At 39.1% G+C, this 72,089-nt stretch overlaps 3 protein-coding genes across 3 annotated transcripts; all 3 read right to left on the reverse strand.

Moving 5' to 3' along the window:
- Nucleotides 1-11,238: 11,238 nt before the first annotated feature.
- On the reverse strand, nt 11,239-14,755 carry LOC143565400 (uncharacterized). Its single transcript, XM_077052383.1, has 2 exons — nt 11,944-14,755; nt 11,239-11,738 (listed from the first exon to the last, which is right to left on the reverse strand). The coding sequence occupies exons 1-2, from the start codon at nt 14,738-14,740 to the stop codon at nt 11,284-11,286; spliced, it is 3,252 nt and encodes a 1,083-aa protein (XP_076908498.1). The 5' UTR covers nt 14,741-14,755; the 3' UTR covers nt 11,239-11,283.
- A 14,077-nt stretch (nt 14,756-28,832) lies between these two features.
- On the reverse strand, nt 28,833-31,730 carry LOC143565393 (peptidyl-prolyl cis-trans isomerase FKBP16-1, chloroplastic-like). The gene is made up of 8 exons (XM_077052378.1): nt 31,654-31,730; nt 30,735-30,911; nt 30,599-30,633; nt 30,302-30,395; nt 30,150-30,210; nt 29,693-29,738; nt 29,253-29,323; nt 28,833-28,924 (listed from the first exon to the last, which is right to left on the reverse strand). Exons 1-8 carry the CDS (start codon nt 31,701-31,703, stop codon nt 28,847-28,849), a joined length of 612 nt encoding a protein of 203 aa, XP_076908493.1. The 5' UTR covers nt 31,704-31,730; the 3' UTR covers nt 28,833-28,846.
- Nucleotides 31,731-33,867: 2,137 nt separating this feature from the next.
- LOC143565401 (calcineurin B-like protein 2) lies at nt 33,868-37,979 on the reverse strand. Its single transcript, XM_077052385.1, has 9 exons — nt 37,888-37,979; nt 37,635-37,795; nt 36,744-36,826; nt 36,596-36,655; nt 36,312-36,420; nt 35,705-35,757; nt 35,365-35,445; nt 34,639-34,751; nt 33,868-34,026 (listed from the first exon to the last, which is right to left on the reverse strand). The coding sequence occupies exons 2-9, from the start codon at nt 37,756-37,758 to the stop codon at nt 33,969-33,971; spliced, it is 681 nt and encodes a 226-aa protein (XP_076908500.1). The 5' UTR covers nt 37,759-37,795; nt 37,888-37,979; the 3' UTR covers nt 33,868-33,968.
- Nucleotides 37,980-72,089: the final 34,110 nt, after the last annotated feature.

The following is a 72,089-nucleotide window of genomic DNA, read 5'->3' on the forward strand; positions in this document are numbered from 1 at the left end:
AGTAACCTCTGTTTGATTTCACAGTTGTATGTCTGATAACCCAGACACCACAATCTCCCCAAGCAAACGCCGTGTAAAATCATTAGTCATGTCCACTTTGAAGAAGACCGGCAAGGGAAAACGGGCTGCTGAGGCCTCGTCGGAGGAGGTGGGGAAGGGCAAGACAGTAAAGAGGTGGGATGAGATTCCCTGTAAATTGAGACAGTCTGATTTTGACAGTCTCATCGCCTCTCAGGGTTTTCTCCCTGAGTATGGCTGTATGCTTCCGGCGGCCGGGCAAACGGCGGCAGATCCGCCCACCGGCTATATCTCCTTATATTGCCATTTTTTCACTCACTGCAACCTTCGTCTCCCGATGACAAGGTTTATGGGTGCGCTGCTTCAATTTTATGGGATTCACATATCCCAAGTCCATCCTTTTGGACTTGTGCGCATGACTCATTTTGAGTTCATGTGCAAAGCTCAGCGCGAGGAGCCAACCCCTCGGCGCTTTCAATTTTTTTATAAGCCAAAAATCCAAGATTCTTGGTTCTCATTCGTTCCTCGCAGTCAGAAGGTCAAGTGCTGCACTGTTTCCTTCAAGAGCCTTCATGACTGGTCTGAGAAATTTTTCTATATTAAGGCTGGTGTGATTCCCATCCGCATGACCATGCGCGCGATCACTTCTGCGCCCACGGATGTGAATGTTTTTAAGAACCCAACTGGCGCATGGGTTAATAAGTTGACTGCTGAACCATCCCCCGCCAAGAATATTTGCGAGGAAGCGCTGGTGGGGGTTGGCATGAGCAGGAGGTGGGCCGACAGCGCGACTGAGCCTGTTATCCAAGTTGATGGATTATGTGAGTTATTAGCTCATTGCATTATTTCTGCGTGAATATAATTCGTTTTGCTGATATCATTTGTCTTGTTTTATGCAGTAAGCAAGGAGTACGTCCACGCCGCCTATGATGAGCATATGGAGGGTGGCTCTGTCGAGCTGGGCACTGGGGAAGTTGGCTTCCCCGATCGCTTCGCTGATATGTTCATCCCTGTTGATTTGGGATTTTGCTTTGACAGCGATGCGCCTGGTAGGCCTTTGTACTTATGCTTATACCTTTAGAATACCAAATTTGGTTAACATTTCTGTTGCACGTATTGTAGATGCGCTTGAGAACTATGAGCTGGAGCTCGCGGAAGAAGAGGTGGAGGAGGAAGCTGAGGTGCCACAACTCAAGCGTAAAGCTAAAGGGAAAACTGGCGCAGGGGCCAGTAAAAAACAGAAGAAAAATGATGCCCCTGTTGCTCAGGATCCTCCTACTCAGGCGAAGGGACTTAAGAAAACCAAGGGGTTTACCTCCAAGGTTTCCTTGTCTTCTTTGCCTCAAGGTGTGGGCAGTCCTCCTGTCCACACGAGGTATGGTGCCGCCACCTCCTCTCTTCGCGCGGCGGAAAAGGGAAGCGGCGCTGCGCCTGCTGTTTCCTCTTCAACAGGTATACTTTGTTTATACTTTATGGTTTTATGAGCGTGATTCCGATAGAGTTATTAATGAATCTTTGCTCACTCAAATGTTTGTAGAGCCGGCGACCCTGGTGGATCAACCTCAGGCGCAACAAGGTACCGAGGCTGCGCCGAAGGTTGCTTTGAAGTCCCCTGTTTTGCCCTCAAAAAGGGGGGAAATGGACTTCATGGCGATGTTTAACTCGCGAACGGCGGTGCGCCAAGGTATATATTGCGCTTTTATTTTCTGACTTTTTTCTTTTTAGATCAAGTCTTGAATCATTTCTCTTTGTTGGTTTTTTCATAGGCATTATAGCTGGCACACAAGCTGCTGGCGGCACTGCTGGCGCCGGCGCCAGCGCCGTTGGTTCTGCTCCTGCTCCTGCAAGCACTGAATCTCCCCTCATTGGGATTACTAAGGAGCAGGAGGCTGTTTTACGCGCTGATCTCGCGGCGTCGAGACCTCCCACACCTCCTCCTGCGCGCAGCCCTCCTCGCGAGACTGGTTTTGATTTTTCCAGGTCTCAGGAGAAAAGGCCTGTTACAGAGGAAGATGAGGAGGCCCATTTTGAAGACTCCGATGGCGGCCGCGCAAGCCCTGTAGCGCCACGAGATTTCGTGGCGCAGTCTTCTCATGGGGCTGGCGCTGACTTTTCTGCTTGCTCCCCGCAGGTATAAGTTCGTTTTGCTCCGCTGCGAGGACTTCCATATTAGTGTTTAGATGACTAGAACGTTGCTTTGTGTTTGCAGGAAGCCGATCACATATACCGCCCAAGATGGAATATTACTGAGGATAGCTCATTTCAGTCCATGGGGGTGTGTGAAGACTTCTGGGCTCACTCCGTGCCTCCAGCTGAAAGAAGGTTTCAGGAGGAGCGCGCCCGCGTGGACTTGCTCAACGACCATCTTTTCGCTGGGTCAGCGTTCTTTGCTGCCTCCCAAGAGCTTCGCTATGATTATGTAAAGGTGCGTGATGCTCTTGCGGAGGCCAAGCAAGAGGCTAAGGTATCTGCTTGGAATCTTTCTGACGCTCGAGAGAGAGCTGAGAAACTCCAAGCAGAACTCAGCGAGAACCGAGCAAGTGCCAACGCTGCCTTCGTGAAGCACGGGCATGAGCTGCAGGCTGCGCGGGAGAAGCTCCAGGCGGCAGAGGCGGACGCGGCCAAGTATGCGCGGCGAGTGCGCGACTTGGAGCTGGATGCAGAGGCGCGTGACCAAGCACTTGTGCAGTCTATCACTGACAAATCTTCATTAGAGAGTGAGGTCGCGCGCCTGAAGAAGGAGCTTGAGGCCGCGCGGGCAGAGAAGGATGAGGCCCTGGCGACGGCAGCGTCTAGTCAAGAAGCGCTCGATGCTGCGCGAGCGGAAAGGAAAGAGGCCTTGGCGGCAGCAGCGTCCGACAGAGAGGAGCTGAAACAGACCAAGGAAACTGTTGAGTTGTTAAACTCTCAGATTCCTGCTCTTGAGACGTCTGTTTCTTCCCTCGCGCAGGATCGCCAATGGCTAGTCTCACAGGGTATGACTCGTTGCGCTTATGCGATGAAATACTCAGACGAGTTTCAGACCCTTGTGATGGATTGCAACGCCGCCTCGCGCTTGGTGGGTCGAGCTGAAGGGTTTAAGGATGGCTGTGAATATAGCATGCTGAAGAAGAACCCATCCGACTACCCTTATCAGCTCGACGTTGTCTGCGAGGACATGGCCGAGGTGGGGGAGAAGTATTTGAATACTCCTATTCTCATCCTTGAGCAGGTATTTTAACCTTAATGAGTTTACCTTGACTTATTTTCTTAGTCTTTTTGTACTCACACTTTTCCTTATGCTTTGCAGATAGCCTTGATTGCTGATCAGCCCGATCTCGGCGCTCTAAAGAAATTACTTGACGAGTGTGAAGGGGCTGGTGGCGGCGATGATGGCGCGGGCAATGCTGCCTCTGCTAGCGGCTCTGGCGTGGCGAATGGACCCTCTCCTGACACTATTGTGATAGAAGACGACTCCATTCAAGATGAACAGCTTGACTATGGCAAGTTTGGAGATGACGAGGAGCGGGCTGCGCCAGATGCTGAGGGAGGTAATGATGAGGGCGATGAAGAGGCTGACGTCGACATAGAGACTTGAGAAGCCCTTCATGTTTTTTTTTTATTTGCAGTTTGTATCTCATCATTTTGTAAATTTGTAACCTTCTATGTTTTGGAATGAAATTTTGTTTTTCCCTTATTCGCATCTTGCGCATTCCCCATTCATCTCTTTATATTGCATGTTTGCTTGTTGAATATAAGATATGCTTGCACGTTGAAATAAGAACAAGGTTGTAAGGAAATTATTTTACTTAATCCTTGTCATATTTTAAGTGATTTTGCAATATCCTGACTATGTTGACACGTGCCCTGGCGTTTCATTATTCCTCTTTTGCGCGACGTTATCGCGCATTTATTATAGGGAATTATGAGTTTTTTAGCCTTTACGTGTCAGTATGTGTTACTCTGATATCCATTACAATTCCATGCGCGACCTCGACCTTAGACCTTAACAACTATGTTTTGGCATGTGCTTTGCCTTAGTTGTGCTTAGGTATTTTTATGGTCTAGCTGCGCAGCATGTAGGATGGATCTTGTGAGTGATTTGAGCTAAGGCTCGTATTATTGGGCTAAGGCCCTGAGCTAAGGCTCATATTATTGGGCTAAGGCCCTGACGTTTTAGAGTTAAAACTCGTTAACGCGTTTGAGCTTGAAGCTCGCGCATGTATGTTTTACTTCGTTTTATTTTTGTTTTGATGTCAATACAATGTTGTCATATTGCTCAAAATTAATAAAGGGAAGTGTGAAACATGTATGCAAAAGGTAATAGAACACACATTAAGAGAAGATAGCGCGTATCATTATTCATAATGGCTTAAAAAGCCTTGATTACAAACTTAACAATTTTTACATGAAACATTTTCTAAGCTGTGCTGCGTTCCATGCGCGCGGGATCTTCTTTCCATTCAAATCTTTTAAAGCGTATGCGCCTTTTCCCAATTCTTCCGAGACTTGATAAGGTCCCTCCCAATTGGGGGACATCTTTCCCGGGGGTATCGCGCGGCTAGCTTCATTGTTTCGAAGGACAAAATCATTCTTCTTGAAGTGGCATTCTTTCACGCGCTGATTGTAATACTTTTCTAGTTTTTTCTTGTATTTGGCTTCACTGATGATAGCCGCTTCTCTGCGCCCTTCAAGTAAGTTGAGATCCAACCTTCTTTCACGCTCGTTATCAATCTTACTCATCATGAGCACTCTATGGGATGGGCATCCAATTTCTGCTGGAATCATAGCCTCCGTTCCATAGGTTAGGCTGAACGGAGATTCGCCATTGCTGGTTTTGCTTAATGTCCTGTGCGCCCACAGGACATTAGGTAGCTCCTCGACCCATGAATGGGATTCTCCCTCCAACCTTTTCTTCAGCCCATTTAGCAAGCTTTGGTTCGCGCGCTCCACTTGGCCATTCCCCTGAGGGTGGTATACTGAAGTGAAGATTTGGTTGATGCGCAATTCCTTGAGCCAGCTGGATATCTTCCTGTCGGTGAATTGTTTGCCATTGTCGCTCACAATTTCCATGGGCAGGCCAAAACGGCATATGATGTGGCTCCAGATAAATTGCTTCATCGCCTCGGCTGTGATTTTTGCTAGTGGCTTGGCTTCAACCCATTTTGTAAAATAGTCTACTGCCACTACCAAAAATTTTACTCGCCCTTGCGCTTGCGGTAGGGGACCCACAATATCGATTGCCCATTTGTGGAAAGGCCATGTGGAGGTTACCGGAATCAAGTTGTTCTTTGGCCGCATGGTGTTTGGCGCATAGCTCTGACACGCTTTGCATTTTTGGATCTCTTTTAACGCGTCCAAGTACATGCCTGGCCAATAGTAACCTGCGCTCATTGCCTTGGCAACCACCATGCGCGGGCCAGCATGTATTTCACAGATTCCTTCGTGTATCTCTCTGATCACATAGCTTGCTTCCTCAGCATCTAGGCATTTCATGAGCGGTCCAAGATAAGAGCGTCGATATAATGTACCATCAAGCAGTTCATAGTTCTGCGACTTGTGTCTTATCTTCCTCGCCTGTGCGCGATCGTCCGGTACCTTTCTCTCCTTCAAGAATTCCATTATTGGAGTTATCCATGATGAAGGGATTGTATGAATTACAAGGACAGACTTCGCTCCCACCGACGGGTTGCTCATTACTTCTACCCTGACATCTTTGCCAAAGTGATCGAAGCTGGTTGATGCCATCTTACTCAGCGCGTCAGCAGACTTGTTTTCACTGCGTGGAATATGTATGATTCTGAAGAAGTCAAATTGCTCGATGAGCTTTTTCGCCTGCTCTAAATACAGAGGCATGGTGTTCTCCTTGGCATCATAAAGGCCATTGACCTGTGCTGCTACCAAGTATGAATCAACATGGGCCTCTAGCTTTTTAACCCCGAACTTGTGCGCGATGCGCAGACCAGCCAGCAGGGCTTCATACTCAGCTTCATTGTTGGTGCTCTTGAAATCCAACCTGATTGCGTAAGTATACTCATGACTTTCTGGATCCACCAGCTTGAGGCCTGCGCCGGACCCTTCATTGTTTGAAGCTCCATCAGTGAATAATCTCCAAACATTTTCTTCATTATTGGCTCGCGTAGGGTCTACCTCGCGCTGAGCCTCTTCAATTTTTCCTTCAGGGATTTCTGCGATGAAATCAGCTAAGACTTGTCCCTTTATTGCTGGACGGGGCTTATAGGCGATCGTGTGCTCTCCTAATTCCAGCGCCCATTTTGTCAGCCTTCCTGAGAGCGCGGGACGCCGCAAGACTTGCTGGATGTTGTAACCAGTCAGAACTTCAATAGGATGACCATTGAAATATCTATGAAGCTTGCGCGACGCGTGTGTTAGTGACAAAACTAACTTTTCCATGATGGAGTAGCGCGTCTCAGGATCTGTCAGCACCCGACTCACATAATAGATTGGTGTTTGGATTCCCTTGCGATCCACCAACAACACTGCGCCGATGGCGCGCTCTCCTGCTGACAGGTACAATGTTAGAGTTTCGCCAGGAAGTGGAGCTGTGAGCGCAGGCAGATTTATCAGACATTCTTTTATCTCACTGAAAGCTTGCTCGGCCTCAGGCGTCCACTTGAATTGGCTTTTCTTTAGGCAATTTCTCAATGTGTTAACGAATGGGGTAGATTTGCTTGCATGGTTCGCTAGGAACCTGTTGATTGATACCAATCTACCATTCAACTTTTGAACTTCTTTTATGGTGGATGGTGAGGGCATGTCAAGGATAGCCTCCACCTTCTCTGGGTTCACCTTGAAACCATCCTTGGTGACCATTACACCGAGAAGTTTCCCTTCTTCTACGCCAAATGTGCATTTGCTCGGGTTGAGCTTCATGTTTACTTCCTTTAGGCGCCAAAGGGTTTCTTCGATGTCTTTGAGCATTTGTTTTTCCTCCCTGCTTTTGATCACCAAATCATCCACGTAGACTTCTAGGTTTCTTCCAATTTGCTCGCTGAAAACCGCGTCCATGAGTCTTTGGTAGGTGGCTCCCGCATTCTTCAAACCAAAGGGCATTTTTGTGTAACAAAAAACACCCTTGTCGGTTCTGAAGGCAGTCTTGTCCTCGTCTTGTGGTGCCATTTGAATTTGGTGATAGCCCTTATAGGCATCCAGAAAACATTTGAGCTTAAATGGCGCCACGGAGTCCACCTTCGCGTCAATGTTTGGGAGGGGTAACAATCTTTTGGACATGCTTTGTTGAGGTCTTTGAAGTTAATGCACATCCTCCATGACCCGTTGCTCTTCTTTACCATCACAGGATTGGCTACCCATGTCTGGTATCGTATTGGGCAGATGATGTTTGCGCGCAGTAGATCCTCTACTTGCTCATTCATGGCCTTTGCCTTCTCATCCCCCATGATTCTCTTCTTTTGAGCAATTGGCTCTACGGACTTGAACGTGTTGAGAGAATGTTGCGCCAGGTCTCGCGGAACCCCAGTCATATCGGAATGTTGCCACGCGAAGACCGACATATACGTTGTGAGCAATCTTTTCATTCTCAACCTTGTGTCGTCTGATATCATAGCTCCAATTGTGATTGTTTGCTCTGGGAATTTTGGGTTGAGAATCCATTCCTCTGGCGCGTTGTTTTCCATTGGAAGTTTCATTCTCCCTTCCCGCGGAATACTTGTCACTGCGCACAAATGATCTCGGTATACAAATGTTACACCTGTTGGTGTTGGGAACCCCAACGCTCCGTGCGCTGGCGACGGTATGGCGTTGAATTGGGCAATCGTTCCTCTACCCAAGATCATATTGTGGCATGAAGTTGTGGGCAAGACCAAGAAGTTGACAATTTCAGCTCGCTTGTGTTTCTCATCCCCCATAGTTAGTTCAAATTGTATCTGACCTAAGGGGTGAATGATTTCATTTGAAACACCCGAGATTGGTGCATTTACAATTTCGAGCCTTGCTTGGTCTGCTGGATCCAACTTCCTGAAACATTGCTCATACATGATGTCTGATTCACTGCCAGTGTCCACCAGGACTTTTGACACTTCATAATGAGCAATGTGTGTAGTGATGACTAGAGGACTGCTGATAGAAGGGCCTCCCCTGATTCTTGGGAAGATTACTTGTTGCTCGCGCCAATCTCCTTGGACTTGCGCGCTTCTCTTTCTCGATCTTTGCCCTTGCCTTCCTCCCTCGGCTACACAGATTCTTTTGAACTTTTTGCTGGCTGAGGCTCCATCTGGTTGTTCATTCTCTGGTCTTGGGTTTTTCACCAGGTGAGCCAACTTGCCTGATTTCACATCTCTTTCAATCGCATCCTTCAAATGGTGGCATGCATCGGTGTTGTACCCTGTGGACTTGTGAAACTCACAATACTTGCCACTGTTTGGTGGTCCCTTATAGTGTAGTGGCTTGGGGCTTTTAAACTGGACATTCTCTGTGCTTAACACTTGTGAAGGCGTTTTAGTGAGGGGAGTCCATATTCTTGGTAGAGGTCTGTTAGGCTCTCTGCCCCCCTCCCTCTTGTCACCCTCACCGCGATTACGACTGTCTTTTTGGGGCTGGGGTGAGCTTGGTTGCGCCTGCTTTTCTGCGGGAGAAAAACTGGTTTGTTGCAACCTGGACCATACAGAGTTTTGTTTGCCCCTCCTTTCGTTGTTGCGCGGTGCTTCTGCTTGGTGCCCTCTTTCTCTTGCTCTATCTTGGGCAATTTGTTTTTCATTTCGCGCGAAGACTCGCGATGCTTCCATTAGCTTGGCCCAAGTGGTTGGCATGCCATCTCTGCTCACGAGAGCTCTGCGGAGTTGATCACTGCGCGCACCTTGTATAAAGGCCACGCGCAAGAGTTGCTCAGTGATACCTCCAATTGCAAGAGATTCCTGATTGAAACGAGTTATGTAGTCTTCAATCGTTTCATCATTCCTGCGCACGCAGTGCATGATGTCATCAGGGTCGCGCGTGTGTCTGCGCTGCTGTACGAAGTGAGCTTGGAACTTCTCCAATAGCTCTTCGAACCCATCGATTTGCCCAGTCGGCAAGCTTTCGAACCAGACACGCGCCGCGCCCGTGAGGCAGCGAGCAAACATGTGACACCATGTTGGCATCGTCCAGCTTTCTAGGTTTCCAGTGTTATAAAAACCTTGTAAGAAATCGTCTGGATCTGTTGTGCCATCGTACTTGCCCAACCCACTTGGCATCTTGGTTTTGTGTTGAATGGGAGCCTTCGCGATGCGCTCAGTGAATTTTGAATGCTTCACCAAGATGGCTGGCCTGTACGGTGTGGTTACGTCCACTTGCCCTCTCGCTGGTGGGCTGTACGGTGTGTACAGATCCAGATCGGCTTTGGCTCCAGGCGCCATGTTCATGTGCGCGCGGAGCTGTGAGCCTCCTGCATGAGTATCTCGCGTCTTCCTCATGCTGTGCACTTCTTCATCACTAAAATCAGCGTGTTCAGTGTGAACAGAGTGACCATCTTCCGGCGCGCGCGCCCTTTTTGTTGTTCCTTGAATGGTTTGCTTATCAAACGCGAGCCTTTGTGTTAGGTCGGCTAACTTTTTGTGTTTGACCAGCTCATTGTATTTGTCCATTAAACGCCTTTGTTCGTTTATGAGCCATTCTTTAGGGTCATTTGTTTCATCTTCTGGACCCATTGGTCCTTTTTGTTTCGCGCCGGTCAAATTTTGGAACGTGAGATCGTCTGGAGGAGTTTCAGTCTGGCTATGAGGAGTTGTGATGAAGGGATGGTTACTGGTGGTGCGCGCAGAATCACGCGGCACCCTCAGAAACTGCTGTCCCTCATTAACATCCTCACGCTCAATATCCTCCAGAACTTGATCGCTGTTTCGAACACCAGAAACCATGGTGAAGTTTTTCAGAGAGAACTGATGAGATTTTGTTGCCGTTGTAACAGGTGATGGCGCCAATAAAGAAACGTGGATCGGCTCACTGGTAGACGATCAACTTTCCTCGGGTATGAGTATGCTATTTCACCGATGGTTCTCCGGAGTATGAGTTCTTCCACCTACAAAACGAGCAGCACCGTGAACTTACCCTTCAGAAAGGGACAGAGGGGTCCTCTTTGGGGTAACCCTCCGGTGTGAGAATAAGAGATTGTAGGAGAAGATAATAATAATCTGAGAGTGAGTAAGGAATTGGAATATATTTTCTTGCTTACCTCCCCTTGTGGAGGTGGTGTGGTATTTATAGTGTTAGGGTTTCCAATCATTGGGCTCAGATCCCATTAAGGCCTTTTTGGCCTTCTCCTATTGCTTTGCGCCACGTGTCCTTAGGACACCTGATGCTTTTTCATTGATTATTCTCTGACCCAGGCATTTTACCTGACCCATGTGCAATCACGTGGTAGCACATGGGTTTTGCTGAGTTGTCCACCTTTCATTGGCAGCTGTCAACATCAGCATATTCTTATTCCATAAAGGATACCTTCTGGAAGGTTGTCTGACGAGCACAATCAAGGTTGTCCTTATCCTGATTTGGATAAGGACGAGGTTGATTATGTGCACGTGTGATATGCGCCTATCCTGAGGATGCGCGAAGTCTTGTCTTTATTCTCACGCGCAGATGTTTCATGCGCAGATGTGATATGCGCAAGCATATGCGATATGCGCCACGCGCAGATGTGATATGCGTGAGCATATATGATGCGTGAGCATGCGATATGCGCCACGCGCAGATGCGCCACGCGCAGATGTGATATGCGTGAGCATATATGGTGCGCGAGCATGTGATACGCGTGAGCATATGTGATATGCGCCGTGCACATAGGTTTTGGCTTTGTGCCTTCATGATATCTTGATTTCAAGCCTCTTGTCTATATCTTGTGGGTTGACCCGCCCCGCTCGATGTTAAGGCGGGTACATACCTCTTCACCTAAGATAAAGACATTTGGGACCATCTCAATTCGTTCACAGTCACACTTTTAAATCCTACTTTACAAATTGCAACCTCATTAGTCATTAACTACCAACATCATTTGTACATAATAATTTTCTATAGTAAAACGCTACTACATTGCACTACGTGAAATATTATTACAAAAAGCATAGTACAAACTCCTAATTGCATTAAAAGGTAACCAACTTCTGTTTACGGTAACCAACATTAAGTTTCAAACGGAATTTGATGAACGTTTGACGCTTTTTTTTTCCTGGCACGAAGAATGCTGGCTGTCTAGAACGGAAATCAAACTAATGTTGGATATTTTCTACGCAATAAACGCTAATCCAATATTTATAGAATTTCTTCATGAAACATTGGTTAGACGGATTCATCTGAGAACGCGTATGAGCAATTTGAAGAACTTTGTAGAACCATCTTTCTAGTCGGAGACGGGGATGGAGGATTAACCAACAGTTTCCCTTTTAAATCGGTGTCCACATTTATTGCATGTTCATGGCGGATCTCCTTGAGCATTGCAACCACATCGTTCATGATCGGGCGGTCATTGGGCCGTGGGCTCACACAAAGAAACGAGACGGCTAGTGTTTGGAGCATTTCATGCATTTGCGGGTCAGCCCGTCCTCTAAGCTTGGGATCAAGTATGTCGATCGGGTCCTTCTTGGCATGCAAGTGGTCCTGAACCCATTGGACCAAGTGTGCACCACCTGGCAAAGTTGGATCTGGTGGATGCCTTCCTGTTAGTACCTCCAATAGGACCACACCAAAACTATACACATCGCTCTTTTCACTAATACGCTGTGCCGAGCCATGTTCTGAAAAAGATCACGAAAACATATACCCAATCAGCAAAAAGTAGTTAGAACATTACATGTGGCAAATTTGGTTGGACCACACGTCAAAAAAAGTTGACGTCAATACATAATATAATATTTTATATACGAGTCTTGACCTGAGTTAACCCGACCCATATTTATTATATAGTCAACTATAATTAAAAAAATACAAAGAAGACATTACCGGGGGCCATATAACCGTAAGAACCGGCTAGCTGCGGTCTCTGGTTTTGCTTCAACGAGCCATTTTGATCGTTGGTAACGAGTCGAGCGAGCCCGAAATCACCAAGAAAAGGTTGTAGGTTTGGGCCCAGCAACACATTCATGGTTTTAACATCTCCATGTAAAATAGGTGGCACACAATCATGGTGTAGATAGGCAACTGCATGAGCCACACCTAGTACAACCTCGTACCTAGTCTCCCACTCAATTCCTCGTTTCCCAGAACCATGGAGCAACGAACTCAAACTCCCATTAGGATAATAATCATAAAACAAAAGTTTAACCGTCTGGTTCGAACCCCATCCTAATAATCGGACAATGTTCTTATGTCTAATCGAACCCAACGTCTCGATTTCCGATCTAAACGGACCCGAGTCTTCGGTTGACCACATTTTCTTAACCGCTAACGAATCCCCATTTGAAGTCGTTACCTTATACACGACACCCGAGCTTCCCGTCCCGATCACATTACTCGTTGTTAAACCGCTAACGATTTCGTCAATATAAACATCCGTTTTTTGATAAAATGTAACATCCCATTTTTCGTTTAATAGTTCTTGTTTCATTAAACGGGTTCTGACCAAAGTGTAGATTCCAAGTAGGACGAGTACCGCGCTAATGCTGACTAGGATTGACATCGCCAGTCTGGCTGATGACCTGGCACGGGCGGTGGAGTTCATTTTATCAGCCGGAGTAACGACTGCGCCGGAAACATAAAGCGCTTTGTTTCCGGCGAGGTCAGAACTCGGGAGGCTTTTAAAAAACGGAGTGTTCGGTAGCTCTCCAGTGAAGTCATTATACGACACGTTAAGGGACACAAGGTTTTGAAGGCTCGTTAACACGTTTAAGTTACCGGTAAACATATTCCGGGATAAGTCGAGACTCGCTAACTTGCCAAGCCCGATAAGCTCATGCGGGAGTTCACCCAAGAACCGGTTACCGCTAAGGTTCAACGCGATTTCAAGCGACGGGATTTCGCCTAATTGTCTCGGGATTTCACCCGAAAACCTGTTATTACCGAGATCTAACAACTGTAGCTTAGCGCAAGCACGAATCTCCCGCGGAATCTCACCGGAAAGTTGATTCTTCCCCAAATTAAGCTTCGTTAACTCGGTCAACGAACCGATACCCGAAGTCAACGGACCCGAAAGGCGATTATCCGACAAGTCGAGGAACTGTAAACTCGTCGGGAGCGAATCGGGTAACCCGCCATTGAACCAGTTCGAATGCAGATCAAGAAACTCGAGATTCAAACAACCCGAAATCGATATCGGAATCATTCCAACCAATTTGTTGTTACTCATATCAACAAAATTCAAATTCTTCAAATTCCCAATTTCCAATGGAACAGTACCTGAGAGTCTGTTGCTATTAACTCTGAATCTATACAAATTACTACAGTTTCCGATCTCCGGCGGGATAAAACCCGACAAATTATTCGAAATCAATAACAATTTCGTAAGATTCTTGATCGAAAACAGTTCAGTTGGAATCGACCCGAATAACTGATTAAACGAAAGATCAAGGGCTTGAAGATTTCCACACTCCGATAAACTCGCCGGAATTTCACCCGTGAGATTATTCCGCCATGCAAAAAACAGAGTCATGCTCTGTAGTCTTCCGATTGTCACCGGAATCTCACCGGTGAGTTGATTATTATCGACTTCTAAATGCGTCAAAGAAACACAATTTGTAATATCAATCGGAATATCACCGGATAACTGGTTGACAGATAACTGAAGCTCCTGAAGCTTCAAAAGTGATCCAAAACTCACCGGAATGCTACCCGTCAAGGAATTCTCCGATAAGTCAACCGACATAAGCTCGGTACACCACCCGAGCTCAACCGGGATCGTCCCGACCAACCCGTTCTGCCATAACAACAAGTTTTCAAGCTTCCGAAGCCATCCAAACGACCTCGGGATCGCACCGGTGATCGAATTTTGATATAAATAAACATTCCTTAGCTCCGTACAGTTCCCGATCTCATCCGGGATCCGACCCGACAACAATGCGGTATAAATCGCAATCGTTTCAATTTTCTTCAACCTCCCAATACTCGCCGGAATCCCACCGGAGATACTGGTTTCCGCCAACCCCAACATTATCAAATTACTACAGTTTCCAATTTCCTCCGGCAACTCACCTTTCAAATCCTTATTCCCGCCCGCTCGAATAACCTCGAGATTAATCAGGTTTCCGATACTTTTCGGTATCTCACCGGATAACTGGTTATCAAACAAAATCAATTTTTTCAACCTTTTCATATTCCCGATATCTTCCGGGATGGAGCCTTGTAAAAAGTTGGTATTAACCGCCAACGTTTCCAGGTTTTCCAACCTGCAAATCTCCACCGGAATCGAACCCGTAATCGAGTTATCCGAAACATCAATCATCGTAAGCTCGAGATAGTCTCCGAACTGTTTCGGAATCGAACCGGTAACATTTGTTGACTTGATGATCAAAGAGTTTAAGAAGCTGAGCGAATGTAAGTTCGAAGGCAACGGTCCTTGAATATCTACGGAATCCAATTCCAATGCGACGACTTTGGAATCGGAGTTGCAACGTATTCCAAGCCAGTTGCATGGGGTTGGGTCGGACGGGTTCCATGATTGCAATGCGTTTGTGGAGCTGTTTAATGATGTCTTCCATTGAAGTAGAGCTTGGCCTTGTGTGTCAATGGAGTGGCAAGTGTTAAGGAATGAGATTAAGGAGAATAATAATAATAGTTTAGGGTTTGTTAAAGTTGTAGCAGGCATTGCTGCGTAAGATGGAAGTGAAAGGAAGAGAAGAGAAGAGAAGAAGATGTTGTGTTTTATGGGGATTGTTGAGGGGGAAACCCCATGATTTTGTTTATACAAAAACAAGAATTGTTTGTCGATCAAGAGATCTGGATCCAATCGCACTTTTGTTTTCACGTATATATAATATTTTTTTTATCTTGTTTTGGTAGTATTTTACTAGTAAATTACTTGAGATTAGTTAAGTAAACGTTCCAATTATGACTAGCTTAAACTCGAGTTCAAACATAGTTTGTTTAATAAACAATTTAAAGGTGGCATCTTCATTTGGTTCATTATAAAAAGACAATTTTAAAGTGACGATGAATGAAAATTTTACTTACTTTTTTAATTAAATGTGTTTATAATCTTTAGTCTGTTGTTTGCACACCCTCAAAATGGGTTTGTCGGCCGCTATAAGATTGATCGGCCGATTAGATAGCCGGCCAAACTTTAAACAGTTCCATTGGATTGGACCGACTGTTTAAAAACTCATCGAAGTATATATTAACCCGTCGGATTTTTGAAAGTTTAGATGGTTCGAACAGATTTTGTGGACACGTGGTTGGATCTTGATGGTTGCATATGGCAGGTTTTAGTTGGATTGTTGACTATTCTTGGATGGTCATTTTAGGTATTTTTCGAAATGATTGTTAGTCATGGAATATTGTTCGTTTGTTATTTTCCCTAACTAAAACCAATGATTATCAAATGAGTAAAACTTGTTCACACATCATCACGTTTACCACAACACGTGTAATGTTTCACTAAACATTAACATCGTTTTCTCTTATAGGAAGTTGGATGTTACTACTCTATTTTGATTATCAGTTGCTATTCTAGATTTACATATGTGTTTGGTAATTTGATGTTTTATTAGTTTGACATGCATGCTTTGTTTTGTTATTTTATGCTTAAAAGAAATTCTAGTTTGAAAAGGCTAAAAAAAAATGGAAACTCATGAGTATTTCTTATGCTAAACTCTAAAGTGTAAACTTTAAAACTACATCAATATATTTCCACTAGTTGTTGGTATTTTAATAATATTATATGCGGTGGGTGGTGTGTTCTTTCTTTGTTTCTTTTATCTCGTTCCTCTTTGAATGTTTTTGAAAGTTACTAACTAGTAAAAGGTAGATATGGGTAGTGTTTCTTTTCTATTTTCTTGCTTTTCTGTTATGAACATTAAAGGTGTTTTGGCAGTTAGCTTTATGTATGTTAATCTGGGGGCTTGGTATCCTTTCTTGCATGTTTTGAGTTATAGTTTTCAATGGAAGTAACTGTCAGCTATAGACATGTTGTTCAATGACACCCCTATGTTTTTACTTTAATGCCCATCCCCCTATACTTTCAATTTTAATCTCTCTTTTAACCCTTTACTTGTTTGTGGAGCATGTGATCTCTTTTGAGGTAAAATGCTTGCATGTTAACCATCCTGGTTCGACCCATTTCACCATGTAACAAAAATGACTACTTTGAACCTAAACTCGTTACACAACACGCCCAATCCACTCATCCACTTTGACCCACATTCCTTTCATGCAAAGATTTTGCATGTTTTGAATTTAAGTCTATACCCTGGTCACAACTTAATCATACGTACACAGGTCAGTGTCACAACATCAAAAAGGTGAGAGGAAAAAGATAAATTTTATTGACGCTATATGGATAATGGCCTAGTTGATGCATGTTTTTATTTGTAATAGAACTTATGATAACTTAAATAAGCCAAATAGTGTGGTGGTCCAATGACCTTAAATTTATTTAGGGTGGTCACCACCTAAACAACTCAGGGAGGGAGGGGGGGGGGGGGGGGGTCATGCCCATGTTACTGTATTTTAGGCTTGTAGTATTCATTGTTTACTAATTGGATTTGGAGTTGAACCACAAGACAAAGACAACCTACATGTCTCTGGTCACAAGTTTATGTTACAAACACTCACTTTTAACTAAATCCAACTTATAAAGCAAAAGGCAAAGACAACACATAATCACATATGTATACATGCGTACATATATGCATATATGTGCACACACGTCCTTTGACAACTATAAGTTTCAAATTCAACTATTTAAATCAAAATTCTTACAAGTACTAGTTGGGGAACTTTGAGGTGTAAATGAATGGTGGTGGTAATTATCTATGTAGAATAACTATGCATATATTTAAATAAATAATAAGTTTATATACTTTTTTATTATATGATCAGTGCATGATAGTATGATACAAATTGAAAGACTCAAACCAAAACAAGTACTTTTTATCCAATGGTGATTGATACACGTAATTTTTCAGTTTAATAACGGCATATTTTTATTTTTAGGTTAAACTTTAAGTTCTGTGGTGGATAAATTGATAGAGAAAGGAAGATTTGGTCATAAAGATGCCCGGGAATTAACTCGAATCCCGGTGATTTAATGTATTTTAAAATCAGAATTATTATAATATAATAAAAGAAGAGAAAGAGGTATGGAAATGAAGTATTGTTTATTGCCAAGATTTAGATCTAAATTGGGTTTGTTTAAATTTTTATAATGTAGATGCCAAATCTCATTGGCTAATGTATGGCACATGCATAGCTAGATTATTCTTAATTTTCTATTTAAAAAAAAAACAAATCTATAAATATTACTACTTAATTTATTTTAATGGCATTTTAAACTAGTTTGATGTTGAGTTAATATGCAAATACTTTTCTAAAGATAATTTGTGTTAAATACAATTATTCTTTATCTAAAGATAAACTAGTTTGATGTTGAGGTAATGGCATTTACAAACTAGGTAAGTAGATAACGATGTGTTAAAATAAATTAAAACAATTTAAATGAGCTAATTACATGTGTTTAACCTAATCATTTTTTGCTTTAAGTATATGCTAAATTGTTACTCATGTGATCAAGTAAAATAAACTTTAAGCAATTGTGATAAATTTGTTCACAAATAATCTTAAATAATCGCCTTAAACTATTATCAAGTTTATATTATAATAAAACTATATGAGTTAGCATACAATCTTGAATTTGTATCTTGTTTTATAAATAAAAGAAGACAGTAATTTAGATTAGAGGTAATTAACATACGTTGTCTTACTATTATAGATTCGTATTGTATAACATGACATTACACACTGTATAATATAATACAATTAATCAATGCAGGTAGAGTAAATGTGTGACACAAAAATTAAGACACATTCAACTTCTTTGAGAATGTCAACAAGAATATATAGATTTATCCTTGAATAAAACTAAAATGGAAGTTTTGTTTATTTAATATGACGAAATATATATAATTCTTGTTAAGGGCATTTTTTTTGGTTATAAATGGCATCAAGTGCAAGGAACGTGTCTCATGAGATGCTTTTGTTAAAATTTATTTCAATTAAAATGAGAATTTTATTTATTTTATTATGTTTAGATCGGCCTCTGCCACACCTCGTGGTTCATTCTTTTATCACGGACGATATCAACCATAGTTTTCCTACTATTAATTAAATAAACATTTTCTTAATATTATAATAGTTTAAATATGGTTTTAACTTTTATAATACTTTTTTAAATACAGAAAGTTTAATTGGGAACCATGAATTGAAGACATAAAAACATTGACAAGCTAGCTAGACTTCAACCTGTTTTTATAAGGTGTTTTTTTAAAGCGGTTTTCAGGTTGTATAAATTTTGATTTTTTAAAAGTATATTTAAATTCGGTTTGAGTTCCTGCTAACTTGAATAAACCAAATTATGAGAAAAATAAACAAAATATACAATATATTTCATAGTATAAGTAAAAAATATATGTATTTATTTATATAAAAAATACATATATAATTTGGAGTTCGGGCATTCAGTGATTTGCTTCAAAATCACAATTCAACTACGAATGGAAGACCAAATTAGAAGTCGGCCCAAATGCTCGCCTGCTTCTAAATTGAATTAATGAATTTTGTTCGTTTGAGTTTTAATCTTGAGTCGATTTAAATAATAGTGCTTTGCACACGAAAGTTCCCTACACCGTAGGAGCATAAATCAATTAGATAATGAAAGAAAATCGTTTAATTTGCTCATGAATATATGAGATTAACATGAATTCTATGGTCATAATACGTTAAAATCAAACAAACTTAAAGATGATGCACACCCGTTGTAACTTTCATCAAAACGTTAAGCTTACATTATTTTTCCGTTGCTAAAACTCTTCCATAAAGTGACATCAGGATAATGCATGTTGTATTAGATAAAAACACAAGATTAGGTTTTATGATAGCTTGCTCAACCCCATTGTAGTGTAGAGGTAAGATCCATTAGATTTGTTAATGCGCCACTTTTTCATATTTATAGTTCATTAATAACACCAACACTTTATACATATATGGGTTTAATCAATACCGAGAAATGGGTTAAATCTTAAATACTAAGAAACTAATATTGGATTACACTTTATGAACAGATCTCCATGTTTGTTTAAAACCCACACAATCCGCAGTAACCTCCATGCTCAATTAAAATCAAATGATTTACTGGACTTATCAGTCGATGAGTATATATATATATATATAGGATGGTTCAGTGAAGAAATGAAATTAGAGCGAGAAATGCGAGAAATTAATTACAACCCTTGATCTTGTTTGATCAATGGCCTACATGCAAAATGACAATCTTGTAATATTGAGGTGTTTTGTTTTAATGGATTTAAAAGCAAAAGGTTATTTCTTTAAACTGAAATATGAAACGAGCATCTATTAACTGCGTTCCATAATTATTTCTTAGGTCATAATTCACTTCTAAAAAATTCTAAAAATAGAACGCACTCTAAACTTAAAATAGCATAGATGTTATTATGAAGAAATAAAAAAGCTACAGAAACATGGGTAGGCCTAATCCTACATACATTTTTAAATCACAAATAAATGTTTTTTTTTATTTTCTACACAAACCATATATTAGTTCAATGATAACTACACAAGGTCAAGTTGTAAATTGTAATACTACATTAATCATACTCAAATGGATTAAGCCTACACTCGGCTGTCAGTTGCTACACTAATATTGGAAGCCTTCACAAAACCAGTATTATTGTGTAAACCCTACATATACGTGTCAGCCCTACACAACTATTTTTGTTTAAACCCTACATATATATGCCAGCCCTACACAGACTATACGTGAAATATTGTGTAGGGTTATTTTTTGGTTTAGTGTTTATGGTGATCGAACCTCTTTATCCTCACGATAATAACTTTGAAATTGTGAAGCATAGAATAATTAATAACTTACAATTACAAGAGTACGTATAAAGAAATTAAAAAAAATTACAATTTAAAACTTTCTTAACAAGTTGAATTTGAATTGGATAATATTGAGTAGAATTTGAAAAAAAAAGAAGATAAATTATAAAAAATAAAAATATAAAACAAATTATGTGCAACTTTCTTCAAATTGGAGTTACAAAACACTTTCTTGAATAAAAATAAAGATGAGTGGTTTAATTAAAAGAATATAAAAAATAAAAATATGTAATTTGAAACTTGCTAAACCATTTATTAGTTACTAAAAAAACAATTAAAGTTTTGACATAAATACCCTTCTGATTAATTAAATGAAAAATAAAAAAGAAAAAGTTTTGATTGGTTAAAATGACTTCTTCAACTTCTCACACTAATATGATTTCTCCATTGAACTCAACCCTACATATATATAGGGAGGGGTTATAGTTTCCTATAAAGACTAAGAATAAATCATAGTTATTGGATCATGCTAATCAATGGTTGAGAATTAAAATTACCAAAAACCAACATAATATCCTAGAATTATTCTTTCACTTTAGGTTATAATGTCACATGTAAAAAATCTGTTAGTTCTTACCATTCCTAAGAGACTCCTTATTTTTATTTGAATCATTATATATATATATATATATATATTATCTTGTAAAAGAGATAGGCACCCTTTCACCTCCCAACCTTCTCTCTCAATAAGATGCTATTACATTAATTGGAATTTAATTGCACGGGCGTTTGGTCACTCCGGCCTCAATCAATTCTTTGATGAATCTTAAGTGCCAATTGAATGATGTAGTGGTGCAGTCAATCGATCCATTCTTTATACCAATTGAAACTGACCGATGGCAGTTTAATCGTTCCCCCTTTAAAAAAAGCCCTAGATGCTTTACAGTTTCATATCTCCCTTTCTTTGTCTTTGCCACGAACCACCACTGGTCCCATCGTTCAAAAGGCCTCCAGCCATCATCATCTAGGGTTCCGGTTTAGAGAGACAAAGCGAAGGACGTCAATCACCATGGGCGCGGCTGGGTTCGAAACTTACTGTGTCACATGGTCGGCCAACATTCCATGTTCAAACACAAAAGATACACAACAAATCTAAAATTTTGTTGCTGGTCTACACATATTCGAAGGTTCTTCTCTTCCTTCAACAAAAATGAGTATGCACTGCTAATTTGGTACTAATTTAGGGGAGGATTGATGTTTTGTTATTATTGCTGATTATATCAAGTGGTTTCTTAACAGGAATTTGAAGCCTCTGCTACTTGCTTAGATGATATTACAATTATATTGAAGGTGGATTATGCCAATGCTTATTTTGTTTTTGGTTCGTTGTTGCATTTATCTACAGTTTAAATGCTATGATTAGATCGAGGCATATTATGACTTTCTGTAATTACATAATGTTGATTTTAGGGAATTTTGCATTTGGAATTTATGTAGAAGATTATATATGTGAAGATTTAACCATTGTATATATATATATACAAGGTTCATGTGCATTTTAGTCTTAACATTAGAACGTAGGAAATAATACCAATTTATAAAAAAAGAGAACATAAGAAACAATATCAACTACAATATCAATTTACATAAACAATTATTTATAATAACAAAGAAAAAAACCTAAAAATTACAACAAAAGAATCAAAATCAAGAACAAAATAATAAAAACAAATACCAACAAATACTTATATCAGCAAAACAAGAAATCTAATAATAACAAAAGAATATAAATAAGCAAATACTCATAATGCCTTATAACAAAAATTAGCAACTACGAAAAAAATAACAGCAAACATTTATAAAAATAAACCTAATAATAACAGCAAATTGGTTCTCATTGTTTTCATGTTAAAAATAAAATGTATTTGATCCCGTTTCTATATATATAAGGAGAGAATCAAGAGATAACTCCTTCTTAAAGAGAGAACTAGAGAACTAATAAAGAAATGTTTTTAATTTAATTAAAAAAATATTTTTAAATTTCCGTTTTTGCCATTATTCTTATATTATGTTAACATTTACTCGAAAAATAAAAAAAAAATAAAAAAACTCGTAGTGCACATATGCAATACATCGACTTTTTTTTTATTGCATATGTGCACTAGCGTGCATTTTGATATGTGCAATAATATTGAATATCATATATTTTTTGTATTGTATTAGTGCAATAGTGTTATATTATATACAAAAATACCAAAAAAACAATATAGTGCATATGTGCATTAGTGTTGTATTACGTATATGTGATAGTTTGTTTCGAGTACAATTATTAGTGTTTGTATTTGCATATATTTAATAGTGTGTATTATATAATGCAATTGTGTTGTATAATGCAATTGTGTTGTATTATATGCAATAAAACACTATCGTATATATGCAATACACATTAGTGCACATATGCACTACATCGCCGGTTTTTTTTAGGAACAATATCATCTTATTAGAAGGAGAAAAAAAAATCGTAAAATATTTTTTTAAAAAAAGTTAAAAATAGTTTTTATTAGTTCTCTAGTTCTCTCTTTAAAAGGAGTTCTCTCTAGATTCCACCCCTATATATATATATATATTCTATCGTTATTTCATCCATATTTTGACATATACATTAGAAGATAAGTTTAAATTTACCTAGTTAATTTGTTTGAAACAGAATAAAGTTAAATTTACGTAGCTAAGTAGACGAAGATTACCAGATATAGCACCAACAAATTTAATCTAAAGATTTGGGATCCATAATAAATGATTAAAATTGTAAGTTGGTAAGTGTGGTTGATATAGGTGTACTTGACAAGACGAGGCCTACTTAGTTCCAAAGCTACATACAAAAATAGCATAAAAGAAGGAAAAAGATTAAAGGAGAGAAAGAAAGTGACGGGGGATGGGAAAGAGAAAAAGGTGGTAAGCCCTAAGAAAGAAAGTGTGCGTAATAAAAACACCAAGGACCATCAGCGGAAGAGACAGACGCACCCTTCTCCCACAAACTCAAATTTCTCCTTTTTCTTCTTTTTTTTTTCTCCAAACTGAAATGATAACAGGTTAATTAAAAAAAATTAGGGTGAGAACATCGTAAAATAAAAATTTTATTAGCAAAAATACAAATGCATTTAAATTTTAAAAGTTGATATCAATCTTAAAAAAATAAATGTGTCAACGTGTAACGTCAACTCAAGACCGATTTATTAAGCTAAACATGTTTGCGAGTGTGAACCCAAAACCGACCCAAACACTTTTAAACTGAATATAAACTTGTTAACTTCGTTTTAGGTTTGTGACGTGTAATAAATTCACACACCTAATCATCCAATCGTACGTATGACTATACTTTTGACATTTTTAATTTCAATTAATAAAAATATATTTTAGTTACTTTTTTAACGGCGTTTTTTTTATTTTATGTTAATCTTGTAGTTTGAACCCTCACACTTAAAAGCAGTGGCGAAGCTTGGCCGAAGTCATGGACCTAAAAGTTTTTGTGTTGACGATTCGGTTCGTGTCGGTGGTTCGGGTCGGATCAAAATATGACATCTATATATCTAATTATTTTTCATTCATTTAAAAACGATTGTTCTTATAATTAAAAAAACTAGACCTAAAATATTTATAATAATACGAGAGCGAGAGGAGGGGTGAGTACCTTAGAATAAGAATTACAAAGCAGCTCGGCGACCTTTAAAATTAACCGGTTCACTAGTTGAAGCTCTGTGACATTTACTCGTTTGTTGATCATCCTTTTTTTTTTGAAAAAAGAATATCTTGTATCTTGTTTTTTCACGATTTACCTAGTTAAGAAGATTCAATAGGGTACGTTAAAGTAAAATTTCACCATACAATACCAATTACAAGCTTAGTTGACTAATTTCCTCACATCCCCAATTCACAATTACAAACCCTAATTTTATAATCCTTGAACTATGTTTAACAACACAAAGGTAGAGAAAATAAACTATTACCTTGCGGTGGATCGGGGACCGTGGACGAGCGGCGGTGGCGGCTGGTGGATGAGTGGCGGATGATGGTGGGTCGGTGGCAAACTCAGAAGGCGGAAGGCAGGAAGAAGCAGAACTCAAAAGGGAAGCAGCCAAGCAGAGCGCATATTTTTTAAAAATGCCTGTTTGTTTTTTTTTTTAAGTTTTGTTATGTAACAATTTACAACAAGCCCCTCCAAATTTGATTTATATTAAAACTAAGTTGTTTACAATTTTATAACTTTTGTTTATAAAAATTATGAGGTTTTATAAAAAAAACCAAACGATAGGGTATTATATTTAAAAAAAAAAATTGGTGGTGACCGATAACTTTTTGGAAAAATAAATTGGCAGTGACCGCGCTTAATACCTATAAAAATTTTCGAAAAAAATCGCGAGATTTACCCTATTAACGGAAAAAACGGCAGTGACCGGGGTCACCCCCGGTCCCTTCTGAGCTGCGCCCCTGCTTAAAAGACAAATCATTAAGTAACTGCTTGATACCATTAGGTCGTGTATTATAGTTTAACTAGTAAAGACTAGTTAAAACGTCACATCAGCATCATATCCCTACCAGTAGGCGATGAATTTTAACTGGGTTTTTCTATTCAAACACCTTTTTTACTATTTATACACCTATTTTACACACATTTTACTTTTATATACACCCTCTCTAAAGAGTGAGAGGGTGTCTAAATAGCAGTACCCTTTTAACTAGCTTATCCTTTAACAATGGACCTATGACACCTCCTAAACAAGAGGCTTTAGGCAAAAGACATTTTAGGGAATTTATTTTAATTTTATAACATTTTACCATGATGAGAATATCTGAATATGTGTAATCACACTAAAGAGGCGGGCCCATATGTTCAACCCACCAGAGTAAAACCCACTTCTAGACTAATGTCATGATGGATCCGAAAGACGGCTGATGGCCCAATACTATGGTCCACTCCCGGATCGAAAACATGCTATTAAGATAAACATACAAGTGACCATAACATAATTGGTTTGAATTTAGTAATTGTAGCTCTGGAAAATACAACTACCTTTAGAAAAGTATTCTCCTGGTTTTCATGGAAAGAAAAAGCCACCTGTTTTTGCTACTTATTCCTTTATTGATATAGTTTTGTCTGATTCTATGTACAAAATTTTTTTTTATTGCCTCCTACTATTTACAATAAACCATCATTGCCAGGGATTGAACCCTGGACCTCTCACCCAAAGGCCTAAGCCTTTACCATCCCACCATATATTTTTTTATTTGTTTAATTAAAAAGCTAATATCGACACTCTTTCTCTGAAGTCAGACCTCGCACCAACTGATGTAAGATATATATTTTTTTTTTTGGGGTAAAGCAAAGGATAGATATAAAGGGCATGTAACCTCCCGCAAGAAGCTGGAGAACAGCCAAATAGTACAACTATAAATGAAAAATCATCAGTCAAGCAACAATCAAACAAAATTTAAAGCATTAAACTAGAAAGAGGAGATTCCATCCAAACTCTCCAAGCTACCTCTTTGTGCAGCGAGTGAGACTTAATCCAACCAAACAAGTTAGTTTTAATCTCCTCCAAAACTATGTCCGTAGAGATAGTTGTATTTTTGAAAATTTTCGCATTCCTTTGCTTCCAAATGAACCAAATCGTGGAATAAATAATTGCCAAAAGAATCCTCTTTTCGGGAAAAAGAAGACGGTTGTGAACCAACCTCGAGCAAGTGGTAGAACGAGTCAAGACCTGTCAGGTCCCAACCACACCATATAGAAACTGCCCTCCACACCTGTTTCACTCGAACGCAATCAAGAAAAACATGGAGTGGCGATTCATGCGATAACGAACAACCCGAGCAACCCGGAGTGATTGAAGCCAAACCTCTAGCGATTAGATTAACCGCCACCGGAATTTTGTTTAGTAAAACTCTCCAAATGAAACAGTTTATTTTAATCGGAATCCAACCTTCCCAAGTAATCAGAGTAAGCGGATCCATCCCATAAACCTTTGCAGCTACAACCCTTCTCAAGGATTGAACCGAGAATTTTCCGATGCATCGCCACCCCATCTCCAAGTGTCATCCTTCCCAAAATGAAACATGTATAGTGACACCATTTCTGTTAAGTCTTCAATATCCATACGAGCATCAGACGGAAGAGAAGATGTAGACCAAACCCACTCTAATTGAGTCATCCCCGACCCGAACAACTTAACCCTTTCACACACAAAACAACTTTTCTTCACTTCACGCTTATACAAAATAGGGAACAAATCTTTAAGGCAAATCTACCCAGCCAAACGTCTAACCAAAATCTAGTTTTGTTACAAACACCCACTTGTCTTATAAACGAACCAGCCAAGTCAATGCCTAAAGAGGTGAAACTTTTACCAATTTTATAGATCTTCTGCCAGGCACCACAAATCGAATTCCTAGTCATCCTAAGATATGTAGGAGTGTTATTATGTATCAACCTAGTTTATTTTTATGTTTCGGATTTGGAAAAAAAAATCTTAAAATAATAAGAGGGATTTGTTAACATAATTATTGCATTTGGATACTTTTTTTACCGATAAACACTAACACACGCTCTACTCTATTCCTAAAACTACCATACTTGATACTTGCACTCTCCATAGGATTTGAACCCACAACTACTTAGTTGGGACGACATACCACTTTACCACAATGATCTCTTTTAGAGACGTATTTCAAATATCTTCACTTTGATTCTACACTTCATTAGGATTTCGAATTGGTCTTGTTCGATCTCTCAAAACTCAAGAAATCGTCTAATTTTGTAATATTATCCTTCAATGGTGTAATGGCTATCTTGATGGAAGTCTGTAAATGTCAAAAGATTGATGTTCAGAAAAGTTTAACTCGTCTTATTAAAGTTGTACTTTTATTGAAAAATAATAATAACTATGCGTTAAATAATAAAAAAGAAAAGAAAAGGAAAGCCCAACTCCATAAATCATCATTAAAAATTTTATGTATATCAAATTCGTAAATAGATATTAACATGGTACCAACTACCAAACAACGCGACACATTCTGTCTTTTACAACAAAGAAATATCAAAGATGTGTACTTCCACGTCATCACATCCACCTCGTTTTACACTTATCACACACATAATGTTATATTAATACAATATAAATATTACAAACTCTATTATGAAATAAAATATAATAATGAAAGTGGGATAAACATACGGCAGAAAATGAAACAACAAATTACCGAACAAGATGGACAAGTCAACATCAATGTTTCCTAATGAAAATTTATGTCTTAATCCATCCTTGATTGAGGGGTCTAACAAGTATTTTATACATCATAATCATAAACATTTAGGTTTAATATGAAAGCCGGTTTGAATGAACGTCAACTTCCTAAATTTATTTTAAATTAAGGTTTTGGGGTCTTTGAACATGTCAACGTAATTATTAAGATTGATTAATTGGTGTTTCGTAATTAACTGTTGTGTAACTTACTACTGATCATTAGCACTGATAATTATTCACGATTGATGTTTAGTTTTCATGTAATTTTCATCAATCATGCAAATTCAAAGCAATTTCCGGTAGCGATTTTCTATCGTGAGCATCAAAGGGAACCTCCAGGTTCATCGATGCCTGAAATAATAGCAGCCATGAACGAATGTGTAACTCACGCTTCCTAACTCATATCAATGTATATTTATGTTTTCCTTTTGGTCTTAAGTGAATCTCAATTAACCAAAAGAGTCGACAACACCAAAATCACCAACATAATCACCATAAGTTGTCAATTGTATCGGATTAGCGTGTGGAGTTAAATCAACTTCGAGTTAATCATTTCAATCATTAAACTTGAACACAACTCAAATATTTACTCGTATACAAAACATCAACCTTGGTTCAAACGCATTTGAATTTGTGTAACTTGAAGATGACACGTGTAACCCATTTATCCAAACGAGTCAAACGGGTTGATATGCATTCAAGTTATAAACGTGCCATATATGGGATTAAAAGTTTATAAAAATGAATTACATGAGTCAAATATGGGTTGATGTGTTTAACTAAACGAGTTAAACATGTTAACATGAACACTGCTCATCTAATTAAACGTGTTAAAATATCAATCCAGACATATTAAACGGATTAAATATGACAACACAAACATGATTATTCGTGTCATGTCTCAATAAAATTTTGTAATATCGAATAAATATTTTAAACACATGCAAAACAATAAATAAGAAGAAAAAAATTTTAAATCTATACACAATGTTATTTATCATATTCTTTGTTCCCAAATACAATTACATATTATAACTTTTTAAAGCAATACATCCTTTTCATAAAAAAAGATTTTTATTAACGTACAATATTGAGATATTATGTGACCTATTAAAATACATCTGCAATTCTGCATACAACTACAATTCTCTTCCTCCTTAGGACAAGGTCACAAGGCCTTTTATAACACGATTAATAACTCGATTCATTTTCAATTAGGCGTTAGGTCTATCCCTACAACGCGATAAAGAAAGACCGTACTAAAATCTGGCCCATTAACATGATATTGCACACCTAACAAAAGGGGGGCCGGAACAAAGGCTGTGGGCCCATTACATTAACTTGCATTGGAAGAAGGGGCCTGCATAAATCATGGCTAAAATGGCAACCGCTAATTCGCTATCAATATGTTACATTATGGTTCGGGCGGTGTTCGGGTTTGACCCGTATGTGATTATAAATCAAGTGATTACCATTTCATCATCAGTTGAAAACAATGTAACAGGTTGAATGTCAATATGCTTGACCACATTATAGCTGCATACAAAACATGCTTACACTCATAAAACCTTGAGGAGTTGCACCTCGAATATCAAGGGCTCCTTAACATGAGACAAAAGGCTGCGTCGAGGACCAAACTGCAACAAACAACATGAGTCACAATTTATATAAAAAGTTGTTCATAATGAATGCCATTACTTCCTTTTTTCGCCATGTTATTCTACTTTGTTATGTGTTTAAGTAGAGATAGCAAGATAGTGTAGGTCTCAAGTAACTATTCATTACTTAACCCGTTTGAGATCAAACACAAGCCCATATCAACAAACTCATATGCCGAGTCAAAATTGTCACCTTCGGTTTTAAAACATTTGCCTTACAAAATAACAATTTAATTAAAATGTGACTCATGTCAACTGGTGTACTTATAACTTATAAGTGACTAATAATGTAATAATATGGGCAAACCTCATCTGGAATTGGTCCCAAATTCTCATTGACATATCCTACAGAAGAAGGTATTAGTGCCCTTCTCTTACCTGAAATATAATGAATCATAGGTTAACCGGGAGACCATAAAAACAAAGTTTAAATTAGTCTAACAATCTATCTCTTTCGAAACTGTAAATACTAAGAACATCAAATGTAACTTCTGTTCAAGAGACAAGAATACAAAATTCATAACATTCTAAGATTTTGAGAGACCAAAAAACTAATTTATTATTATTAATTTTTTTTTTTGGTAGGGGCTGGGTTTGAGGGTGTTAATGAAGTAGGTAAGTTTTCATTAAACCTAGCTTTCATTGTTAATAAATTAGGCAAGTTTTCATGCATTGTGGGCCATTGTTATTCTATATAAATTACAGAACAGTGCTAAAATAACAAGTGCAAAATTAAAAGTAACATACCTCCAGCCTTCATTCCAACTATGACTTCTTTCAAACCCTTTATAATCTGCCAATTTAAACAACTACTATATCAGTCACACAAAAATAATCCTTTTGTTTCCAATAAAGAGATGTGTCAACTTTTTTACAATTTTCAAGCTAAATTCATCTGAACACCTTCTTGTCCACTTTTTAATTAACTATTAATGCGTTAATAAAAATTACAAAAACAATATCATTACAACAATGGGAAAATGTCATAAATAGCAGTATATTTCCAGCGGTGGTCGTTTTTGGTAATTAGTTATAATAACTTTTTCGATCTGTTTTGATAATTATAACTTATAAGTTCTTTGAACGGCTTATTTTAATACAAAATCCAAAATGACCCATTTGAGATAAATGGGTCATAAATTCAAAATTGACACCTCAACTGGTAACCATCAAAAAGCAAGAATTAGTGCTGGCATGACATTACCTCTTTCTCATTTAGAACAAGTATAACCGGGGAACTTTCTCCGCTAAATTGATCCACAGTACTGCAAATTTTTTACAAAAGAATTATTGAACTTGTAACACCAATGAATAACGATAAAACAAATCAACATGATAATATCCAGGAGCACCTACCTGTGTACAAAATATCCGTTTGACCGCCGACAGACATAGTTGACTTCAACCGTATCTCCTTCACGAGCCTCTTTACCTTCCCCATCAACTATGTCTACAGAGAAAAACACAATGAAGTATTATAGTTTTAGCTTCTGCATAAAATGCAAGGTTTAGGTGGTGTTTGGTTTGCAATCATACGGGTATGTGCATGATAGCTGCAGGCCCGTTTTGAAGATATATAAAATGACTTATTAACCAATTAAAAGTTCAAAATTACATAAACCACCCGAATGATGAATAAAAATAAGAAATTACCTTGTATTCGCACACCGCTATCAAGCTTCTGGGTCCTGAATGCTTCCAATTCATATAGAATTTGAAAATAAATAACAAAAAAATAGTTGGTGAAGCTTCTGATAAACTGAAGTAAACAACTTTATACAACACACACCGAATAACCTCAGGTTCATTCGTCTCGAGGGCTTCAGCAACGAGAGAACCACTCAATAAAACTGGTATGAATCCAGATGAGTGCAAAAGCAGCCTTCTTGGAATCACTTTGCTTGTCGGTAACTGAAAGGTTGACTTTTGGACTGCATGATTCTTGGTTTCACCAGGTCTAGGAAAACTGTGTCCTTGACACAATGTAGGCTAAATTTTAAAATCGACTAATTTCATGCTAATGAAACACAACTAAAATTTTATAAATTATAAGAGCCAGTGACCTATAACCGTCATTAACTGTAATGGCCTTTTGGTCAAAATAAATCATGGTTAGGTGTATGAAATCAAACACTGGCAAATTCAGCAGTAAATGTTGCTTGAGATAGTCCCATTTGCACTCAATTAGCTCATAGTTATAGTTGTCACTGAAGCATATCTAATAAAAAAGCAGGGCTTGACAGGAACTAATTATTTTGCATCAATTCAATTTAGCTAGAAGATCAATTAGTAAATTTTACAACTAGACATATGCATTACTCATCAGCAAATTCAAGGCACAGGATAAATCAGCACGTTATTATTGCAAGAGAAAACTGACTCAAAAACTCGTTACAATAATTCTCTATTGATCACACATCTAAAGCCTCTAACCAAGCCCTATATTAATAATCTCACACTCACTTGGCGACGAAGACATTACCATACTAATTATGTTACAATTAGGAAACTAAACTAAGTTGACCAACTTGTCAACTGTCCTCCCATATTCAACAACTTGTGAACACAGTCCGGAATTACCAACACAAATACCAAACAATTAACACCTCTTAGCCAGGGCATCAACCTGATCTAGTAAACAATGTTGCTTCAAATTCTATCATTTCATTGATCCTAGTGTTTAATAAATTAGAGAAAAAAAATGATACCATTGAGTATTGGACACGCTGATTAGGGTTTGGAATCTAAAAGATTCCATAGCTCACTCCAGATTAACCAACTAACTAACTAACTAACTAACGGCCTCTGTCTGGGATGCAACCAGGCAATTGGATAAGTGGATGCAAAGGATAATTGTTTTGTGGGCGTTCAAATTTTATATATGTGACACAAACTACCCCTTCACTAACATTCATCTTTCATTTTTGTTTCCTTTCTTGTCTAAAGTGGTTTGTGTTGCTGCGAAACGCAATTTCCGACGTGATACAAAAATAATCAGCCTTTGGGTTATCATATCTTAACTTATTTAATAAGTAGATCGTGTTTGCGTTGACTTGTTTAGCCTATTTAATTTACACAGTTTGTCTTGTCAACATGTTTAATCAAACAATTCAGCCCCGTTTACGAGTAATAAATACGATTAGACCATCACCAATAAGGCAACCCAAAAACACCCATTAGCATGCCCAGGCAGCTGTCACATCAGAAAAGTACTCATTCTTCAAAATATCTAAAAAACCTCCCCAATAAGGAAACCCAAAAACATTTCCGTATCACCGCCATCTTTTACATTTATTTTACCTACCAATATTTTACATTTATTTTACCTACCAATATTTTATTTTTATAAAGTATATAGAATGATATTTATATCTTATACATATTAAAGAATAAATTTTAAAAATAAAAATTTAAAAGTTACATAATTTTGTTTTCCATTAGTGGAAAAAATTTTAAAATTTTAATATTTTGTGTTGGGGATAAAAATTAAAATATATATACTTTTCGTTCATAATATTTACTTTCTTAGAATTGATAAAGTATTTTTATATTTTGTAATATTATTACTGAAGTATATTTATACATAAATCTCTAAAATATACATGTGTTAAAACAAAGATTAATACATTTTTTTTAATTTAAAATAAAATTCAACTATGGCCCCACCCATGTTCCTAACCCACCTGTCATTTCTCATTATTTTATGCAAAGAACACGCTTGTATCAAATTCTTCCATAAGAATTTGTATCACAAGAATACAACACTCCAATGGTTGCATGAATCTAAGAATGCCAACTAAGCATCAAAAATGGCCACAAATCTCCTATTGGAGATGGTCTTACAACTTGATTACACCCGCTATACTTGTTAGTTAGACGAGTCGTGTTCGGGTTACTTGATTTTGAGTGGGTGTTTTAGATAATTAGCTACAACCGTTTAACGACTGTAACTTGGTTTCTAAAACCTTTTGTAAAGTGCAAGTTGGTTTCTATTACGTCTGGTTTGTCCTTTTGATCTTAAACCTAGGATTTTGATGTAGGGATATCACGACAAGGTTTATGTTTACTTGATTTTGAGTGTGTTTTAGGTTTATGTTTTGACATGAATTAAAAAAATGAGTCATGTTTAGATGAAACAATTTCAACATCTCCCGATTATCCCGTCAACCTAATACGATCGACACCCATGGTATAAATTGGTTACCATATATACACACGTCTATACATATAAACATTCATATATACGTACATGTAATACATGTATGCGTGCAATTATTGTTGTTTTCAACCTACTTGCTGGTTATATATTAATGTTGTTAAAAAAATGAAGATTATTAATTTTTAAGGCTATGCTACCCTAAAACATAAGTTTTGACTTATGTTATGAGACATCTTATATAGCCTTTAAGAGATGAAGAATACAATTCACTATTCGATTTCCTCTTCTTCATCGAATCCGGCACGCTTTGAACCCACACACATACACACCCAAACCTACTAGGGGTCTCTTTTCCAAATAGTTTAGAATTCATAAGCACACTAAAAAGAGTATTTAGTTTCGGGTTATACTTGTTAAAAGATACTTTCAAAGTGCTTTTTTCAAAAATGATTGCACACTTCAAATATAATGTAGTTTGTTTTAGTATTAATAAATAAGTATTCACTTATAGCATATGAAATAAGCAGCAATAGATCTCAACTGGAACTTTCCACATGTCTAATGGGTCTAAATTGTTTGATTGAACAACACAGTACCACTGCCACATACTGTACAGTACAAGCCTTCAATGCAGGCGAGATATAAAAATAGATATGATATGTGGGTATATCAACAGCTGTACTGGGGTGTATGCAGCCAACAATTATTCTTATTCAATAACCATAGTCTAATAAAGAGGTCATATAAACACAACAATTTAATGGAATGGAGTCATAAACAAATCCCTTAAATACCAAAAGTTTATCCACAAACTCACCTCTGCTTGTGACAACAAAACCACAATAGAAACACACAAATCTCCGACTACGTATCCTTTACCCTTGAGTGAAAAACAAAGCTTGGAAACGTTGTCGTGATATCCCTACATCAAAATCCAAGTAAGGTTTAAGATCAAAAGGACAAACCAGACGTAATAAAATAGAAACCAACTTGCACTTTACAAAGGTTTTAGAAACCAAGTTACAGTCGTTAAAACGGTTGTAGCAAATTATCGAACACTTATAAGACTTTTGCATTTCATTCATGGGTCGTACCAAGGTGAACATTGTTATATTTTTAATACGACGATCAAAACATGTGATCTATTGAACAGTTACAGGTATTTTGCACAAAGTACCAGCATAAAGTTTCACTCATCTTCTTTTAGTCATCTTATGTTTCTTACAGGAGTCAGAAAAGATGATTTTGTGTCCATTAGGTCACTTTATAGGTCTAAAACCGGTTTTAAAATGGTAATTTTGATAAGAACTGTTAACTTTATGTATTAAATGTTTTATACATAATGTCAAACTTGAGATAAAGTGTTGAATTTATACGAGACACTGCCATCTTCTATATTTTAATGACTTGTGTGTACACAAAAGAGTGAATGACTCAAATGTCAAATGAAAAGGTCTGTTGGTATTTTATGCCAAAAATAATAATAATAATAATAATAATAATAATAATAATAATAATAATAAGTAGAGCTTACTTGAGATACTGAAGCGTCATATTTTTTAAAAGCGATGGATGTCGCAGCACAAGACTCCTCCATTCTTCTTTGTCAATCTTCCCATCATGTTTTGTATCAGCTTCCTCAAATGTCTATAACAGGAATTTCATGCTTGTTATTATTATGTGCAAGATACCTTGCAAAAAATGGATATTTATATATGATAACCATTTCCATTTGCAAAACTCATTTCCACCTTCTTGATACCATGAGGGGACGAGGGAGTTAACTCGCCCCTTTTATTAGTTGGTCAATTTGAGTTCTATGTTACTGAAAACGGGTCAAAAAATATAAACCAGAAAAGAAATAAAGGAAAACGAGTCAAATGGTGCAAAAGTCGTGAAGGACTCAGGTGTTTACAACCTTCTAAATTGTGATATTACAATATTTTGATATGAATATTTAATAAATCTTAGATGTTTATGAAATTCAAAAATTGGATTAAAGAATGTGTTGGTGGGTGAACCTGCCTATTTAAACGGATTAAATAGATCAACACGAACAGTGAACACCACTCATTTATTAAACGGGTGGGCATCTCTCCTAAAACATTGGAAAAGACTAATAACAATATTAATCCATCATGTCTCCTACCTTTTGACTGATTGATCCCGTGCGTCTAGCGAATAAGCAATTTCAATATTGCTAAACCCTAAATATTAAAGCAAGTTTGGAGCCAAAAGAAGAAAGGATCAGATAAAGTACCTTGTCGATGATGCTCTCGATGACATCATCTGAAAGATTCATGCCTGATTCAGCAAGTGTAGCTACCACCATTTGCTTTACCTTTATAATGAGAAGTTGACCAAATGATTAGTATGTTGACTATAGTTTAAATATCTTAAATGTATCAAATAGGCAATTGAACTACAACATCAACGTCAATTGTTTTCCTACAAATAAATAGTCAACTATTAAATCTAGAGAAAATTCACGGAGTTTATAGATACATGATTAGATACAGTGAATCAAATGACATTTTTTATTTGTTAAAAAAGAAGAGTATTTTAGGATGTTAAAATTTTCATCTAGAAAAAGATTTCACCTCTTGCCTCTCTATGAAACCTTGCTGCTTGAGATCATAAAGCTGAAAGGAAACTGCAAATAGAAAAGGAAAGAATAATAAGATTCTTGATCATACAATATATCGCATATTCACACACACACACACACATCTAAAAGAAGAGAGACATTTTGTTTTGTTTCTTTTGCGTGTTTGTATAATCGCGATAAAGTAAGAAAAGAATCCGCAAGAACTTAACAAAATCTATAATTTAATTCATATGAGTGACAATTTAAAATTTCAGAATTTTATATATCCATTATCCACTGAAGTGTTGATAAAAGTTTGAAGCAATGAAGTCGACAAATTCATATTTGTGCGTCAAGGTCTCATCCAGATGCACGTGTATAAATATGAATTTGTCGACTTCCTTCAATGGAGAATACTTCAAAATTTTATAAAAAATTTCTATGGAGAAGGCTTCAAAATTTTATCAAATATATCAATAGAGAGATAATTGTGAATTTGTTGGCTTATATGATTCAAATACATAATGTTGATTAGTTCTTACAGTTCTAACCAATGTGTGTACATATATAGATGCATGTATATATATTATATGTATCTATAAAAAAACATTTAAACTTACATTCAATTTTATCATCAATAGGGGCATTAGGATGAAATACTGAGAGTGCACGAGCAAACTCCTCAAAGCCCAGGATTCCATTATGCTTCGTATCAAACAGGTCAAACACCTGGAGTTGGCCAATAATATAAGGTCAAACATACTTCTCAATAACCAATCCATGCCATAATATGTATCACATTTGCTTCTTGAAAGTATTATTATTGGAAAACCTACTACTGCTGATAATCATTTAATATAACATATATTATGAGAAAATTAAGTGGTTACTAAAGAAAAGATACCCGATCAGAAAACAAGCTTTCTTTTTTATTTGTCTTAAACAATGCCAGCTGGAACTCCTCCTGCAATGGGTATCAAAGTTAGATTCTTTCAACTTGCAAATATAAAACAATCATGGAGAATAAAATGAAGGAGCATCAATATCTTTACCTTATTAATTAGCCCGTCATCAATAACTGCACTGCTTATCTTCTTAAATAACTCATAAAGTGCCTCAATTTCACTTACACTAACTGCATTAAGAAAATAATAACTTTTTTTCAGTATGACGTCCATCATGGCATCATGAATTAAGCAAAGACAAATTTAGTATGATTAGCTTAACTGTTTCTAAAATACCGTCTACGATCATTAATACAGGTCTTAGTACAGAGAAAGCATTTATAATAAGCAGATTTTGTTTATTTGCTTTACGGGAAATCAGCCTATATATGTTAACATTTTCTTACCACAATTTGTGTTTTATGCATAATGTACCAATGCACTTGTTCATCTCATTTTAGTCATTGTACAGTTTTATGCACATCTTAGTCACTAAAAAGATGACTATGTCCCATTTGAGTCATTTGTATGCAACAAACAGGCTGTCAAAAATGAAAATTTATATATAAATACATTTTAAATTTAGAAATAATATTAAACTTTGTATAGAAATGTAAAAATTACCGATTACAAAATGACACCAAGTCGGAGATAAGAAATTATCTCTCATCAAAAGGAGTAAGGGTTCAACATTTGACTGATATAGAAGGACAAGTTCAAGCTTTGGCAAATGTTTTACATTATAGGAACCGAATTCAGGATCTTTGGTTACCTTTCTTGATTTCACTGTCAAATAATAAAAATTGAACTCACTCCTGAAATTTTGTCAAGATTTGAACTTTCACTCCTTTTGATGAGAGGGAAAAAAACATGTTCCCCACATTGTCAAATTAGAGATCTTTAGTTAACTTTATGGACAACTTTATTGGTTTAATATTCATTTTAATTCTAAACAGAAGTATTAAAATTGCAAAGTGATGATTTAGTATAGTTGCATACACACTGTCTCTCTAGCTAGAATTTCAGGATCTTCAAGGCCTCTTGATTGTTTATACAATTCAAGATCACAGCAGTGTAGCAGGGAAGCAAACAAGTGCCTGACCCCCTCTAAACACTGAGACATGTTACCAGTTGCACATTAAAATGATCCATACTTGCACCTGAATTTAAAAAAGAAAATGATTGTCAAGTCATTTTAACATTTTGAAAAACATGTAAACAGGAACGGAACAAATGAAAGGACAGAAATAACCTTTTGACCATTTCCTATTGCTGATGTGATTTAAAGTTCAAAAATCACTTGATAAGAAGGAGCAATCAACTTATAACTGTCAGAAATGAGAAAAATCTTATCAGTAAACCTTGCTACAATAGCATTCACTCTACCCAAAAATTATAATAATAATAATAATAATAATAGCCTTCATGAATTACATTAGTGCTGGCGTATAGAGAACATGTGTTTCGTTTGAATTTAGTTTGGAGATAGATTTCACATGATTTATCAAGTAAAGCATACTGATTTTCATTAATTACATGAGGGATGATCACATACGGGTGTTGCACAAATTAGGTTAATAGATATCATGTAAGATATACTGACCTTAATTAATTGCACGAGTTATGACCTATGGAGAATATGTGTGTCGTGTGAATTTAGTTTCAAGACAAATTTCCCATGATTCATCAAATAAAACATATCGATTTTCATAAATAACAATATAACATGAGGGATGATCGATATAGTACATATGAGTGTTACACAAATTCGGTTTGGAGAGAAAATTATCACATGATCTATTATATAAAGCATATTAATCTTCTTTAATCACATGAGTCGTAACCAATATAGAATACGCGAAAACCAACTGGCACAATTTCTTTAAACGACAATAACTAACACCTAAGAATAGACTCAAGTTCACATTGTTTTGTTCTTGAAGTGATATTAACTCGTTGAGCACTCAATCCACCTGCCCGCTTCGGTAGATGGTTAAGTAGAATCAAATTTGGCACAAACTTGTTGAAACTAGCTAATGATGTTATAAACAGGTAAATCATACATTCTAGATAAAATCATAAACAGGATACGAATCATAAATAAGAACAGTTAAAACAGTAACATGAAGTCTGGTCCAAGTGTTGACATCAATAGAAACAATTTCCTACAATATAAAGCAGGCTAATACATTTATACCATAATTAAACTAAGCAACTTCGACATACTAAGCATGCAAATCAACGAAGAATGAATCCAATAACCCTGTGGAACTTAATCTCAGGTCTCAAAATGCACTTAATTTTAAGACTCAAAACAAACTAACAGAATCATTCACGCACCGATTTCAACTCTAACCTTAGCCTACTGTCAGCTCAAGACCTGACTTTGGTTCACATGTTGACATCAATTGAAAACAAAAGATGCAATACAAAAGCGCAGGTTCATATCATAATTAGAGTAACTTGAACTTAGCTAACCAAACTGCAAACCATTAGTAGAAATAATCCAATATCTGCTAGAAGTTTCTCTGCGTATAAACTTCTTACAAAAGAATCGAAAGTAAATAAGCTCAAGTAGAAGAACCACTTGCAGACTAATTTCAGATGAAACATTGGTCTGTTTTGAGTTAAAAACATAAACCATGATCTAAATGTTGAAATTAATAATAATAATAATAATAATAAAAACATATTTGTTTTTGACAGAAAGCAGGTTCATACCACGGTTAAAGTAACTCAAAATCTTAACAAACCAAACATTCTCGTACTTTCGAAAGCTTAAAACAAAAGACTCGAATTTGCTCAAATTGGTGGATCATTTACACATCAATTTTAGTTAAAAACCTTGGGCCGTTTCAGGCAAATATTGAAATCCAAAAGTGACCTTTTCTTTTAATACAAAAAATCAAGTTTATGCCATGAACAGACCACATAAAGACGCTAACCAACTAAACACGCAAAAAAATCAAAGAACGAATAGCGGAACTCACTCTCATACCTTGCTATGCACTCTTCCAATAAAAGACTCTAATATAACCCAACTAACTTCAGTTCAACACCAATTTCAGTTAAAACCTAGGTCTGTTTCGGACTAAAACATGAATTCAGATCCAAATGTTGACATCGATAAAACGAAAGCAGACTCGTAGCAAAGTTAAAAGTAACTCGATCAGCTTGACATGCCAGATGACTGAAACTTACTTACTCTCAGATCTCCTACTTAAAACCAATTCAAGTAAACATGTATGAGCCTAGATCTTCAAACTATAACAATTCACAAACATATATCCTCAATTCCACTAAAACACGATTCAATTTCAAAACATTAAACCCTAATTCCACAATTCAGACAACAAAACGGATGGATAATAATTGAGTATAAAGACTTGTGGATATGCATAATTGAGACTAACCTTGCGAAACAGAGTCAGATGTAATGGAGAGGATTGGATTATGAATGAAATTGAAATCAATAAAAAAAAGAGAGTTAAATTATTTGGGTGGAAGCAGAAGAGAAGAAATGAGAAAACTGCTGCTGCTTCAATAATATAAATAATAATAATGATTTGATTTGATTTGAGGGGATGGAACAAGTGATAAATGGTGATAGGGTAGTGCATATAACCATGAGGAATCTTTATTATTATTACAGTTATTATATTTTTAGTTTTTAATATTTATATATTATTTTTTATTTTAATTTATTTATTTGTTTTAAAAAAGTAAATAATATATAGACATTGGGTTTAGTGAGATACATGACCGCTTATTTTTTTTTACTATAAATTGTTTATTAATTATAAATAATATATATATATTTTTTTAAAATCATATTACTTTTTAGTATATCTCTATTTTATTTATAAGATTTTCATATCAAATATTTAACAGCATTAATATTTAACTTAATGAGATGTTCTAACATGTTTAAAGCCTATCTGGGTTTTGTGAGTCCCATACCCGTACATTCGAGTCAAATGCATGAGAAGCCTCCATTTAGTCATTTACAAATAAAACAATATGGTGACTTGATAGGAAGTGAAAAGCAACCAGAGAGCTTTTAAAAGTTTTGTTTATATATATATTTAAGATATTACCATGTTAACGCCGGTTGATTAAAATATGAAATAAAACAAAGCAAACACGATTTTAATAATATAAATAATAAGCTATATAATGGATTCATAAAATTATTACAAGCATATTCAATTAAAATAATATCCATGGAGAAGTAGTTGTAAGGGTAAATGAGACCTTTTAGAGAAAAGAAAAGGTTTAAGATATTACTATGTTAGAAACCATGTGATACATCGGTTGATTAAAATATGAAATAAAACAAAACAAACACGAATTTAATAATATAGATAATAAGATATATAATGGATTCATAAGATAATTACACACATTTTCGATTAAAATAATATCCTCTGAGAAGTAGTTGTAAGGGTAAATGATACCTTTTACAGAAAAGAAAAATGTGTCACGATTGGTTCACCGTTATATTACTTTTTGTCTTTTGGTGGAGATGGGTGATGGTGGTGGCGTTATACCTGACTATGTATGCTCATGTTATGTCGGGTAGAAGCCCGGCCAAGCAATGACAAGATCATCGTTCGGCACATGGGATGCATACCCATGTAAGTGGCTTGCACAGTTGGGCCAATGTGAAGACAATAAGATTTCAAGTTTAAACCTCAATTGTATTGATTGTTAGGGTATGTTTGGTTGAAGGTAATGGAATGAAGGGGGAATAGAATGGGAGAAGGAATGGAATGGACAAGGAAATGAAATGGATTATTACCATTCCTTTGTCTTGTTTGGTTAACCTATAGGAATGAAATCAATTATTAATTTTTATTGTTTGGTATCCAAAAAAATTGTAGAAATAAAATAGAAATAATAAAAACACTCATATCTCAAAGTACTTTTTAACCTAAAAAAAACCCTACAATGGCAACGGTGGTAGCTCCGGCGATGAAAATGGTGGTGGCGGCGGTGGCGGTGTCGGCGGAATTGGTGGTGGTGCCAATGGTAGTGGTGGTGGTTGTTAGGTGGTAGTGTTGTTGAGAAAGTAGGGTAAATGATGAATGGAATGAAAAAAAGAAGGGGGTGGGAAGGAATGGTTTTGATGGAATGAGATTCCATGTGTAATGATTCCATTCCATTGAGCAATCAAACACCACTTTTTTCATTCTCACGTAATGAATCATTCCATTCCTACTGTTCTTCCTGTATACCAAGCGCTACCTTAGGAAGCGTTTGGTATGTAGGAATGACATGGGGAATGGAATGATTCATTGCAAGGGAATGAAAAAAATGGTGTTTGGTTGCTCGATGAAATGAAATCATCCATTACACATGGAATCCTATTCCATCAAAACCATTCCTTCCCACCGCCCTTCTTTTTTTTCATTCAATTCATCCTTCACCGTACTTTCTCAACAACACCGCCATCACCTAACAATAACCATCACCATTACCATCGGCACCAGCACCACCTCCGTCGTCACCACCACCCTACCACCAGCGTTACCACCACCACTGCCGTTGCCAACAACGTCGTCGTAACCACCGCAACCATTGTCGCTGTCATTGCCTGACCATCACTGTAACACCCCGACCAAAGGCGGATTATACATCGGGGCGCCACATATTGCTTCATTACTCGCGACACTATTGGTGTCAATATTTATTAATACACATTTTATCGCGCACGCGCAGCGGGGAAAATAAAGAACATAAATCAAACATAAATCAATATATTATAAATTATAACATTCAAACGACATTAACTTGTCTTGATACATTTTAATTCTAGGTCCAAAAGTAAAAACGTCCTATGTGTCCACAAGCTCCCAAAACAGCTACTGCAAACCTGAACATGTGTTAAAATAAACGTCAAACACTTGCGTGTTGGTGAGAAATCAAGTTTAATAGATAATCATAGATAATCACAGTAAATCTGCGCGCAACACGTGTATGTCTAGAGTTTAACAAGGGTGTAATCAGATTGTGATCAAGCCTAAGATAGTTCATAGATCATAGTTCAATCCATGCTCCCAATTGAGCATAAAAACGAGAAAACATCTGTGCAAGTGTAAACAAAGAAAACCGTAAACGATAGGTCTCCCGTGTTCAACTAATGGTACCAACGGAACTGCGGAATAGGCCGAACAAAGCGGTTAATGATACACACATACAAATAAACAGCCAAGTAAACGTCCTCAACACATGGGATACTGCGCGACTAAAGTTCATAAACAAGTTTAAGACTCAAGTTTTGTATGAACACATGAACATCCCAAAGCATTTAAAATAAAAAGGGATTAGATACGAGATAACTCACATGATAAACGATGCGGTGATAGATAAAGCAAGAACCAACTTTAAACAAGCACAAATTAACCTATAAATAAGATTGTTGTTTTAATGATTTGTCTCAAGTCTTGATTATAAGTTAGCATAATTAATAAGTAAATTATAATATATATTACCGGAAAAGCAGGAAGAACAAGGAGGAAGACGGAGGCAGAGAGGAAGACGGCAGAGAGAGCAAGGAGCAAGAGAACAGGAGGGATTAAGTGTTTTGTGTGTGTAGTGTTAGGAAAAATAATGTTATTATTTATAGAGAAACCCTAGGGAACACAATCCCTAGGAAAAGGGGAAAAGATCTCAAAAAGCAAAAGATTCCAAAAGCAAAAGATATCAAAAGATATGGCAGCTGCAGGGGGCAAGATAAAGCTGACAGGGAACAGTAACAGGCATGGGTGGTTCAGATAAAGGTACTGGTCAAGCATGGCAAAAGCAGATCTCAAAAGATAATGTCAGTCACTTTTTCTGCCAACCAATGGGGTTGGTGCGCATGCTGCGCCGAAAGTAACTTTTCAGACAAAGCAGATTAGGTCAACAGCTCAAAAGATAAGACAACACAAAAGCAAACGGCTAGATTTAAACAGAAGAAAACTAGGGTTTAGCGCGAGAAGGCTGAGTGCGCGAGCGCGAAGGCTGGCACAACAATCCTTAGCGCACTGCGGGAAGAATCACAAATCCTTAGCGTGCTGCGTGAAGAACAAGAATTCTAAGCGCATCGCGGGAAGAACATACATTCTTAGCGCATTGCGGGAAGAACATGCATTCTTAGCGCGCTGCGAGAAGAGTTCTCTTCACGCATCGCAGGAACAAGATGTCTTCACGCAGGCTTCCATGTAAGGAGTCTGGCGCGTGGAGCTGCAGACATCCTTAGGCGGAAAGAACCAAAGGACAAGCAAAGGAGGGAAACAAGGCGTAAGGGTGGGACGGCGACAAGAGGGAAAAGGAGGCGGAAAGAGAGAAGGAAGAGGGACGGGACGGCGGAAAGAAAGAGAGAGAAAGAGGCGGGAAGGAAAAATATATATTATTATTAAAAGTAAAATATAAGTATAAATATTAATTAATAAAAGAGAGATCGGGTCAGAGAAACGGGTACCTGGGTCGGGTCGGATCGGGTCAGATGTCACAGTCTCCCCTACTTTAAGAAATTTCGTCCCGAAATTTATCTCGAAGTAGGTTGCGCAGAGAACAGGTGCGGGTACTTGATCTTCATTTGATCTTCCCTTTCCCATGTAAACTCGGCTCCGCGCTTGGACTCCCAGCGAACTTTCACGATAGGGATACGACTGCGCTTGGTTTGCTTAACCTCGCGATCCATAATCTCAACAGGCTTCTCAACGAAATGCATGGATTCATCAACTTGAACTTCATCAAGTGGAATGTGAAGGTTCTCGTCAGCTAAACACTTCTTGAGATTGGAAACATGGAACGTTGGATGCACATTACTGAGCGCGAGCGGCAGGTCAAGTCTGTAGGCAACTTTTCCCACACGCGCGAGAATCTTGAATGGACCAACATAACGAGGAGCAAGCTTACCCTTCTTCCCAAAGCGGACAACACCTTTCCAAGGCGACACCTTGAGGAGAACAAGATCACCAACTTGAAATTCGAGAGGCTTTCGCCTACGATCTGCGTAACTCTTCTGTCGGCTTCTGGCAGTCAGCAAATGATCACGGATCTTGGCGATTTTATCGGTTGTCTCTTGAACAAGTTCGGGTCCTGTGATTTGAGTTTCACCCACTTCGCTCCAACAAATCGGGGAGCGGCATTTACGACCGTAAAGTGCTTCAAATTGGGCCATACCGATACTGGAATGATAGCTGTTGTTATAAGAAAACTCGATCAAAGGCAGGTGTGAATCCCAATTACCTCCAAAATCAAGAACACAAGATCGGAGCATATCCTCAAGAGTTTGAATAGTTCGCTCAGACTGACCGTCAGTCTGAGGATGATATGCCGTACTCATGTCCAAGCGAGTTCCTAGCGCAGATTGGAGAGATTTCCAAAAGCGAGATATAAAACGGCCATCGCGATCGGATATGATGCTCAAAGGAGTACCATGGCGGCAGACGATTTCCCTGACATAAAGCTGCGCGAGATGCTCAACACGGTAGTTTTCACGAATGGGCAGAAAGTGAGCAGATTTAGTCAATCGATCCACTATTACCCAAATGCTATCATGTTTGCTTGCTGTCAAAGGTAACTTGGTAATAAAGTCCATCGCTACACATTCCCATTTCCACGTAGGAATTTCTGGTTGTTCGAGCAAACCAGATGGGCGTTGGTGTTCAGCTTTAACTTTAGAACAAGTCAGGCACTTAGCTACGAACACAGCAATATCCTTTTTCATGCCAGGCCACCAATAAGTTATGCGCAAATCCTTGTACATCTTATCAGCGCCAGGATGAATAGAATACCGAGATTTGTGCGCTTCACAAAGGATATCAGCGCGAAGATTCTCATCACAAGGGATCCAGATGCGATTGAGATAGCAGAGAATTCCACTCAGATTAGGGACAAAGAGTGCTTCCGCGCCACACGCTAACTCGGCGCGAAGGTTACCATTACTGATGGATGCGCGCTGCGCGTCACGAATACGCGATTCAAGGTTGCTTTGAATCGGCGCGAAGTGAAGCTGGGTGCGCGGCAAGATACAGTTAAGCTGGCAGGGTTTTCGGCTGAGCGCATCGGCTACCACATTAGCCTTACCAGGATGATACCGGATCTCACAATCGTAATCGCTGATGAGTTCGTTCCATCGGCGTTGCCTCATGTTAAGTTCCTTTTGATCAAAGATATGCTGAAGGCTTTTATGGTCAGTGTAGAGGATACACTTAGTACCATAAAGGTAGTGTCTCCAGATCTTCAAGGCAAAAACAACTGCACCAAGCTCGAGGTCGTGAGTTGTATAATTCTTTTCATGAACCTTGAGTTGCCTTGATGCATAAGCGATAACCTTGCCTCGTTGCATAAGAACACAACCGAGACCTTGGTTGGATGCATCGCAATACACGACAAAATCATCATTACCCTCAGGTAGCGCAAGAACAGGAGCTTCACACAACAAACGCTTGAGCGTCAGAAAGGCTTCTTCTTGCTTCGAGCCCCAAATATACGGTTTACCTTTGTGCGTCAGAGCTGTTAAAGGCAAAGCGATCTTTGAGAAGTTCGAAATGAAACGCCGGTAATAACCAGCTAAGCCCAGAAAGGAACGGATCTCAGAAGGAGAGGATGGCGTAATCCAGTTCTTGATTGCTTCAATCTTGGATGGGTCGACATGAATACCCATCTTGTTTACAACATGACCAAGAAACTGTACTTCATCAGACCAAAATTCACACTTGGAAAGCTTAGCATAGAGTTGCTCGGCTCTAAGCTTTTGCAATACCAATCGGAGATGTTGCTCATGCTCGGCCTTGGTCTTAGAATACACCAGAACATCATCGATAAACACGATCACGAATTTATCCAAGAAAGGCCTACACACCCGGTTCATTAGATCCATGAAAACGGCGGGTGCGTTGGTTAGACCGAAGGACATGACCAAGAATTCAAAATGGCCATAACGAGTTCGAAAAGCAGTCTTCGGAACATCTTCATCGCGGATACGCAACTGATGATAGCCAGAGCGGAGATCAATCTTCGAGAAACAAGAGGCACCTTGGAGTTGATCAAAGAGGTCGTCAATACGCGGTAAGGGATACCGGTTTTTAATGGTGAGTTTGTTTAACTCGCGGTAATCAATACACATGCGAAACGATCCATCTTTCTTTTTAACGAACAACACCGGAGCACCCCAGGGCGAAGAGCTAGGGCGAATGAATCCTTTAGCAGTCAACTCTTGAAGTTGGCTTGCCAATTCTTGCATCTCAGCGGGCGCAAGACGGTAAGGAGATTTAGCTACGGGGGAAGCACCAGGGACAAGATCAATACGGAACTCGACTTCACGAGCGGGAGGGATACCAGGAAGATCATCAGGAAAAACTTCAGGGAAATCACGCACAACAGGGATATCGCGAAGCTTCTCTTCAGCAGGTTTAACCACATGGGCTAAGAATGCAATACACTTCTTCCGCATGAGTCTTTGGGCTTCGGCGCAAGACATAAGTTTAAGACCACTGGAGGGTTTTTCGCCGTAAATATGAAGATCACCATTTTCTCGAGGTATGCGAATCAATTTCTTGGCGCAAATAACTTCGGCGCGATTCTTCGAGATCCAGTCCATACCAATGATAACATCAAAGCTTCCAAGAGGCATAGGGATGAGGTCGATCAGAAAATTGTTTTCGTTAAGGTTAAGCGTACAATCTTTAATCACTGAGTTTATTAAAACAGTTTCACCGTTAGCCAATTCAACTGAAAAACCTTCTTTTAAGTTATCGCGCGGTCGCGCAAGCTTCCGCTCAAAGGCGCGAGAGATAAAACTTCTATCGGCGCCAGTATCAAAAAGCATAGATGCATAAAATCCGTTAAGCAAAAATGTACCATTAACTACGTCGTTATTCGCTTGCGCTTGGTGCGCGGTTATGTTAAAAGCTCGGCCACGCGTCACTTGGTTCGAAATTTGGTTCACCGGATTCGCTTGAGTAATCTGAACTTGTAGCCTTGGGCACGCGTTCCGGAAATGACTTGGATCACCGCAGTTAAAGCACGATCTGGGTCGTGGGTTTTGGTAGGTTGGTTGTGGGTTCTGCGGGTAGGCTGGTGGTGTTGGCGCAATCGGATTGGAGGGAGGGGTTCTACAGTACTCAACGGAGTGACCTACGCGGCCACATCGGTTACATTGTCGACACGGGACTTGAGGTGGGTGATGAAGTCTACAGGTTGGGCAAAAGGGTTGGTTTCCTGTGTAAGGCTTCTTAGTTGGCGGGGCAGGAAGTGCTGGATTGGTTAAGGCATAGTTGTGGACTACAGGAGGTGCTGGGTAGGTTGACAGTGGGTTAGGCGCGTAAACTGGAGGTTGATAAATGGGTTGTTGGGTAATGGGCGGGTTGGTAAGCGCATAGGCTTGTCTGCGCCTACGTTTCTGGTTATGGTTTGAGGGTTCTGGTTTGGTTTCTGTTGGTTCAGGGACAGTCTTGGGTTTGGTCTTCTCAGTTCCCCGCAGGAACAGGGTTCCTGCTCTGACATGGTTGTCGCTGAGCACAGCGGCCAATTCGATGGCGTCAGAGAGGGTTACTGGGTTTCTGGCCCATACAGAATCTTGAATTTCCATGGGGAGACCCCCAAGGAATTTCTCTATGGCTCGGCGGGAAGGGGTAACAAGGTGAGGGACCAGTAAGCTTAGCTCGTGGAAGCGCGTCGCGTACTCGCGCGCTTCACCGCTGTATTGCTTCAAGTTCCAGAATTCTTCCTCCAGGCGCTTAACTTCGTTGGGAGGGCAGAATTCTCGCGTAAGAATTTCCTTGAATTCCTCCCATGTCATGCTAGAAGCAGCCTCTGCGCCACGCGCATGAGCTACTCCATTCCACCATGTAAGCGCTCTGGATTCCAGGACACTGGAAGCATATAGGGTTCGTCTTTCTGAGGGGCATTGGGTATGGAGGAAAGCGTTTTCAATCTTCTCAAGCCATTGGAGCATCACGGTGGCTCCTTCAAGACCTGTGAACTTCGGAGGGTTACCCGCATTAAAGGACTTAATGTTATAACTGGAGGTATTAGCATTGTTTTGGCTCAAAGCTTGGGCTATTGCGGCGGCCATTTCCTGGGAACGTTGCTGTCTACGCATGCGCGAGGCTTCTCTTCTCTGAAATCGGCGAGATAGCGGAGGCATTCTATAAAAGTTCTAATTTTAGTTAATATCTTGGTTTTTATCGCAAAGTTTAACTTTATAAAGCTTGGTTTCGCAGAGTTAGATACTATCAAAAGTTAAAGTAAAATAAATGATCCTAAATGCAGACTTAATAAAGGTAACAATTTCGAATCAAGAACCGACAATTCACGTATCACCGTGACTTTCCGAGTTCTCAATTTAAAATAGCTAGTAAACGAGTATTGGAGATTGACGATTCATGTATCACCATGACTTTTCAATCCTCAATATAAAACATACAAGAAAATGAGTATTGGAGGTTGACAATTCATGTATCACCATGACTTTTCAAGTCTCCAACCTTAGAACATAATCGTAAATGGAAATTGAAAATCAACTATTCATGTATCACCATGACTTTTCGGATCTTCAAATCCCAACAAACGAATATGTAAGTAAAATCAATAAAAATCGAAATTCAACAAAAATCGAAATATCGCGAAATAGAACATAAAATTTATATACTGCGCAAGTGCGAGCATATTCATAAATAACGAGTAATTAACAATAAGCGCGCAAACATGAGATTTCTCTCATGCGCGAGAAGGGACTCTTAGGTATTCTAGGCCGTTACGTCTAACCACCTATCCTAAAGTCAACGAGCTCTGATACCAATCTGTAACACCCCGACCAAAGGCGGATTATACATCGGGGCGCCACATATTGCTTCATTACTCGCGACACTATTGGTGTCAATATTTATTAATACACATTTTATCGCGCACGCGCAGCGGGGAAAATAAAGAACATAAATCAAACATAAATCAATATATTATAAATTATAACATTCAAACGACATTAACTTGTCTTGATACATTTTAATTCTAGGTCCAAAAGTAAAAACGTCCTATGTGTCCACAAGCTCCCAAAACAGCTACTGCAAACCTGAACATGTGTTAAAATAAACGTCAAACACTTGCGTGTTGGTGAGAAATCAAGTTTAATAGATAATCATAGATAATCACAGTAAATCTGCGCGCAACACGTGTATGTCTAGAGTTTAACAAGGGTGTAATCAGATTGTGATCAAGCCTAAGATAGTTCATAGATCATAGTTCAATCCATGCTCCCAATTGAGCATAAAAACGAGAAAACATCTGTGCAAGTGTAAACAAAGAAAACCGTAAACGATAGGTCTCCCGTGTTCAACTAATGGTACCAACGGAACTGCGGAATAGGCCGAACAAAGCGGTTAATGATACACACATACAAATAAACAGCCAAGTAAACGTCCTCAACACATGGGATACTGCGCGACTAAAGTTCATAAACAAGTTTAAGACTCAAGTTTTGTATGAACACATGAACATCCCAAAGCATTTAAAATAAAAAGGGATTAGATACGAGATAACTCACATGATAAACGATGCGGTGATAGATAAAGCAAGAACCAACTTTAAACAAGCACAAATTAACCTATAAATAAGATTGTTGTTTTAATGATTTGTCTCAAGTCTTGATTATAAGTTAGCATAATTAATAAGTAAATTATAATATATATTACCGGAAAAGCAGGAAGAACAAGGAGGAAGACGGAGGCAGAGAGGAAGACGGCAGAGAGAGCAAGGAGCAAGAGAACAGGAGGGATTAAGTGTTTTGTGTGTGTAGTGTTAGGAAAAATAATGTTATTATTTATAGAGAAACCCTAGGGAACACAATCCCTAGGAAAAGGGGAAAAGATCTCAAAAAGCAAAAGATTCCAAAAGCAAAAGATATCAAAAGATATGGCAGCTGCAGGGGGCAAGATAAAGCTGACAGGGAACAGTAACAGGCATGGGTGGTTCAGATAAAGGTACTGGTCAAGCATGGCAAAAGCAGATCTCAAAAGATAATGTCAGTCACTTTTTCTGCCAACCAATGGGGTTGGTGCGCATGCTGCGCCGAAAGTAACTTTTCAGACAAAGCAGATTAGGTCAACAGCTCAAAAGATAAGACAACACAAAAGCAAACGGCTAGATTTAAACAGAAGAAAACTAGGGTTTAGCGCGAGAAGGCTGAGTGCGCGAGCGCGAAGGCTGGCACAACAATCCTTAGCGCACTGCGGGAAGAATCACAAATCCTTAGCGTGCTGCGTGAAGAACAAGAATTCTAAGCGCATCGCGGGAAGAACATACATTCTTAGCGCATTGCGGGAAGAACATGCATTCTTAGCGCGCTGCGAGAAGAGTTCTCTTCACGCATCGCAGGAACAAGATGTCTTCACGCAGGCTTCCATGTAAGGAGTCTGGCGCGTGGAGCTGCAGACATCCTTAGGCGGAAAGAACCAAAGGACAAGCAAAGGAGGGAAACAAGGCGTAAGGGTGGGACGGCGACAAGAGGGAAAAGGAGGCGGAAAGAGAGAAGGAAGAGGGACGGGACGGCGGAAAGAAAGAGAGAGAAAGAGGCGGGAAGGAAAAATATATATATTATTAAAAGTAAAATATAAGTATAAATATTAATTAATAAAAGAGAGATCGGGTCAGAGAAACGGGTACCTGGGTCGGGTCGGATCGGGTCAGATGTCACAATCACCGCCACCACCACTACCACCACCATTGTCTTTGCGTGACCGCCACCACCGTACCATTGCCATCACTACCAATGCTATCACCGCTTGACCACCACCACCACCGCCACCGCCACCACCATTTTCGTGGCCAGAGCTACCACTGTTGCTGTGACATCTGACCCGATCCGACCCGACCCAGGTACCCGTTTCTCTTACCCGATCTTTTTCTTTTATGATTTAATATTTATTTATACTTATATTTTACTTTTAATAATAATAATATACGTTTCCTTCCCGCCTCTTTCTCTCTCTTTTTCTTTCCGCCGTCCCGTCCCTCTCCTTCTCTCTTTCCGCCTTCTTTTCCCTCTTGTCGCCGTCCCGCCCTTACGCCTTGTTTCCCTCTTTTTCTTCTAACTCGTTGCTTGTCCTTTGTTCCTTTCCGCCTAAGGTTGTCTGCGCAGCTCCACGCGCTAGACCCCTTACAAGGAATCCTGCGTGAAGACCACCTGTTTCAACGATACGCGAGACGAACTCTTCTCGCAGCGCGCTAAGAATTGTAATTCTTCTCGCAGCGCGCTAAGAACGGTAGTTCTTCCCGCGACGCGCTAAGGGTTTGTAGTTCTTCTCGCAGCGCGCTAAGAATCGTAGTTCATCCCTCGACGCGCGAAGAATTATAGTTCTTCCCGCGGCGCGCTAGGAATTTTAGTTCCTCCCGCGGCGCGCTAAGGAATGTGATTCTTCCCGCGGCGCGCTTAGAATTGTAGTTCTTTCCGCGACGCGTTAAGGTTAGTTCTGTCTGCCTTAGCGCTCGCGCTCTCTTGACCTTCTGTGTCTGCCTTCGCGCCTTAGCCTTCTCGCGCTCAACCCTTTGAGTTTTCTTCTGTTTAATCTAGCCTTTTGCTTTTGTGTTGTCTTATCTTTTGAGCTGTTGACCTAATCTGCTTTATGTCTGAAAAGTTACTTTCGGCGCAGCATGCGCACCAACCCCATTGGTTGACAGATAAAGTGACTGACATAATCTTTTGAGAATCTGCTTTTGCCATGCTTGACTAGTACCTTTTTCTGAACCGCCCATGCCTTTTTACTGTTCCCTGACAGCTTTATCTTGCCTCTGCAGCTGCCATATCTTTCCATATCTTTTGCTTTTGGAATCTTTTACTTTTTGAGATCTTTTCCCCTTTTTCTGGATTTATGTCTCCTAGGGTTTTCCTATAAATAATAATAATATTTTCATAACACATCACACACAAACACTTAATCTCTCCTGTCCTCCTCCTTGCTCTCTCTGCCGCCTCCCTCTCTGCCTCCGTCTTCCTCCCTGTTCTGCCCTGCTTTTCCGGTAATATATATTATATATAATAATTTACTTATTAATTATGCTAACTTATAATCAAGACTTAAAACCAATCATTAAAACAACAATCTTATTTATAGGTTAACTTGTGCTTGTTTAAAGTTGGTTCTTGCTTTATCTTACACCGCATCGTTTATCAAGTGAGTAATCTCGTACCTAATCCCTTTTTGCTTTTAATGTTTTGGGATGTTCATGTGTTCATACAAACTTAGAGTCTTAAACTTGTTTATGAACTTTAGTCGCGCAGTATCCCATGTGTTGAGGACGTAGACTTGGCTGTTTATTTGTATGTGTGGATCATTAACCGTCTTGTCGGTCTATTCCGCAGTTTTCATGGTACCATTAGATGAACACGGGAGAACTATCGTTTATGATTTTCTCTTTTGTTTACACATGCACAGTTTGTTTTGTTTGTGAGCTCAATTGTGAGCACTGGCAGTCTTATGAATCTTAGAGTTGGTCCCGATCAGATTACACCCTTGTTGAAAACCAGACATACACATGTTGCGCGCAGATTTATTGTTATCTATGTATTGTATTAAACTTGATTTCTCACCAACACGCAAGTGTTTGACGTTTTATTTTAACACATGTTCAGGTTTGCTGTAGCTACATTTGGAGCTTGTGGACACGTAGGACGTTTTTACTTTTTGACCTAGATTAAAATGTATCAAGACAAGTTATTGCTGTTCGAATATTATGATTTATAATATATTGATTTATGATGATTTATGTTATCTTATGTTTACTTTGCGCGTGCGCGAATGAATGTATTTATTAAATATTGACACCCAATAGTGTCACGAGTAATGAAACAATATGTGGCGCCCCGATGTATAATCCGCCTTTGGTCGGGGTGTTACAGATTGGTATCAGAGCTCGTTGACTTTAGGATAGGTGGTTAGACGTAACGGCCTAGAATACCTAAGAGTCCCTTCTCGCGCATGAGAGAAATCTCATGTTCGCGCGCTTATTGTTAATTACTCGTTATTTATAAATATGCTCGCGCTTGCGCAGTATATGATTTTATGTTTTATTTCGCGATATTTCGATTTTTGTTGAATTTCGATTTTTATTGATTTTACTTACATATTCGTTTGTTGGGATTGAAAATCCGAAAAGTCATGGTGATACATGAATAGTTGATTTTCAATTTCCATTTACGATTATGTTCTGAGGTTGGAGACTTGAAAAGTCATGGTGATACATGAATTGTCAACCTCCAATACTCATTTTCTTGTATATTTTATATTGAAGATTGAAAAGTCATGGTGATACATGAATCGTCAATCTCCAATACTCGTTTGCCCGTATATTTTAAATTGGGAATTCGGAAAGTCATGGTGATACATGAATTGTCGATTCTTGATTCGAATTTGTTACCTTTATTAAGTCTGCATTTAGGATCATTTATTTTACTTTAACTCTTGACAGTAACTGAGACCGCGAAACCAAGCTTTATAAGATTAAAACTTTGCGCTAAAACCAAGATATTAACTAAAATTAAAATTTTTATAGAATGCCTCCGCTATCTCGCCGATTTCAGAGAAGAGAAGCCTCGCGCATGCGTAGACAGCAACGTTCCCAGGAAATGGCCGCCGCGATAGCCCAAGCCTTGAGCCAAAACAATACCTCCAGTTATAACATTAAGTCCTTTAACGCGGGTAACCCTCCAAAGTTCACAGGTCTTGAAGGAGCCACCGTGATGCTCCAATGGCTCGAAAAGATTGAAAACACTTTCCTCCATACCCAATGCCCCTCAGACAGACGAACCCTGTATGCTTCCAGTGTCCTGGAATCTAGAGCGCTTACATGGTGGAATGGAGTAGCTCATGCGCGTGGCGCAGAGGCTGCTTCTAGCATGACATGGGAGGAATTCAAGGAAATTCTGACGCGAGAATTCTGCCCTCCCAACGAAATTAAGCGCCTGGAGGAGGAATTTTGGAATCTTAAGCAATACAGCGGTGAAGCGCGCGAGTACGCGACACGCTTCCATGAACTAAGCCTGCTTGTCCCTCACCTTGTTACCCCTTCCCGCCGAGCCATAGAGAAATTCCTTGGGGGTCTCCCCATGGAAATTCAAGATTCTGTATGGGCCAGAAACCCAGTAACCCTCTCTGACGCCATCGAGTTGGCCGCTGTGCTCAGCGACAACCATGTCAGAGCAGGAACCCTGTTCCTGCGGGGAACAGAAAAGACCAAACTCACCAAGACTGCCCCTGAACCAACAGAAACCAAACCTGGACCCTCGAACCGTAACAACCTCAAGCGCAGGCGCAAGGCCTATGCGCTTACCAACCCGCCCATTGTCCAGCAACCCATTTACCAACCTCCAGTTTATGCGCCTAACCCTCTGTCAACCTACCCAACACCTCCTGTAGTCCACAACTATGCCTTAACCAATCCAGCACTCCCTGCCCCGCCAACTAAGAAACCTTACACAGGAAACCATCCCTTTTGCCCAACCTGTAGATTTCACCACCCAACCCAAACCCCGTGTCGACTTTGTACCCGATGTGGCCGTACTGGTCACCTTGCAGAAAACTGTAGAGTCCTTCTCGCCAACCCAATTGCGCCAACACCACCAGTCTACCCGCAGAACCCACAACCAACCTACCAAAACCCACGACCCAGATCGTGCTTTAACTGCGGTGATCCCAGTCATTTCCGGAACGCGTGCCCGAGACTACAAGTGCAAATCACACAGGCGAATCCGGTGAACCAGATTTCGAACCAAGTGACGCGTGGACGAGCTTTTAACATAACCGCGCACCAAGCGCAAGCGAATAATGACGTAGTTAATGGTACATTTTTGCTTAACGGATTTTATGCTTCTGTACTTTTTGATACTGGCGCCGATCGAAGTTTTATCTCTCGCGCCTTCGAGCAGAAGCTTGCGCGACCGCGCAGCGATTTAAAAGAAAATTTTTCAGTTGAATTGGCTAATAGTGAAACTGTTTTAATTAACTCGGTGATTAAAGATTGTACGCTTAACCTTAACGAAAACGATTTTCTGATTGACCTCATCCCTATGCCTCTTGGAAGCTTTGATGTTATCATTGGTATGGACTGGCTTACGCATAATCGCGCCGAAGTTATTTGCGCCAAGAAGATGATTCGCATACCTCGAGAAAATGGTGATCTTCGCATTTACGGCGAAAAACCCTCCCGCGGTCTTAAGCCTATGTCTTGCGCCGAAGCCCGAAGACTCCTGCGGAAAAGGTGTATTGCATTTCTAGCCCATGTGGTTAAACCTGCTGAAGAGAAGAAGCTTCGCGATATCCCTGTTGTGCGTGATTTCCCTGAAGTTTTTCCTGACGATCTTCCTGGTATCCCTCCCGCTCGTGAAGTCGAGTTCCGTATTGATCTTGTCCCTGGTGCTTCCCCCGTGGCTAAATCTCCTTACCGTCTTGCACCCGCTGAGATGCAAGAATTGGCCAGCCAACTTCAAGAGTTGACTGCTAAAGGATTCATTCGCCCTAGCTCTTCGCCCTGGGGTGCTCCGGTGTTGTTCGTTAAAAAGAAAGATGGATCGTTTCGCATGTGTATTGATTACCGCGAGTTGAACAAACTCACCATTAAGAACCGGTATCCCTTACCGCGTATTGACGACCTCTTTGATCAACTCCGAGGTGCCTCTTGTTTCTCGAAGATTGATCTCCGCTCTGGCTATCACCAGTTGCGCATCCGCGATGAAGATGTTCCGAAGACTGCTTTTCGAACTCGTTATGGCCATTTTGAATTCTTGGTCATGTCCTTCGGTTTAACCAACGCACCCGCCGTTTTCATGGATCTAATGAATCGGGTGTGTAGGCCTTTCTTGGATAAATTCGTGATTGTGTTTATCGATGATGTTCTGGTGTATTCTAAGACCAAGGCCGAGCACGAGCAACATCTTCGGTTGGTGTTGCAAAAGCTTAGAGCTGAGCAACTCTATGCTAAGCTTTCCAAGTGTGAATTTTGGTCGGATGAAGTACAGTTTCTTGGTCATGTTGTAAACAAGATGGGTATTCATGTCGACCCATCCAAGATTGAAGCAATCAAGAACTGGATCACGCCATCCTCTCCTTCCGAGATCCGTTCCTTTCTGGGCTTAGCTGGTTATTACCGGCGCTTCATTTCGAACTTCTCAAAGATCGCTTTGCCTTTAACAGCTCTAACGCACAAAGGTAAACCGTATATTTGGGGCTCGAAGCAAGAAGAAGCCTTCCTATCGCTCAAGCGTTTGTTGTGTGAAGCTCCTGTTCTTGCGCTACCTGAGGGTAATGATGATTTTGTCGTGTACTGCGATGCCTCCAACCAAGGTCTCGGTTGTGTTCTTATGCAACGAGGCAAGGTTATCGCTTACGCATCAAGGCAACTCAAGGTTCATGAAAAGAATTATACAACTCACGATCTCGAACTTGGTGCAGTTGTTTTTGCCTTGAAGATCTGGAGACACTACCTTTATGGTACTAAGTGTATCCTTTACACTGACCATAAAAGCCTTCAGCATATCTTTGATCAAAAGGAACTTAACATGAGGCAACGCCGATGGAACGAACTCATCAGCGATTACGATTGTGAGATCCGGTATCATCCTGGTAAGGCTAATGTGGTAGCCGATGCGCTCAGCCGAAAACCCTGCCAGCTTAACTGTATCTTGCCGCGCACGCATCTTCACTTTGCGCCGATTCAAAACAACCTTGAATCGCGTATTCGTGACGCGCAGCGCGCATCCATCAGTAATGGTAACCTTCGCGCCGAGTTAGCGTGTGGCGCGGAAGCGCACTTTGTCCCTAATCTGAGTGGAATTCTCTGCTATCTCAATCGCATCTGGATTCCCTTTGATGAGAATCTTCGCGCTGATATCCTGAGTGAAGCGCACAAATCTCGGTATTCTATTCATCCCGGCGCTGATAAGATGTACAAGGATTTGCGCATTACTTATTGGTGGCCCGGTATGAAAAAGGATATTGCTGTGTTCGTAGCTAGATGCCTGACTTGTTCTAAAGTAAAAGCTGAACACCAACGCCCATCTGGTTTGCTCGAACAACCAGAAATTCCTACGTGGAAATGGGAAGGTATAGCGATGGACTTTATTACCAAGTTACCTTTGACAGCAAGCAAACATGATAGCATTTGGGTAATAGTGGATCGTTTGACTAAGTCTGCTCACTTTCTGCCCATTCGTGAAAACTACCGTGTTGAGCAACTCGCGCAGCTTTATGTCAAGGAAATTGTCTGCCGCCATGGTACTCCTTTGAGCATCATATCCGATCGCGATGGCCGTTTTATATCTCGCTTTTGGAAATCTCTCCAATCTGCTCTAGGAACTCGCTTGGACATGAGTACGGCATATCATCCCCAGACTGACGGTCAGTCTGAGCGAACTATTCAAACTCTTGAGGATATGCTCCGATCTTGTGTTCTTGATTTTGGAGGTAATTGGGATTCGCACCTGCCTTTGATCGAGTTCTCTTATAATAACAGCTATCATTCCAGTATCGGTATGGCCCCATTTGAAGCACTTTACGGTCGTAAGTGCCGCTCCCCGATCTGCTGGAGCGAAGTGGGTGAAACTCAAATCACAGGACCCGAACTTGTTCAAGAGACAACCGATAAAATCGCCAAGATCCGTGATCATCTGCTGACTGCCAGAAGCCGACAGAAGAGTTACGCAGATCGTAGACGGAAGCCTCTCGAATTTCAAGTTGGTGATCTTGTTCTCCTCAAAGTGTCGCCCTGGAAGGGTGTTGTCCGCTTTGGGAAGAAGGGTAAGCTTGCTCCTCGTTATGTTGGACCATTCAAGATTCTCGCGCGTGTGGGAAAAGTTGCCTACAGACTTGACCTGCCGCCCGCGCTCAGTAATGTGCATCCAACGTTCCATGTATCCAATCTCAAGAAGTGTTTAGCCGACGAGAACCTTCACATACCACTTGATGAAGTTCAAGTTGATGAATCTATGCATTTCGTTGAGAAGCCTGTTGAGATTATGGATCGCGAGGTTAAGCAAACCAAGCGCAGTCGTATCCCTATCGTGAAAGTTCGCTGGGAGTCCAAGCGCGGAGCCGAGTTTACATGGGAAAGGGAAGATCAAATGAAGATCAAGTACCCGCACCTGTTCTCTGCGCAACCTACTTCGAGATAAATTTCGGGACGAAATTTCTTAAAGTAGGGGAGACTGTGACATCTGACCCGATCCGACCCGACCCAGGTACCCGTTTCTCTTACCCGATCTTTTTCTTTTATGATTTAATATTTATTTATACTTATATTTTACTTTTAATAATAATAATATACGTTTCCTTCCCGCCTCTTTCTCTCTCTTTTTCTTTCCGCCGTCCCGTCCCTCTCCTTCTCTCTTTCCGCCTTCTTTCCCTCTTGTCGCCGTCCCGCCCTTACGCCTTGTTTCCCTCTTTTTCTTCTAACTCGTTGCTTGTCCTTTGTTCCTTTCCGCCTAAGGTTGTCTGCGCAGCTCCACGCGCTAGACCCCTTACAAGGAATCCTGCGTGAAGACCACCTGTTTCAGCGATACGCGAGACGAACTCTTCTCGCAGCGCGCTAAGAATTGTAATTCTTCTCGCAGCGCGCTAAGAACGGTAGTTCTTCCCGCGACGCGCTAAGGGTTTGTAGTTCTTCTCGCAGCGCGCTAAGAATCGTAGTTCATCCCTCGACGCGCGAAGAATTATAGTTCTTCCCGCGGCGCGCTAGGAATTTTAGTTCCTCCCGCGGCGCGCTAAGGAATGTGATTCTTCCCGCGGCGCGCTTAGAATTGTAGTTCTTTCCGCGACGCGTTAAGGTTAGTTCTGTCTGCCTTCGCGCTCGCGCTCTCTTGACCTTCTGTGTCTGCCTTCGCGCCTTAGCCTTCTCGCGCTCAACCCTTTGAGTTTTCTTCTGTTTAATCTAGCCTTTTGCTTTTGTGTTGTCTTATCTTTTGAGCTGTTGACCTAATCTGCTTTATGTCTGAAAAGTTACTTTCGGCGCAGCATGCGCACCAACCCCATTGGTTGACAGATAAAGTGACTGACATAATCTTTTGAGAATCTGCTTTTGCCATGCTTGACCAGTACCTTTTTCTGAACCGCCCATGCCTTTTTACTGTTCCCTGACAGCTTTATCTTGCCTCTGCAGCTGCCATATCTTTCCATATCTTTTGCTTTTGGAATCTTTTACTTTTTGAGATCTTTTCCCCTTTTTCTGGATTTATGTCTCCTAGGGTTTTCCTATAAATAATAATAATATTTTCATAACACATCACACACAAACACTTAATCTCTCCTGTCCTCCTCCTTGCTCTCTCTGCCGCCTCCCTCTCTGCCTCCGTCTTCCTCCCTGTTCTGCCCTGCTTTTCCGGTAATATATATTATATATAATAATTTACTTATTAATTATGCTAACTTATAATCAAGACTTAAAACCAATCATTAAAACAACAATCTTATTTATAGGTTAACTTGTGCTTGTTTAAAGTTGGTTCTTGCTTTATCTTACACCGCATCGTTTATCAAGTGAGTAATCTCGTACCTAATCCCTTTTTGCTTTTAATGTTTTGGGATGTTCATGTGTTCATACAAACTTAGAGTCTTAAACTTGTTTATGAACTTTAGTCGCGCAGTATCCCATGTGTTGAGGACGTAGACTTGGCTGTTTATTTGTATGTGTGGATCATTAACCGTCTTGTCGGTCTATTCCGCAGTTTTCATGGTACCATTAGATGAACACGGGAGAACTATCGTTTATGATTTTCTCTTTTGTTTACACATGCACAGTTTGTTTTGTTTGTGAGCTCAATTGTGAGCACTGGCAGTCTTATGAATCTTAGAGTTGGTCCCGATCAGATTACACCCTTGTTGAAAACCAGACATACACATGTTGCGCGCAGATTTATTGTTATCTATGTATTGTATTAAACTTGATTTCTCACCAACACGCAAGTGTTTGACGTTTTATTTTAACACATGTTCAGGTTTGCTGTAGCTACATTTGGAGCTTGTGGACACGTAGGACGTTTTTACTTTTTGACCTAGATTAAAATGTATCAAGACAAGTTATTGCTGTTCGAATATTATGATTTATAATATATTGATTTATGATGATTTATGTTATCTTATGTTTACTTTGCGCGTGCGCGAATGAATGTATTTATTAAATATTGACACCCAATAGTGTCACGAGTAATGAAACAATATGTGGCGCCCCGATGTATAATCCGCCTTTGGTCGGGGTGTTATAGTTGCCATTGTAGGTTGTTTTTTTTTAAAGTATTTTGAGATAAGAGTGTTTTTATTATTTCTATTTCATTCCAACAATTTTTTTTTGGATACCAAACAACATAAAGAAATAATTTATTTCATTCCATAGGTTAACCAAACAAGACAAAAGAATGGTAATGATCCATTTCATTCCCTTGTCTATTCCATTCATTCTCCCATTCCATTCCCCCTTCATTCCATTACCTCCAACCAAACATACCCTTAGTGTTATGAATACTTGATTACAAATAACCCTAATTATAACCATACAATTACTTGTTAGAGAAGAATAGAAGAAAAATTAACTAAAAACCCCCTAGGTTTGTATGTACGACAACTAGGTCCCCGCACTTACGCAAGATTACACTAACACAAGGTACAACGCACACGACTCGTATTTGCCACTTTTTATACCTATTGCCGCGTTTTTCTTGGTCTACAACGTGTTGAGATTGATTATGGGTACATAAACTTGAGTTTGATCGTTGCATCATTAACAACTTCTAAGTCTTTCTACAAGCTTAGTAATACCAAAGAGTGATTTGTTGAAGTTTTGGGTCAACTAATGAGTAACATTTGAGATGGTGGGTGTTGGTGATGACAGAAATAATGGAGGTGACAAAGGTAACAACGAGTAGGCGGTGGAGAGAAACAACGGCCATGAGTTGTGCAAATCTAAATGGATCTGTTTAAGTTAATAAGTTACATAATAGTGACCCATTTTGACTCATAGTCTAATCTTGTGTGATCTGAGTTGGCCTAAAGAACCCATATACACTTTTTTTTTTCAAATCAACTCATATTTGAAGAATTGGTCATGACTGTCACCTACAGGTGTGTAAGTGAGCCAAGCCGCTCGTGAACAACTTGATATCTGCTTACTAAAATCTAGAATCGAGTTGAGTTTAACTGGGCTGAAGTCCAAGCTCAAGTATAAAGTGAAGCTATTTAATAAACATGGAATACATCAGGCTCATTTTGTACCTTATAAACCCATACTTGTTCCTTGTGATGAAACTGAAACTTTTAGTAAGTTTATAAACTTTTTAATTCTTTTTGTGTGATCTTATCATGTGACCTTTCATATTTTTTTAGGAATGTTTACATATATCCTCTTACTATTACATATATATATCCAACCTTTAAAAGCTGATAACATATTTCCCCAATCTAACATGAAATTACCCTTTTTAATTCCTACCAAATCAAACAACCCTCACTTGTTTCATTCCAAAAAGTTTGTTTCACCTGGGAGCCCTATAGTATACGACACCGGCTACAAATTACAATTAGGAATGGAGGAATCAGACGATGTTTGTTGAGAGCAGCGGGAGAAGATTAGGGCTACAGTTTCGAGTGTGGTGCAGCGGGTAACCGGAGGAGAGGCCGGTGAAAGGTGGAAATGATGAACAATGGGTAGTGATAGCGAACGGTAGGAGGTGGATTTTTGTTCAATTATCAATGGGTCTCAATGAAGTGTGGGTGCTGAATGGGAGTGATGAACAATGGATTTTCGATAAATTCACAGACTTTTGTTCAATTATGTGTGATTTGTTCTTTGTGAGATAACTTTTTATTGACCGGCATAATATTAAATTAGTTTGTATTCATACCATTATAATGAAGATGATAATTATCTTTTCTTCTTTGAAATCGAATGAATCATGCCTCCTGCACTAATCGCCCACCACCAATATCCTGAATATACTTTCAGTTTCATTTTTACTCTGAACCACCATATTTACCGTCAACAAAATTTAAGGAAGATGCAGGTTGATTTAAAAAAAAAAAAAGGTTTATTGGATTTTAATAATCCTTATTGACTTGTATTGGCCAAAAATAATCTCTATTCATTTTATCACCACTGCCTGTCCCAAATTTGAAAAAGTTGGCCCCCAATGGTCCCCAGTTAAATATGACTTAACGGCGTTATACTTTTTTCCGAATTTCAAACTAATGTTATTAGGGCTTTTGATCGGAATGAGGATACGGGTCGATTGATGTAAACTTAGCTCGAAACGGTGACCCAGACGACATGATTTTTGTTAATTGTAAGTTCAAAAACCCAAATTGAAGCATTATTTCATCGCTTTAGAGCATTGTTTCGAACGAAGTTTTACATCAATCGACTCGTATCCTCCTTTCGATCAAAAGCCCAAAAACATTAGTTTGAAAATCGGAAAAAAGTATAACGCCGTTAAGTCATTTTTAACGGGGGACCATTGGGGACCAACTTTTTTAAATTTGGGACCGCCAGTAGTGATAAAATGAATAGGGATTATTATCGGCCAATACTGTCAATAAGGATTATTAAAATTTAATAAACCAAAAAAAAAAAACTAGAGAAATTGTAGAAATATGTAATGGATTGTATTAAGGGTAAAATAGTAATTAAAATAGTTTTTAAATGAAATGGAAAAATATGTAATATATGTGGTTTAGAGATGGAAATATGTAATTGATATTTAAAGACTGGATAAATATGTATAAAGGAAATTAAAAGGAGGATATATGTAAATGCCATTCTTTTATTAAGCAATAGTTTTATTACGTGACTTGCACGTAATGGTCAAGAACGTTATGCAGATTCAAGATATTGATGATTTTTTTTTATTTTTTATTTTTCATTTTGGGAAGAATCAGGTTATGTTGATTTAAAAAATAAAAAATAAAAAAAGACAATTGCTATGAAAAAAACATGTGATGATTTAGATTATGTACTGAAAACAATAAATTACCTACCACAAGATATATCTAAGGCTGAGGGGTGTGGGGGGCTCTAACGGGGGCGCGAGTGGGGGCTCCAGCCAATAATATTGTGACGTGTGGCAGAGAGAGAAACTGGATAAGATGGGTGATGGAGCCCCCGCTGGAGCCCCTGGCCCTGGTGTGGAGGGGCTCCAGCAGGGGCTCCAGCGGATTTTTTTTTTATTTTTTTATAAATATATTCAAAAAACGTATTATTAAAAAAACTCATAAATTATTAAAAAAAACACACATTAAAAAAAAACACATTAATATCTAAAAATAAAAAAAAAATTAAAGTACTAAAAAAACATTATTCTTATTCTTCGGCTTGGTCTTCTTCGAGCAACCTCTTTCGGATACGTTCCTTTTGCTTTTCCATCAGCATTTGATCGACCGGATTTAGGTTACTGAAGTCTCTTTTTAATTAACTATTTTTTTAAAAATCATTATTAAAAACGTTAAAACAATTACCGCAACGCCGATCCTCAGAAATGACTATCCAAGCCCGACACAAGGCTTCCTTCTCATCCGATGACCACGGAGTGGTTTTCCGTTTCATCCTCGGAGTCGAAGCCGGTCCCGGCCCGTCCGTTGCAAGTTGTTTTTTTCGGTGGACGCGTCTTCTTGCTCCCGTAGCATCACCGTGTGATTCTTGTGTCTCCGGAACAACAAAGTTAGGAGACGGTTGTATGTTGGATTGTTGAAAGCCGGATGTTTCTTGCGACCCCGAAAAAAACATCGATTGGTCCGGTGACGACCATAAATCGTCGTAACTATAACCTGAATCTAGGTTTGGGTACCAATTTCCAGACATGTTTTTAAAAAAAAGTTTGGAAGATGGGTTGATTTTGGGTTTTTTTTTGAAGTTGTGGTAATTGTTTTATGTGATTTTGGGTGTGGTAATTGTTTTAGGTGATATTGGGTTTATATATAGGAAGAATAATTTTTTTTTATTAAATTAAAGAGCCCAACGGCTCATTTTTGTACACTCCAACGGCTATGTCACGCACCCCAATGTTCCTTTACGCCACCTTTCTCCCGCGACCCCCCTTGCGCCTGCTTTGAATTCCGCGCTCGCGCCCCTCTCGCGCCCCTCTCGCGCCCCGGTGGTGTGGTGCTCGCGCCTGGGGGCGCGAGCGGAGGGGCTCTCGCGTCCCCGCTGAAGCCCCACACCCCTCAGCCTAACTTACTAATAAATAACATTGGGGAATGATAAAGTGATTGTCGGACAAGACATTGAGGTGACAAAGGAGAGTGTCTTTTTACAATTACATTGCAAACATTGACACAATTAGTATGGTTCGGAAGATGCCACAATTGCTATTGTTAGTTTTTCCTTTTACACAAGTGTTATTCTTTTTTTTCGGAATGACCAACTAAGTAACGCCGGGTATTTCGTACGCGGTTCTTAATTAATGGATAATTTCTAAACAAGTTTTTTATGTATTTTTCATTATGATTTTGACATGGATAATATTACATTTTTTATATGTCACTATTAACTTTTCCTCCATATATAAGTCTTTCCGGATATGCTTAGATTTAGCTTCTTTTTCCGTTTTTTTAAACGGCAACTTGCCTACTACAAGATTTGAACCCTCGATCTTCAAGAGAGGGAGCAAGTATTATACACCTGAATATCACTTGGCCAAATACCCTTATTTTCAAAATAGATGAATTTTAAAATAATAATAATAATAATAATAATAATAATATAACAATAGTAATAATTTAATCAGAAGTCCCATAATCTTTTTGTTAGTTTCAAAAAAGGAAAAACAATAATAACAATTTCATTTGTAACACTCATAACAATAGTTAAGATACATCATCTATCTATATCTATGTATCTATTAAAGCAATATATTCTAGCCCTTTCTATTGATTCATTTTTCTATTTTCCACAAATAACAAACCATTATAGAATTTCTTATCAATAAAATAATTCAATAATAAAATGAATATTTACCATTAAATGTAAAGCATTTTTAGTAATCTTTTAATTACCCGTTTCTACACCTACATTGAATACGTTTAAATATGTCGTGTAACCCTAGCAAACCTAATTGTTGACGTACCTTCCAACTTCCACACTCAATCGACCCTCTCTTCTATTTATTTACGTGTTGAAATGTTAATTCTTGGGTGGCAAAGGGTGAGCTGAGTGATCTGTTATATCTATTAAAGCAATACACTCTATCCCCTTCCTATTGGTTCATTTTTCTATTTTTCATAAATAACAAGCCATTATAGAATTTCTTATCAATAAAATAATTCAATAATAAAATGAATATTTACCATTAAATTTAACGCATTTTTAGTAATGTTTTAATTACCCGTTTCTACACCTACATTGAATACATTGAAATATGTCGTGTAACCCTAACAAACCTAATTGCTGACATACCTTCCAACTTCCACACTCAATCGACCCCCTCTTTTGTTTATTTACGTGTTGAAATGTTAATTCTTGGGTGGTAAAGGGTGAGCTGAGTGATGGGTCAAAATTCGTTTGGGCTAAAATATGTAACTTTATTGTTTTTATATGTAGATAAGATTGTTATAGAAATTATACAGAAATAGCTACATATATTTAATGATGACATGTAGGTAAACAAGTGATATAACTTCAGTTATCTTGATATTTTTATTTGAAACAAGAATGTTATATATATAATTATTTTTGTTAAATGGAACGCCTAATCTTGCAATTGCTAGCTTAAAGTGATGAACTTCAATTAGCAAAGTATTATTTGACAAGAACTTCAATGAATAGGTGTGTTTCTCAATCATATTTTTTATGTTTTTATATTTATTTAGTAATTTATATATAGTTGCACTATGATTAGAGAATAACATTGTTTTTATTATCTTATGATTAATGCAATGAAAATAGACTTTGGTCTTAACTATTTGAGTCCGAATTGTATAATATCTTGATATTTTTTCTGGTGCGCTTTTTAAAAAGAAAATTGAAGTATGGTTTCTTTTTGGTGAAAATGATAAAGGTCGAAGATCAAGAGCCAATGACTAAATTTGTATGAGGAGGGTTTTCAACAATGCATATTTTTTGTTTGTCTTTTATCCTAATGAATTAGGGTATATCAAATATTAATGAATGGCATCTTTTTAATTAGTCAATACAGAACCAATGAACATATTCTACTATGCAGTTATAGCTTGCATGAAATCCCCTCAATCTGTTGTATCCCCAATATTTTAAGGTAATTTATTGCTGTTATAACATGGATAATTTTTACCTTATAGTTTTATGTTAGTGCTTTGGATTTATAACATTGAAGGCTCGGAAGCAATGTTTGCTACTTTGCCACTTCTCTTATGCTGCAATCCAGGTATGCCTTCTGAGTCTAAAACAATATTTTGACACTTGGTGTATAATATTTATCGGTATCTTGAGTTTCCCATTTTGCCCTCTCAAATTTTATTCACATTTCTGGTTGATCTCACGCTCATATTTTGAATTCACTAGAGTAATTATCCAAATAAGCATTACTGTCATTGTATGATTTTAAGTTTGGCATGTAATCGGTTGTAAGTGCATAAATTTTAAAGTATATATATATATATATATATATATTTAATTTTACATACATATTTTTAATAGTTAAACTTTAGTCATTCTTAAAAATCAGTAACTATTCTTAACGTGTAAGAATCCCAACCCAGAATGAGATGCATATTGTTGGTTCTAGAGACATAAAAGCACTTGACTTTTTAGATAACAGAGGAATAAAGAAAAAAAATGTGGAAAATGTAAAATCAACTATATTTTTTTCTTCGTATTTTACTCTTTTATATTTTTGTTTTTTTTGTTATCCAGACGATAAGTATTTAAAACCATTAAATATTTGAACGAGAAGTTACATTCACAACCCGGGCCGCGAGATATGGAACGTATTGTTCAATGAAAAAGTGTGATGTTGCATGAAAACCTGTCCTAATTTAGCCTGGTTGATCATGCAGCGCAACATCAACTAATGTGCATTTGTGCACATAAATTATCTTGGCAAAGGACGGTTATCAAAGTTATACTAAATCAAAGCAGCATACACAAATTTCTACAACTATTTGCATTTGGTTTATTGCTTTTAGAAATTTTGGTGCGTTTGTGCACTGATGTGTTGTAAAACACACGTATTTTCCGCACCTTTTATCTACGTAATATATTATATTTTATGTGTTTTAACTCGTTTTATTTAGGTTTTACATAAGTTTGTTCATATTGTAGGTTATGGGTTACAAGGAAGAAGAAACCGAGCTTTTCGAGCATTCTACGAGCCTTTTACGCATACAAGTTCAAGACAAAGCTCAAAGCCCGACCCATATGCATCATGGAGGCCCATTACTTACAATATTATAACATTAAAAAAAAACCCTGGCAGCCAAGCAACCTGGCGATCGGAACTGGGCAGCAAGGGAACCAAGAGAAAAAAGTTTTTTTGGCTTAGGGTTTGATCGTGTAGCGGCTAGGGAAGGAAGAAGGAAGCAAGTGCAAGCATCGGGATTGATTCATCATCGTTTTACAGCCAAGGAGCAGCCCCGAAACACCCAATATCCTTTCAATAATTTCATTGTTCATCAACTTTGATTTTCTTGTTTAATTGTTAACTAGTTTTGCAATTACTTGAAAGATTGATTTGTTATTGATTATTGTTGATCATTGGATGTTTGTTAATATGATTGGTATGAGTTTAATGATGTGTTTATTAAATGTTCATGGCTGTCCAAATAATATGAGAGGCTAAACTTGTTAGTTCTACCTAGGAATGATGATTATTATTAGTGTTTGATAGGTTTTATGGATTGTTTGATTAATAGACCTTAATTGCTATTGTAAAGTTTGATTTAGACATGAAATATGTTGTGTTTAGTGGCTGGAAATTATATCAATTTATTGCATAAACCCCATGCGTCGGTTGAGTAGTTTTGTATTGATTGATCGGTGCATTGTTTGATTCTAGACTTTGTGTTTAGAGTTTGTTTGCGGTAGGTACCACCGTAGGGTTTTGTTGCATGATTTATTGGATTAAGTACAACGGTTAGACACCTTCTTTGAGACCGAGAGGTGATAAGAAGTAGGGTCGTCTCATTACCTTTGCATGCTAGAATAAGGATTGCGCGAGAGCGAGTTCGTTTCTTGTCAGGTTTAGGTGTTTTGAGCGACTAGTTGATCTATTTTGGTTTAAATTGAATTGTTCCTCTATCCTTGGTTGTGTAGTATTCATTGCCATTAGGGTCAAGTGTTGGTGAGACCGAGAGGTGATCTAGCATTAGAACATGTTAGCAATTATTTCCCGGTTTGGTCGATTTAGCCGATTTTGAGTAGTTAGGGTTTATTGAGTGAGACCGAGAGGTAATCCAGTGAGCCCGAGCGATCCTTAGTCGTGACATCTTTAGGGACCGGTGTCTTGAATTCATTCAATCCATTAGCTTGTTAGGCCTACAATTTGATTCAGACCTAGGTAGACGTTTTTCTCCATCCTAAGTTAACACAGTTAGTTTGTCGTTAAGTTTTCTATTTTTGGTAAGTTTTGTTAGTTAGTCCAGTTAGTTCAGTTAAGTTAAAAGAAATCAAAAATCAATATAATATTATTCTAAGGTAGGTCTTGTCTAGGGTCAGTAATCTTTAGCGTCTTACGTGTCCACGTGTTCGATACTCGGACTTCCTAGGTCTATACTACTTGCGATCGATACACTTGCCGGTTGTGTGTGGTTTTAGGATTTTCGTTTTAATATTAAAGCTTAGTTGTGAGGGTCATTATTATAGGGTTATTAGACACACATCAAGTTTTTGGCGCCGTTGCAGGGGACAAGGTTTTAGGCGTTTTGAGAGCAATCCGAGTTAGGACTTACCTTTTGTGCTACTTGTAATTATTTTTGTTTTATTTTACTTATTTTTTAGAATAGTTTAGATAATCTTATTTCTAATTATAGTTTTTTTTCGACAGACTCGATCTCGTGGACCACCCGACACTGAGGCATTCCCCGAGCCAGAGAGAGTTTCGTGAGAGACATCGTCCCGTTTCACCCTCGTCCACTTCTTCATCCGTTGACCCCGACGATAAGGATAGGATCATGGGCGACATTCCACCGAGGAGGACAGTTGCGGACCGGGCCCGACCGGCCAATGCTGGCGCGAGATCCAGCATCGCACCACCCGCCATTGGAGTTGCTTCGAACTGGCAGATCCCGTTGAACATTCTAAATACCATTTCTCATTCTGCTCAGTTTCACGGGTTGCTTCATGAGAACCCGCACTCTCATCTCACCCGCATCGTGCGTATCTGCGACACTTTCCATCTTGCGGGCTTTTCCGAAGACGCCGTTAAGCTCCGCGTCTTTCTGTTTTCACTCGCTGATCAAGCGAGTCTGTGGCTCGAGTCCCTCCCACAGGGCTCTATAGCTACTTGGGCTGCTATGCATACCTAATTTCTTGAAAAATATGATCCTCCGGCTAAGGTCGCTCGTTTGCGTAACCAGATACATTCTTTTAGATGGAGGACACCGAGAGTTTTTACGAGACCTGGGAGCGATTTAAGAATCTATTAGCGTTGTGCCCGAACCACGGCTTGCAAGATTGGGCGGTCGTCGAGAAATTTTATAATGGAGTGACGTACGCGACGCAGAGTATGCTCGACACGGCGGCGGGAGAAAATCTGTTGACGACTAAGGACCCTGATGAGTGTATCGCTTTATTCAATGGGCTAGATATGAGTGGATACCAGAGACCACCCGCCAGAGGAGGTAAGACTGTAGATTCCATCTCACGAGGCATGCATTCGGTGGACACGACCACCGCACTGACGACACAGGTCGAGGCGTTGGCGAAGATGGTGAAGGATATGCAGACGAATAGCAAGTTGTGTGAGATCTGCAGAGGGGGGGCATGATACCGTTCAGTGCCCAGTCAGTTCGCAGGAGGAGGCCGTAGATTTCATAGGAAATCCAAACCGAAATCCAAATTCTTTCAATTCTTATAATTCGGGATGGAGAGGCAATCATAACTCCAACTGGAGGAGTGGGAACCAGCCCGGGTTTCAGCAACGCCAGATTTTATTTCTGGATGCCGGTGAGGGAGCAAGCAGTGGGGAGAAGAAGCCCACCTTGGAGGAGATGATGGCGCAACAGACGCAGATGTTGTCGCAGCTTATGACGCGTGAGGATTCCCGACACAAGGATACGCAGGAGAAGCTTCGAGAGCACGAGCAGTTCATGAGGAATCAAGGAGCGTCGATTCAGAGTCTCGAGCGGCAGATGGGGGAGATAGCCAGCCGATTGAACGAGATGCCGCAGGGTTCACTACCGAGTAACACCGAGCAGAACCCGAAGGGATTTGCTAAAGCTGTGACAACGAGGAGCGGTGCAGGGGCACAAGAGGAGCCCGGGATTCGGCATAGAGGAGTCGTCGAGGAGCCTGCAGTAGTTCTAGAAGAGCAGGTGGATGAGGAGATTCAGATGGAGTCTCCACCGGCCCAGGTGCATCAGAGGAGCAGCCCAGGGAGTTCAGCACAGGCCGAGAGACAGCAGCTACCGAGCAAGCCGTCGAGAGTCTACAAGCCCAGAGTACCATACCCCGGGAGACTCCGCAGAGACAGAGATGAGGAGCAGAATTCCAAATTTCTTGATCTTTTGAAGCAGCTTCACCTTAACATTCCATTCCTTGAGGCACTGACTCAGATGCCTAAACACGCAAAATTCCTCAAGTATATCCTTTCGAATAAGGAGAAGCTTGCTGAGGTCGCTTCCATCCCATTGAGTGCTAGTTGTTCTGCTGTCTTACAGAGGAAATTACCAGAAAAGATGGCCGATCCAGGGAGTTTCACGATTCCCTGCATCTTGAGTGATGATCGGTTATTCATGCGCTGGCCAATCTCGGTGCCAGTATTAATCTCATGCAGTACTCCGTGTATCGCAAGCTGGGTCTAGGCGAACCGAGGCCTACCAGGATGAGTATCCAGCTTGCTGATCGTTCTGTGAAATACCCTCGAGGGGTGGTCGAGAACATGCTAGTTCGTGTTGACAAGTTCATCTTCCCGGTGGACTTTGTCATTCTGGACATGAACGACGATGATAGCGTACCACTGATTTTAGGCCGACCATTCCTTGCCACTACACAGGCGTTGATCGACGTCTGCGAGGGTAAGTTGATTTTGAGAGTTGGGGATGAGAACGTCACCTTTGACGTTCGACAGTCACTGAAACACCCCAAGTCTGCTGATGACACCCTGTACTTTATCGATACCATCATGGAGCATGTTGGGGAGTTTTTCAGTGAGATCTGTGGAGGATTTGCCTCCGACACTCAGATTCTCGATAGGGACATTCCAGAGATTGAGATGGTTTCCATAATCGATCAGTCAGCGGAAGATGACGCCGAGTCACATCACCCTGAGTCTGAAGTGTCTGCTGGGATCGTACGTGACGATCC

Source organism: Bidens hawaiensis, unplaced genomic scaffold, assembly GCF_021521415.1.
Source record: "Bidens hawaiensis isolate Kalapana, Puna unplaced genomic scaffold, B.hawaiensis_p1.1 tig00022328_1, whole genome shotgun sequence".
In the NCBI taxonomy this organism is placed as follows: Eukaryota; Viridiplantae; Streptophyta; class Magnoliopsida; order Asterales; family Asteraceae; genus Bidens; species Bidens hawaiensis.

Excerpts from the sequence above, each read along its gene's own strand:
- LOC143565400 (XM_077052383.1), bottom strand. The coding sequence starts at position 14,740 with ATGCCTGCTACAACTTTAACAAACCCTAAACTATTATTATTATTCTCC. Across the intron at positions 11,739-11,943 it reads TTACGGTTATATGGCCCCCG|AACATGGCTCGGCACAGCGT; the intron begins GTAATGTCTTCT and ends GATCTTTTTCAG.
- LOC143565393 (XM_077052378.1), bottom strand. The coding sequence starts at position 31,703 with ATGGAATCTTTTAGATTCCAAACCCTAATCAGCGTGTCCAATACTCAA. Across the intron at positions 29,324-29,692 it reads AGTTGGAATGAAGGCTGGAG|GTAAGAGAAGGGCACTAATA; the intron begins GTATGTTACTTT and ends ATTATATTTCAG. Across the intron at positions 28,925-29,252 it reads TGGGACCAATTCCAGATGAG|TTTGGTCCTCGACGCAGCCT; the intron begins GTTTGCCCATAT and ends TGTTTGTTGCAG.
- LOC143565401 (XM_077052385.1), bottom strand. The coding sequence starts at position 37,758 with ATGTCTCAGTGTTTAGAGGGGGTCAGGCACTTGTTTGCTTCCCTGCTA. Across the intron at positions 36,421-36,595 it reads AAAGCTTGTTTTCTGATCGG|GTGTTTGACCTGTTTGATAC; the intron begins GTATCTTTTCTT and ends GGCCAACTCCAG. Across the intron at positions 34,752-35,364 it reads TCGAGAGCATCATCGACAAG|ACATTTGAGGAAGCTGATAC; the intron begins GTACTTTATCTG and ends TTCCTGTTATAG.